At 33.1% G+C, this 68,289-nt stretch overlaps 1 long non-coding RNA gene across 1 annotated transcript; it reads right to left on the bottom strand.

The window, feature by feature from the left end:
- Window positions 1-7,555: 7,555 nt before the first annotated feature.
- Window positions 7,556-10,916, bottom strand: LOC109337435. The gene is made up of 3 exons (XR_002106450.1): window positions 10,840-10,916; window positions 10,103-10,142; window positions 7,556-7,832 (listed from the first exon to the last, which is right to left on the bottom strand). It is a non-coding gene; the product is annotated as an uncharacterized LOC109337435 (long non-coding RNA).
- Between the last annotated feature and the right edge of the window lie 57,373 nt (window positions 10,917-68,289).

The raw sequence follows: 68,289 nt of genomic DNA, 5'->3' as shown, positions 1-68,289 counted from the left end.
ATGTTTGGTTTTCTACCTTTAAAGAGTTCATATGGGGTTTTCTTGAGAATTGGTCTTATAAGAACTATGTTAGAAACATAGCAAGTCGTACTAACTACATCAGCCCATAAATATTTTGGGAGATTAATTTCATTCAACATTGTAAGAGCAAGTTCTTCTAAGGACCGATTCTTTCTCTCTACAACACCATTTTGATGTGGTGTTCTAAGAGCATAAAAATTGTGATTGATACCTAGATCATCACAGAATTCTTCAAAATAAGCGTTTTGAAATTCTCCCCCATGATCACTTCTTATAGCAGCGATTTTATAAGATTTTTTATTTTGAACTATTTTAGCATATTTTCTAAAGGTGTTGAATGCCTCATTCTTATGAACTAAGAATAGAGTCCAAGTATATCTTGAGAAATCATCTATTATAACAAGAGCATAGTAAATACCACCATAACTTTTGGTCCTTGAGGGCCCAAATAAGTCCATGTGTAGTAACTGCAATGGTCTATCGGAAGAAACCATATGCTTAGGTTTGAAACAAGTCTTTGTTTGTTTACCCATTTGATAAGCACTACATAGTTTGTCTTTAACAAACTTCATTGTGGGTAAACCAACAACTAAATCTTTCTTAACCTTTTTAGTCAAATGATCCATACGAATATGAGCAATTCTCCTACGCCAAAGCCAAGCATCATTATTATTATTAGCAACTAAACATTTTATTGGTAAAGAGGAATCTATGTCAATCATATAAATATTATTTATTCTCTTACCAATTAGTTTACAGATATTAGAATCCTTACTTTCGATGATGCATTTATCCGGGTAGAATGCCACATGAAATCCTTTGTCACATAGTTGACTTATGCTCAACAAGTTGTGTTTGAGTCCTTCCACATATAATACTCCTTATATAGTTGTTGAAGGTGGCTTACCAATTCTACCAACTCCAAGTATTTTTCATTTGTTGTTATCACCATATGTGACACAGCCTTTGTCCCTTGGAGTAAGGACAAAGAACTTATCTTTGTCGCCTGTCATGTGCTTTGAGCAGCCACTATCTAAGTACCATAAATTGTAGGCGATTCTCAAATTTTCCTGCAAAACAGGTTAAGTAATATTAGGTACCCAATTTTCTTTGGGTCCTATATGGTTAGCACCTTTCTCAACCCATCTATAATGACCTAAGAGTACACCATGTTTTCTAATCATGCAAGTGTTTTGTGTATGCCCATGGTATTTACAGTAAGTGCATAGGGATGATGCTTATGTAACCTAGATTTTTTATTATTAAAATTATATGCAGGGATACTTTGTTTTTGAAAGTTTATCTTTGTTGAGACATTTTATTTCTTAGAAGCTTGGCTTTCAGAGTAGCCAAGACCTCTCCGGTTAGTAGAATGTCTCTGAACCTTGATAATTTTGTCCAGTTCCTTGCTACTCTTGTTTTTATTAAGTTCAAGACTTAATGTAGAAAATTTGTTTTCAAGAGTAATGCATTTTTGACATGAAGAAGATGATTTATTTTTGAATACTTATAACTCATTTTTTTGTTTTAAAAATAGTTTGGTGAGTTTGACGTATTCATCATATAAATCATTAGAAGACGAAAATAGGTTAGATTCATTTACCTCTTCATTATCTGAGTGATGAGATGCCATGAGAGAGAGAGAGATGTGTTTGTTCTCATTTTATGGTTCAGAGGTGAAACTGGTATCATTATCTTCCCAAGCAATGTAGGCTCTACGTCCAGTCTTCATTTTATTCGTACTCTTGAAGATATTCTTCTTCAGATTTGGACAGTCCATTTTGATATGGCCAGTCTTGCCACATTCGAAGCATGTAAAGTTTTGGTTTGAAGTGGAAGGTCATTGTTCTTGATAAATTTATTCATTTGTCCATTTTTAGCACCTTTGTTCCTTTAAAGGAACTTGCTGAACTTATTTACGAACAAACTCATATCTTCCATCTCTTATTTTTCAGATTCATCTCCTGATGAATCATATCTATCCACTTTTCCTTGAGAGAGATATTTTTCTTCTTCTTTTCTTGTTCTCCATGTTGTTCGAGTTGACTGAGTTCTAGTTCATGTTCCTGCAATTTACCAAACAAAGCAGCCAGAGACATTTTTGATAAACTTTTATTTTCATAAATGTCTGTAACTTTGGGTTGCCATGTTCTGGTAAGTGATCTTAGAATTTTTAGGTTCAGGTCACTATTTGATAAAGTTTTTCCAAGTGAAATGAGATGATTTGTAAGGTGAGTAAATCTCTTTTGTAAATCAAGTATTTTCTCTCCAAGCTTGATATGAAATATTTTGTATTCCTGGGAAAGAGTATTTAGTCTCGACCTTTTTACCTCCTCGGTTCCTTCATGAGTGGTCTCTTGAGTATCCCACATTTCTTCAGTAGATTTTCAGTTTGATACTCTAAAAAATTCATCAATACCGAGTGCAGAAGTGAGGATATTTTTTGCTTTCAGATTATATTGCACTTTCTTTTTGTCTTCATCATTCCATGAAGATTTAAGCTTCACTTCCCTCACACTGTTGATAATTGTGAAGGGTTCATAGGGTCCTTCCTCAATTGCATTTCAAATGTCTAGATCTTGAGGCTCTACGAAGATTCTCATTCTGATCTTCCAGAAGTCGTAGCATTCTCCAACAAAGCTTGGAGGGAGGTTGGTGTTGGAACCTTCTCCTAGAAATGATCTTACTACCATCTTCGAAACAGGATCAGTTTTGAGAATAAATTACTCAAAAAAGCTCTAGTGGCAATTGTAAGACTAAGATGACAACTAAGAGGGGGGTGAATTAGTTGTTTAAAACTATGACTAATTTTTCTGCACAATTTAAGAGTTAATAGCAGTGGAAAATAGTATGCAGAAATAATCAAGTAAACGTAAGGAGATAAAGAGAAGATAGTACACATATGTTTTTATACTGGTTCACCTTCTTGTCCGTCGAAGGCTACATCTAGTACTCTTGCAGCACAAGAGATTTCTTCACTAGATATTAAGAGTAGTAATTACAATTTCTCACCCCGAGATTCCCTTGTACCTTACTCGCTCTCTAACACCTATATCACTCTTTGGAAAATACCATTTCCATGTGACTCTATCCCCCTCCTTATCACACCCTATGAAAGAAAGTAATTCACAACTTTGAATGAAGAATATGTTTAACAATGGCAATGGATGGTCTTTACAAGATTTTGAAGTTATAAACTCTTGCAATCCAATAACTCAACACATACTTTAGTACTAATTCTCACAAGGTTTGAATAACTTATAATAACAATTAAGGCAACTTGGCAAATCAAGTTCTGAAAGTTATGAACAAGTTGCACCAAGTGTAGAACAAGTATTTCAGAAAATTGTAGTTTTAGTGAGTGATTTCAAACTGAGTTATGTTATGAAATTATGTGTACTCTTGTTGTTTCAAATGAGTTTCAAAGCCTTTATATAGACTTTCCAATCAACCAGAATACCTCTATGAAAAGGTAGGATTCGTTTGGAATGAAACCATTTTGTTTGGGTTGAAAGTTGTGTGGTTTCAATCTGAAAAACTGGTGTAACAACTCTCAGTAATCGATGTAATCGATTACCCAAACTTGTTGGCAAACTAAGAAATTGATTTTAACAAGCAATAATCGATTACCCAACTGTTCTGTCCAACTAGGTAATTATTTACCGTCTTGTGTAATCGGTTACCCACATGGTGTAATCGATTACCCTGATCAATTTTTTTTGGATAACTCGTTTCTCACTCATGTAACTTGTGACTTAGTTCTGGTAACTTGTTACTTAGTCATAGTAACTTGTTACTTAGATCTAGTAACCTATTACACAATATTTTGAAAATCGTTTTTTATACTTTGTGTTCATCAATTTTCTTTTAAAATAATTTTGAGCATTAATACTAAGTGTATAGATTAGAGCATAAGGATAGAAGTACCTAAAGACTTATATTATAATTTCTTGAAGCTTTGTCTTCCTTATCTTCGTAAGTATTCTTCATTTTCTTCTTTTATGTGATGTTGGTGTCTTCATCAAAACCGTGACAAGGTTAGGAGCAAGATCTTCTTCACAATAACAAATGTATAAACAAGTTTTTACACAAGGGTTTGTCATCATCAAAAAGGGGGATATTGAGATTCCAAGTATGCAGCATCGCAATGTTTTGATGAAGACAAGGATAATAGGCAAGCTTGAAGACAATGACAACTCAACAAACAACAAAGTCAAGGCTCAAGTTCAATCAAGAAAACTTAGGTTTAAGTTTTACATTTCTAGAGTCTTAAGGTGATTGATTAGGTAGAGTCTAGGCTAGGTGAACCTTGAGTAAATGTTGCACAATCCTAAAATTGAATCAACCTAAAATGAGACTTGCATTCTTTCATACATGATTAGCATGCTCATGCATTTACATATGGTAACATGATTTTGGTGCATTAAACTTTGTTTATAACTTACAACTTTCAAAATCATGCATCTTACATATTCACATAATGTCGAATGTTCATCATGTATCAAAGAAATGTTTTTCAACATAGTTAATCGGTTACAACTTGTGTCAATCGATTAAATCAACATGGGAACCCGTTAATCGATTAAGTGGTGTTACATTAGATGAAATCTTGGATTTTGTAGGCTCTTTAATTGATTAAGAAGTGTGTTAATCGATTAATTCCAACAGAAAACAGATTTGAATAAAAGTTGATCTTTTTCCTACGTGCTTTTAACATCTTGGAAAATTTTAGAACACAATTTTCATATTCTCTGCGCAAAAAATTCTTACTGTGCTGAAAGGTTTTCATCTTCTTTGATATAAAAGAAAAGAGAGAGGGTAGCTTCATAGAAGTTAACCCATTGTGCTACAATGTAAAACCATTTTTGCAAATTGTGCAAAATCACATAATAATTTTCTTTGGCTATTGTGAGATTTCTGGGCATGGTTTAACTTATGCTCATAAATGTAATATTAGCATAATTAGGTGCAAATAACTTGTAAAAACTCTTATAGACGATTATCTTGTATTCTCGTAGGTGTGTTGGTATCATCTTGTTATAGAGAATAGGATTTGGGAAATCCTAACTGCGGTTAGGTGTTGTATTCACTTTAGCAGGAGTCTTGGTCGAGAGTTAGTAGTGGTTGGGTCCACACTGTTAGATTGGTGTTGAGTATCCATTAGAAGTGGGTGTGAAGGTCAAACCATTGGAAGCTCTAGGGCCAAGAAAGAAGTGTTGTAATTGGAAGAGTGTTTGTCAACATTTGTTCCTATGGTGAAGAAAAATCTCCCATGATCAGAAGGAGAGGCTTGTTTGTAGTTTACATGTGGACCAGGAAATGAACTAGGATAAAAGGTCATCGTATTCATTTTCTATATCCCTTATCTCTTTACATTTCAGTTTATCTATGATTTTCATACTTAGATCATATTGCTTACTGAATTTATTGCATGCTCTGAATCTGTAATCATATAGGCATAAATTCATTGGGTAGATTGCATCTAAGGTTTGATAGATCGCTTAAATTTCTCTGTGTGAAGAAAACCATTTTCAAGATAACCAAGATACAGGTTGATTGATTAAACCTGGTGTTAATCGATTAAATGCAGCTGATATTAATCAGTTAAGACTATTATTAATCGATTAACCTGTTAGATTTTTCAGAACTTCTCATTAACCGGAAGAGTGGAAATTGTGTTCTGCTTCACCTATTCTAACCCCCCTCTAGGTGTCTATAAGCTCTTGTTATCCAACATCACAAATATCATACCATGTTCGTACACCTACGAGAGTCCAATTAACTAAAATTTCATTCTATTCTACTTAATTATTTTGTAATTTAAAAGTTTATTAATTAAGTATTTTTATGGTCAACCACAACAAGAGGCACATGGAGCAACACACTTTGTGCGACAACAGATGTTTCCCATACGCAAAAATATATTTTAAAATATTTTTAAAAATATTCACGGGGGCAACTGCCCCGACTTGTCCTTGTAATGGTCTATCATTGTCACTCACCATACACCAATTTAAAAAAAATCCAGTTAGTTATTAAAATATAATTCTATAACTAGTAATGCTTAGACCCTGAAGTAAATATATATGGTAGACCACTCTTTTATACAAACTAGTAGGATACTCGTGCATTCACACAGGTAGTAATGTATTTTATATAAATTTAATTAAAAATGTGAGGATAATTTGTTAATAAAAATGTTATGGAGGTTACCTCATAAAAGATGATTTCTATGTATTTTATTGTTTATGCAGAATTGTTAATGAACGAGATTGTGTTGAACATATTATATTAAATAATTATTATAAAGAAAAGTTTGAAACGTGATGATAAATAAGTTATAAAATAGGACATTTGAGGAATATATATGATATTTCCTATGTTCTTCCTGACATGACCTTTGCATCAAGGACATGATTTGTCATTTTAAGGACAATCAATATCGTGTACCGATACATAATCATTCATATTGGTCTAAATTCCTCAATAGGATTGTTACAGTTCCAACTTTCAACTTGTTCTTATGATTGGAAAGAATAGATGTAGTAAGTGAGTTTAAAACTTCAGGAGTCAGTATGTAAAATGATTCACTTTCATTAGCATCAGACATATTTGAACTCACATATTCCTTTTCCTCACCTATAATTATAAGTTAGAATATTTATTAGTATAAGTTTAATAAATATATCATGTCGAACATAAATAAAATTTAAAGACATCTAAAAAATTCACCAAAAATTTTATTCAGAACATATTCATTAATTTGATCAACTATCTCAATTGTTGTTGCAAGTATTTCTCTAGATTTTACAAATTGTTCCTCTTTGTAGTGATGTCTTGTACAAGGTGCATAAAACTTTAACTTATATTTTCATAATAATAATTAAAAATAAATCAATTGAAGCACTTGTGATAGATATATATATATCTTTTTTCTTCAATGTGCACATGTTTTTACAGTTTTATTTACAATATAATAATAAAAAATACACTCATAATAAATTTCATATATAAAACGTTGATATACGTTACGCCCCAAAATATCCATTAAAATCCATATATGTCATGTTCTGTTTAAAACATAACCATTTATAACTTCAACACAGACAATTGAGATCAGAAGCATTATACTTATTTTATATGAAGTTTAACATCAATTTTATTGTCTCACGATTAAAGCTTATTATTCCAAAATACTCTAATTAGTTAGTAAGTATGCATTCCTTTATTTTATTAATCATTCTTACATTCTTCTTATCTTATTTTCATCATGGTGTCCAAAGTTAATAATAAATATTAATTTATTTTGTGATATAAAAAGAATCCAAGTCCTACATTTCCTAATACATCCAGAGTTACAACCCAATCTTGTCAATAATACCTCATTCATTAATCACTTAAATCTCACATGGATGTTAAACTAAAAATCAATATAAATAAATAAGAAAGTAAAATAACACGAGCCTATCAATTTACTGTCTTTTCATGGATTGTTTGATTTATTATTAATTGATCATTTGCAATTAATAGACAACACAAACTTGCTTTAAGAATATTTATACATGATTAGGTAGGGAAGTACATAGATAAGAGAAGAGAAAAGCATAAAACAAATATATAATCCTAGTATTTACATTTAATAACAATTTGTTTATTAGAACAATTACATAATCCAAGTATCTTAATTGGCTTATACAAAAAAAACTTTTACTTGGTTATGTTTTTCGTTTGGAAAATGATATGTCCTTAATGAACAGTTTCAATTTCAAATTAGGACTTTCCCAATCACATAAAGGACATGGAAGGCTCACCTGCAAGGATTGTTAAAAAAGTAAATTGTCACTAAAAGAATTTATTTAACTACAAATATTTATTTAGCTAAAATATAAGTGAATGTAATTAAAGTGATTAGAGGAGTTGGGATAAGACATTCTTGGAATCCATCGTGTTTATTTTCCCAATGCCGTGAAGAATGATGATTGTCGATATGCAACAAATATAAAACAAATTAATGAACAATGTAGGCACATAAGGTTGAGTATGAAAGGAGACAAACACTTTACATGAAAAGTAATAGAGAGGGAATCCAATTTACATTTTATAATATACATATTCGACTTAATATTTTCATTGGTTGAATTAAGTTTATTCGTCTACGTTATTGAAGTCTATTTCTATTATTTAGAGTACATATTTGTTAAGAGTTATACCTATTTCTTATTAGCTATTTTAGAATTAAACAACAACTGGTTATAAATTTATATATATAATGAGCATTGCCTAAAATTAAGGAAACATAAATAACATTGATTGAAATTGTACTCATATTTGAATTAGCCATTTTCCTAAGGTGAATATTCTATTTTTGGTGGTTGATTTTGCCTATAGGATAGAGATAGAAAAAGATCTTCTTATATGTTTTATTTTTTTATTTTTTGGTACACTTTACCTAAGGTCATTATTCTATTTTTTTGTGGTTGATTTTACTATTGTTCTATTTTGTATTGTTCTATTTGAAGATGAAGGGCATGAAACTTTATAAAGTACTAAGGAACACATCATTATCATATTAATTCAAAAATCATCACTAATTTTTTAACTCGTTACTATTTGATTCTAACATAAGATTAATTTCAAAATACAAGTTATTATTATTTGACTATGAAATAACTGGAATAAATAAAATTAAAAAATTGTTACTATTCTTAATAGCTACTAACAAATATTAACGGTAGAAAATTATTAATATTATTTTTCTGTTATATTTCTAATTGTTACTGTTTTAATACTGAAATATTAGAATCAAATATAAACTCTAAACGAAATATATCGATAATGAGAATTGTCTAAAATTAAAGAATACATATTTGTTATGAGATATACATATTTCTTATTACTTATTTTAGAATTAAACAACAAATGATTATAAATTAAATTTATAATGAGAATTGCCAAAAATTAAAGAATCAGAAATAACCTTGATTGAAATTTTATTAATATTTGAATTAGTCATTTTCCTAAGGTTACTAATATTCTATTTTTAGGTGTAAATCATCAAATCATTTCTTAGCTAGAAATATAGTTGGCCACTTTTAAAACTGATAGAGGAAAATTTAAAATCACGCGCACATATATATTAAAATTTATAAATTATGTTTGTTACAATTCTAAGGTTACATAACTTTTTTACAATTCTAATGTTATAAAATTATCTTATTACACAGTTACAAATCTAATGTTATAATGACTGCACCTTAATGTTATATAACGCATAGTATGTATTAGCATATAGCATATATTTGCTGCACTTTAAGGTTATAATGTAATGAAATCATTGTAATATTTCTTAATCAATATTATGGCAACTGTGGGCTCTACAAATTTGTTACACATAACATTAATTTTTCTTAATCAATATAATTATAATGTAATGAATGTACTTTAATATTATAGTACTTTCATGACCGATCAATATTTCAAAATGTAGTGCAAATGTTACACAAATTGACATACCATATAAAATCTCCCTCCTCAAATAAATGCAAATAATAATATACCTTAAAGTGTATAATTTTCAATTTGAGAAGATTTGGTACTATTACACGGTATAGAATAGTTGTTCTTTTTAAATTTATTTAACATCTCCCTCTAATTAATCCATAATATTTTTGTGTAAAAAATATTGACCTCATGTTAAAAGAAATCATATAAGTAGTGACCTCAAACTGGTGTTAAACCAAAGAAAGTAGTAAATGTCTCGTTTTTAAAAAAAAAAATAAAACAAAAGATGTAAACTGAAAACCCATAACAAATGTAAAAAAACAGAGAAAATGGAAAAGGTCATATTTTTAACAAAAAAAGAAAACAAAAGGTTGAGAGAGTGAGGTAAGGAAAAAATAAGTTAATATAAGATATTGAAAGAATAAACCATAAGAGATGAGTCTGCGATTAAACATGTCGAAGCTTGAAATAGACAAAATTAAGGTTGAGAGAAAAAAAGTTCATTGTGACAAACTTAAGATTGAGAGAGTGAGATAAGGAACAATAAGTTAATACAAAAAATTAGAAAGAAAAGTCAAACCTTGGCAAGAGAGATGAATCTGAAGTTACACATCCAGAAGCTGAAAATAGACAGTGAGAATAAAAGTTCATTGTGAGAAATATAAAGTTGAGAGAGTGAGAGAGGGGAAAAAATAAGTTAATAGCAAAAGATTGCAAATAAAAGTGATGATATATTTACCTTAAAAAACCTAACTTTACACAGAAAATGAAAACCCAAAAAAGACCAAGTAAATCCATGGATAAGTGATCTTTAAATATAAATGAAAAGGAGGATACCCACAAAAGATGAAACCTCATCAAAGATACATAGTAAAGATGAAATTTCAGATGTATTTTCACAAATAAAATGGAACACAAACAATGTCATCTTTTAAGGAAATGGAAAAAAAATGGAAAGCCATCAAAGACAAAGATAATATAGTAATCTCTAAAATGGAACACAAAAAATGTCATCTTTTAAGGAAATCAAACAAAATGAAAACCCATTAATAACGAAGGTAATGCATGTTCCTTAAAAGAATGATGACAAAATGGATGAAAGACAATTTCAAAATGAAGAGTAACATAGTGAGAGTAAAATGGTAACCAAGTTTTGTTAAAAATAAAGGTAATCGTTTGTTAAAAATAAAGGTAATCGTTTGTTAAAAATCCAATGGAAATGAAGTGATGCTAGAAACCAAATGAAGGGTTCTAGAGTGAGAACACAATTACAACCTTGGTTTTAAAACCTTCGTAACTATGGAGCAATACGATTACCTTAAAGCAAAATGAAAATTGTGTGAGAAGAAGATTGAGAAAAAAATTAAAATGAAGATTGGGAGAGAAGAGTTGTGAAATGAAGTGTGTGAAATAAAGATTGAGAGCCAGAAAGGAGAAGGGGTTGATCTACCGTCCAATTCAAAGTGAGAAGCCACATGCTTCACATGCAGAGCACAACACAAATTTTGCCCCTTCACTTCACTTTCCTATCTGAAATTACTCTTTTAACCCTGCAATTTCAGTTCACCTTTTTTATGCTCAAACCCATTTCTGTAATATTAGTTGGCAGAGAATCTGATATAAAATATTTTATTGTATTTATTATTATACAATGACTAAAATGTCCCCAACTAAATGAAAGGCCTACATAAAGACATGTGTTTTTAGTAAAATAATATATACACAGTTATTTTAAATTGTAAATATAGAAACATTATTATGTAAAGACAGTTTTGTCCTTGGAAAAAAACGCCAAGTGTCAATCATAGGAGAAACCTATTTTAGAGATTACACTAGCCTCTTAAAAAAAATTGGGGTAGATGTAGTCGACATTATTGATAAAATATTTTTTTAAATGAATCCTCTCCAATATTGGAGAAACATGTTATAGATTTACTTTTGTATTTAAGAGAAAAAGTGTTACCATATTGCATCTAAAGGATAAATTTGTTATATGATATCATTTTTCCTTTGTTTTTTCATACATTTCCCTCTCCAGTACTAGAAAGGATTCTGACCTGATATTTTTCAAACATGAAGAACAATGGACAAATTAGAGATAAATTAGTTCCATACAAATCATGTATAAGTGGTATTCAGTATTAAACCATGTACCCTAATAATTAGTTTCCAATTAAAATTAGACATTAGTACATAAACCTAAGACAAAATATTAAATACTAGCCATGTCACGTTAAAGATTCTATTAATTTTGGGTAAAGTTCCTCATTGAAATTTTTTTACTCGACCCAAGTTTATCTCTAAATTGTCTAGTACTTGGAAATTTTGTTAATGGGACAATGCGGTTATTTAACAATAGTGAATCTCATAGTTCCTTAAGCTTTTTATGACAAAAAATTAGTTCTTGTAAATATCACAAGTTTAGTGTCATGAAAGATATATTTATAGACTATTTCTGAACTTTATCTTCACGAACTAAACTATCTCCCAAAAAAAATTCAATGAATATTAAATTTCTTTATTTTTCAGTGAAAAAATTGGGTAAAATACAAAATTTTAGTACATAATTATATTTTTACTCCAATTTTTTTATTTGCTTGATTAAGATAACTCATCATATCACATGACCGTAATGATGTATCGACTTTCATGTACAAATGCTCAATTACGTTAATTTCATATCAAATTGCTTAGGGTTTTTTTGTTGTGTGATATAAATAAAGTACATATCGGTAATGATTGAATTTTAATACTACGGTGGAGTCCACATACATCTTCTGCCTCAATAAATACAATATTATTTATATACATATATTATCTTTCTAAATATTTGAGATTGTTTTTTATAGACATTTGAGACTCATTTAAGAAAAATGGAAAATAGGAATGTGAAATAGGAAAAACTATAAACACCATATAGCAACCTAAGAGAGGATGAATTAGGTTTGTAACAATATTGTCCATTTTAAACAACAATACATAATTTTCGCCGAAGCATAATTTTGTAGAACAATAGTTGTAGAAAATTAAAAGAGATAAGGCTAGAGAGTTTCACACAAAGATGTATGTTGGTTCACCTTCTTGAACTAAAAGCTATGTTGAGTCCCCTTTTCTGATTCAAGTGATTTCCACTGTGTAATTGATATCCTTACAAGTCTCTAGAACACAATCCTCACTAGAAAGCACACCATTGTTTTACATAATCACTCACCGAAACCTATGGTGATTCTTTAATTAGATAGAGTAGAGGAAGATTTTATGAATGACTAAGGATTCCTATATTCAATATATGATGTTAGAACCCTTTTCATGCCCTATGCTAGAATTCACATTTAACAATGCTCATCCCACAACGCATGTGTGTTGAACGCTCTTAAAAGAAAGGTGGAATGGAATCAACTTGGTGAAGCAAACACTGTTAAATGTGGTAGGTGAATATAAAATCAACAACGTCTAATGAAACAAAAGTTGTTGATTTTACGATAGAGGGGCAATAGCGTTGAATGAAGTGAGCATTGTTGAACCATATGTTTTGAATATTGGTATTTCATGTAGATAGTTACAAAACCAATGCATTTGAAGATATTATTAATTCTATTATATATTCATTTTGAACTCCTACAATCTAGTGTCAATTATTTTGATATAAATGCGGACATAAAGAATCATCAGTGCTCAATGTAGTAAGCGTTATTGAAAATAAACATTCAACGTCATGCAGTGAGTGTTGTTGAAAGTTAAGATTCAACAATGCTCATTGTTGTTAGCGCTATTGAAAGTGTACTTTCAACAACACTTTTTCTAGTGAGCATTGTTGAATGTATTGATATTTAAACTGAAAACCTTATACACGTTCTCACACTTTCAACTCGTTCATTCTCTCCCAGCTAAAGAAAACCTTCAACAAACTAACGTGAACAACGTAGCCGAGCTTCAGCAACTCAACTACCATGACATTTAGTAACTCAACTCCTTGCAATGACACTAAACAACTGCCTTTCCATGACGGTTATCATCAACAACTCAACATTACTGTCATATTTATGAGTTCAGAAATGGTTTTTCCCTTTGCATGAATATTTAGCTTAAATTTGTTTGATGCAAATTAAAAATGGATTCTATAAAAGTGCACATAGGATGACTGTAATAAAGAAAGTTATTTGTAAAAGAAATAAAAATCAAAAGTTAACAATTGAGTAGAACGTGAAAGGCTAATCATGTAACATGAAGGGTGACAATCAATTGGTGAGTTACATTGGGGTTCTTATTCGGCATCTCGTGTCAATATCATTAAGCAAATGGAATGATAAAACGTTGAAAAGTCTGATGGATATCATTTGGAATGATATAATAGTAAGTAACTTTAACCTATAGCTTATTAACATTTCTTATATATATATTTTTACTTATTTGTACAACAATAACTTTAACCTATAACTTTGTACTTATCTTTTCCAACCAAATTTTATTATTGGGTGAGCATTTTTTTAAACACAACTTATTTTATGTTGTATGTAATGTGCTTAATAATACTACTAATTTCTTATAGGACTCATTAGTTTAATATCATCACAAATCGCAATGAATAAAATTTTTACTATTTGGATTCATTGATTCATGGTGATGTGAACAAGTACCTCGACATGAAGGAAATATGCACAAGGTAAGTGGATTCATTTGGATTATAACTTGTATTGAAGGGAATACTCTATTAATTTGGCTATAAATATGTACTTTCTCTATTTTAGGGGTGTGCAAATTTATAGATCAAAAATTGGCTCGAAGGCAACTTAAACAACATCAAATGGATTCATGTAAAGGTAAATTTTAAGAAATTGTAGTATGTGATGAGTGTTAAATTATGCTACATTTGCATTGCATTTAACATGCATTCTAGGATATAATTAGGACTTTAGGATAGCTTCTAGCCTTTATTTCTCTTTGTTCAGGTTGAGCATGTGTTCTTGGTTACGTTGTGCAGGATAAATAGATTAAAACCAAAAAGAGTACAGATTGGATGCAAGATAATGGAAGTAGGTTTTGAGACAATGGGAAGGCCAATTGAAGGACCAAAAGAAGTTCAAAGCATGGAGTCGGGCCTTGTAGAAGTCGCCATTGAGCCTGGATAGAAGATAAGTAACTTAAAGTGAAGGCATGATACATGGCCAAGCCGTTCTTGGGCCCACGACCGTGTGTAAATTGAAAAATTGCATCCTCGATTCAGAGAGCAACATGGCCAGGCTGTGGCACCACTCATGGTCGTGCCCCACCACCCACGGTAGTGCCCCACTACCCATGGTCGTGGACAACCAAACTGCTATAAACCAACCCTTTGGAGGCTACGATCCACGACCATGTTGTGTCCCACACCCTTTCAGATTTGATTTTTTGGGCTTAGCCTAATCTTATGTAATTAGGATAAATGAGGGGTTCTCCCTCTATGATTGAACACATTTTTTACATTGTGATTTTCTGATATAGAATTTGGTATTCACATCTCCATCATGAGTGAGTAGTTCTCTTTTGCTTCTAAGATTGGGGCCATGCTATTTTAAATTCAATAAACACTTGTTTCTAATCGTATTTCATTGAATGTTGGTATTTGAATCAATCAACTGATTTTTATTCGTTTGAGTTGTTTGGCTAACAAATTACACGTCTTAGATACATTGGGGAAGGACCAAGAGGTGAACACAGCTATCTGACCATTCAATTATTTAAACTAGGATCCTAAGTCATGAGAGTAGTCTTAGGATTCTCGGGGGTTTCTAGAATTCACCTTAGGTTGCTACGAAGCGATTGGATAGAAATATCCAACTAAGAGACTCGATTGACAACCGTACCACGAGAGTAGGTGTGAATTCAATTGAGTATATGTGTTGGAGCTAGAGAAAGGATGATACATATCAAAGATCAATTAACCCTCATGACTTAAAGTTCATGAAAAGGAGCAAAAAATAAGGATTTGCGAGTGTAAATGCGGTAACCCTTATCTTGGGAACTATTCTAAATCTAAATTTCAATCCTTTTATATTTTCAAAATTATTATTGTAATCTGTTCAATTGTTATCAATTCACTTTTAATTCTTATCTGAGTTAAGTATAAATTAATTGAAATAATTAAAGGAATTTTTCTAGTCCTTGTGGGATCCATATTTTATTACTTGATGATATAATTGTGTACTTGCGATTTGCCTTATCAGTATACAAATTTCATGTAAAGGTATTGGCCTATGTTTAAAAGTTAATGTTAATTTTTTTTCATTGTAGTGCCCAAGCCAAAACAAGACATATGATTGCGGCTATTATGTGTTTTACTTCATGAAGGATATCATCCAACAATGGCAAAGGAATATGGTACAAATTGGGACTATATGTGAATTCAATAATGTATTGACATACACTAATGATTAGATTACATAACTTAGGCAAGATTGGGCTAACTATGTCCTAACTTTTGTTGTACATATGAGTAGACTAATTTTTATAGATAGACATATAGTTAACTAGTTCTATTGTTTGTTTGTATAGATTTGGAAATAGAAAATGTACTTGTTGCTGCCGAAATAAATGAGATTGGTTAAATATGTTGTGTTGCTTTAAATTGTTGAATTTGTTTGATATATATGTTTTTGCATTGCTTGATGTGTTTGATATATTCGCAGGAACTATTCGATATAACAACATTGTTTAATGTACTGTGAAATCAAATAGTACTCTTATAAGAATCAATAGTGCTTGCTCTAGCAGACACTCTTGAAAGTCAACATTTGACACATTCAAGAGTACTTGCTTGAGAAAGCACTATTGAAAGTGTCGCATTTGACAATGCTTGCTTGAGATGGTGTTGTTAAATGTGTCACTTTCAACATTGCTTTCTCAATCAAGCGATGTTAAACGTACCACTTTCTATAGCACTTTAAAAACACTGCTGAATCTAGCCTTACATTCTACTGCGCTCACATGGACAATGTCTATAAGCGCTATTGAATATCATTTTTAAGCAATGCTCTTTGGAATTCTTGCATAGTGATGAACATTTCAAAGTGAATATTAGAATAGGATCTTGTTTTTCAGAAAATATGAAAAGTGTAGAATTTCTCTTATGCGTTTTGAGAAAAACTTGTGTTAGATTTGCAATTGAATGGTGTTGTATAGTTTGAGAAGCATAGGAGTGTATATAGAGTGTAAAGGGGTTCAAATATCCATTATAGGAGGTATTTATCGTTTGGGATCATAGTAATATGTTTGGGTATTATTTGGTTGAGTTTCAAGTTCGAAAATACATTCCTAACACTAAGTAATCAATTACTCAAACACAACAATCACTTACTCAACCTTATTCTCCAGATAATAATTTATTATTGCCCAATCAGGTAACTTGTACTCAATTTGAAGTAATGTTACTATGTTTCTAGTTCATGTTACTTGGTTTTCTAAACACTCATTTTTAGAACCCTTGTTAATGTTCTCTACCTCTTAAAACTTTGAAAAACATTTTTGATGACCCTTATATGAATTAAAAAATAAAAATAACTATCTAGATAAGACCTTAAATTAAAAAGCAATAAATCTAATTGTTAACACCTAATATTGTATGGTCATTAAGGCCAAAAAATAGTTTTTAATTAATTAAATAAAAATGAAAATAACACGAATAAATATTCAAAAATGAGGGGGATTGTTAGTATTTATCCGATTAATGAATATTCAAAACATAAATATAATAAAAATGAATACATTTTTACTGGATAATTCATTTTAATTGATTGTTTGCTAAATTCAAAAATCTATTATTCATATTTATGGCACTATGAGTCTTAGGTCCATCTACAAATAGACCTTGAGGTCCTTGGTCGAAACACAGAGAAAGATATATGAAAAACACACTTTGAAAGATGCCTAAAAATCCGTGAGAAAGGTCAGTTGTCATATCCAAAATTCCATGGCCATCTTGTATAATTATTACGCCATCATTGTGCCATTATTGAGCCTCACGAATCTGGATCTGTGTGTGGGCTTATGATTTTTTGCATCGAGTCAATATAAGCTTGCCACGTTGCATTTCTCCTTTCAATCATTCGTTTGAAGCGTCATCGTCACTCCACTAATGTTCGTGCTTAGAGATAGCAAAATGGGCAGTTCGGCCCATTTAGCCCGCGCCTGCAAATGCCCGCAAAAATTTAAGCGGGAGCCGGCATGCCCGTATTGATTAATGGACAAAACTCATTGTCATGGCCATTTTAAAACGGGCTAAAGGGCTAGCAGGCGGCCCGCAAGCATGGTTGAATAATTAAAAAAAATAAAAAATTCATATAATAAATAAAATTAAATAAAGTAGTTGAAGATAAAAAATTAACAATTTTTTTGATATTTTATATGAAGTTTAACAAATCGCATTAGATTACAATTTTTTTAGGGATTGAAAAATCACATTACATCATAACTTATTTATAATTTTCTTACTTTTTCCTTAAATTATGTTTATGGGCCTCCCGCAAGCCCAACGGAAATGCCAGCAAACTTGGCGGGCGAAACGGGCAAAAAGGCAAATTTTGTATGCCCTGCTCGCAAAAAAATGCAGGCTATGCAGGCGTGCCCGCGGGCAATGCCTGGTTTGCCATCTCTAATCGTGCTATTAGTCATTCCTACACTACATCTTTACGTAAATAATTTGGTCCATTTCTTCTTTATTTTCTGTTAGTTGGTTTTTATTTTTATAATATAAAACATATCAATAATATTCATGATGGTTATAACTAAAATAACCATAAATGCATAATACAATTATTGTATAATAAATAATAAATTCTAATAAAATAATAATATAAGTAACTAATCATTTAAATATTTAATCATTATAATAAGATAATTTATTTATGATAATCTTATTTAAAAGATATCTTTTAATAATAACCATTTTACATAACAAACAGTCATCAATCATAAATATAAAAATAAAATATTTTGTTAATTGGTAACAATAACAATAATAAGAAAATAGAATTTAACGATTAATTTGATGATAAGAATTAAAATCATTTTTGATACACTTTTAAGATGAGCAATGGTAGCGAACATTGGGCTATATTTCACTCTCTTGAAATGGGTGTGCAAATGATGATAAATGATTAACAATTTCTTTAAACCTTCCTATAATAAAAAACCTTTAAGTATTTAAAAGCGGACTCGATTATTATCGTGCTTTTGCACTCCGTAAGATGAGATGTGGTATCGAATATAAGGTTGTACTTCACTGTCTTAAATTGCGAATGACAAACTATAGTTAAACATTATTTTTCTCTTCGAACCTTCAAATAAAATACACAAATCCAATAAAATATTTTCTATCCAGAACGGTATAGTCTTGATTCCCTATTACTGAAGATGATACGAAGGGGCAATATATAATATTGTATGACAAAAAATAAAAATTTAGTTTTTCCTTAAGAAATAAATAATCAAACAACTTTGAGTTTATAATTAGCTAATGCAATTAGTGAGGATATCATCAACTATGGGCAAACATGGTGTTAATTCCTTCCTCGGTTTGTAATCGATTCATGAGTCTAGACCAATTCATTCGAATTATGGTCATAAAGAGGATTTTCTATGTTAATCATTTATGCATGTTAATTGTTGGGCAATTCATGTTAATTCGAATTATGAGTCTAGACCAATTCATTCGAATTATGGGCAAACATGGTGTTAATTCCTTCTATGCATGTTAATTGTTGAGACATCTTCAAGCTTTAACTAATTCCTTGTCTTCATCAAAACATAGGCAAAACATTGTTGGTGCAATTCTTGACACTTTGCACTTTCAATCTCCCCCGTTTTGATGATGACAAACACCACATCAAATACCACATTAAATTTGATGAAATAGCTTGACGATGTTGTACATTTGCATGTCTATTGTGAATTCAAAGTTGAAGCTCTTACTCTCCCCCTTAGGTGTGCAATGATTACTACGGAAGCTATTACAACCTGCAAAATACATCAAACACAACAAGCAACCTTTCTCCCCTTTTGACATTATCAAAAAGATACGAATATTCAATTCTAGTCAAAAGTCAGAAGAGATATTATAGTTAAGACATACTGTAATTAATCAATTAATCTTGGGCGTTTAATTAATCAACCAGCTGTAAGAAAATTGCTCAAATGCTCATTTTAATATGATTTATTCGATTAAAACTAGAGCATAACCGATTAAATTGACAGTAAACAACAACAAAATTAATTTAATGGCATGAAAGGCTATGTTAATTCAAATTAAGCATGGAATGATTAAGCAGTGATATAATTGAATAGTTAACATCAAGCTTAATCAATTAACAGGGGTACATACACCAAACATGATCAAGATCCATACATAAATCCATACTATTTATGACATAATTAACCATTAAGCATGAAATAGACAATTTGAAAACATTAATGCATTACTTCCAAATGTAAACAACAAGGTACAATTAAACATAATACCAAACACAAGTTTAGTAGAAGATAAGTAGTTTAGCTATTACAATCCAAATGCAAAAGAAAATAGAAAATGAAGTTCTCAAGAGGAAAGCAAGGATCAACATAATCCATAAACTAGGAAGGATAAACCTAAGGATCTAAGGTCTCCTAATTAGGGATGAGATGGATGGTTTTTATTGTCAGGAATGATCATGCCACCACCACCCTTGATGAGGGTGCTTAACTTGTAATTTTGGCACACAACCTCTTGCTTTGTGAATCAGCAGTTGTCTGAATGAAGTTCCTCAAGGATTGATAATGATTATCTATGTAGGCATTCTGACGCTCCTCAAAGTTCTCTAAATCAGTATGGTATGTGTCCTTCAAAGACTGAAAATGAAGATCCATCCTGTTGTTAAGACCCTGTTCCATAGCATCCAAGTGAGCTTGTCCAAAGGCTGGTTCTTGTGTTGCATTTCCAGAAAACTCCCCCTAAGTTGTAGCATTTGGCTCATGTGTTTCATCTTGATCATCCTCACCAGATGGGTCGAGGTTCACAGTGTTTAAATCCTCCTAGTATTGCCAAGTGTTGCCATACTTGTAGATGCCCATCTTGTGAATCAAACTTTCACCAATCAAATGATCTTTATCAGAACATTCCACAACAATAGTTTCAGAAATAATGCGTGAGATGAAAATACTGTAGGAAAGCAACTTGAATTGCGATGTAGAGACACTATACATGACCTTTAGGATCTCTTCAGGCCAATTAATCATCACATTTTCCTTGACAGCTTACATGAACCTCAAATCATTCACGGTAGGTTGTGCATGATTTGTGTTCCTTTGAATCAATATGTATGCAATCAGATAGTGCAGGAGCCTATTCTCCACGGATAATGACTCAACTTTTGTCAATTCACCTTGAACATATAGTTGAGGTCTCCACCAACACGACTTATACACATTAGCAACATCAAAAGAGTTGTTAACCTAGTCACAATCTCCTAAACTAGCACCATTACTCGATAATCCACCCACATTCATGAACATGTCATCATTCAGCTCAAATAATTTTCCAGTTATCATAGACCAATACTTCTCATCCTTGTATCTAAAATTAGCATAGTATTCGCTAACTATAGCAGGGTAAATGTTACCTTTCCATTCCAAAAAGGGTACAACCCCTTGTGCTTGCATTCCATGCGGAAAATCGAAGTTTTGTTCTGCTAACCAAGTTAGGTTGGCATACCTTATGTACGCAGGTTTTCTTCCCTGAAACTTGAGCAACCGAGTCTCTTGCAAAATCAAAGAGTAATATGGGTCTCCATGGTCCTGCCTCACTTGTTGATTCGAAGATACGAATTTTGGAGCACATAGTGGATGTTGAGCGGTTGTTTTAATCCTTTTTGCACGATCTCTTTTCATTTGTAGCTGAAAACCGAGCTGATTTAGAGGTTTAATGAAGGATTCACGGAAAACCTATCTTAGGGTTTGGAATTGGGGGTAAACGGATTTCTTGGAATTCAATGATGGAGAAGAAAGTTTATGGAGTGGAATAGGGTTGGAGTATTCAGTTTTAGGCTAGGTTAAAGTTTAGGGTTGATATTGAATTTGATCCTCTGAGATTTGAGAGAAAAGGGGATGAGGGAGGTTTTGAAAAATGCCCAGAAACACTTTTGGTTCTATTTAACTAGTGCCATTAATCGATTAACTACTAGACTTAATCGATTGACCAGGTTAAAAAATAATGGGTTTTTAAAAATGCACCCAAGTAATCGATTAAAATAAGGCCTTAATCGATTAAATAGCATAAAATACAGAATCAAGAGTTTTGGATGTTTAGAATGCAATATTGAGCAGTCACATATATACATAGAGCTTATTTATAGAATCATGGATCATATAAGGAATAACTAGCGTTCAACATATTTTCATTTTGAAGCATACAAGGCAACTAATCTTTCAAGGCAATAACATAAATTCAATCAAGATATTTTTCATCAAGGATTCCTAGTTCTCTTCGAAGAACATAAAAGGTATCTCGTGAGAGGGGCTTCGTGAAAATTTCCGCTAATTGCTTAGAGGTTTCTACAAATTCTAGCACACGATCACCTTTTTGAACATGATCACGTAAAAAATGATGCCTAATTTCAATTCTAGCACACAATCACCTTTTTGAACATGATTACCTTGTTGATGGCACTCGTATTATCACACTTAATGGGGATCTTTTCTAGTTTGAGCCCAAAGTCCTTAAGTTGTTGCTTCATCCAAAGGATTTGAGTGCAACAAACGCCAACGACGATGTATTCCGCTTCTGCGGTGGACAAAGCAACGCATGCTTGCTTTTTGCTGTGCCATGCCACTAAGGAGCTGCCTAATACATGGCAAGTCTCACTAGTGCTCTTTCGATCCAACTTGCACCCAGCGAAGTCAGAATCATAGTAACCTACCAAGGATAATGAGGCATCCCTAAAATACCAAAATCCCATATTTATTGTTCTTTTTAAATATCTTATGATGCATTTAACAACACTATAATGTGAATCTTTAGGCAAAGCTTGAATTCTAGCACACATATAAACACTAAACATGATATCGGGGCGGCTTGCAGTCAAATATAATAAAGAGCCGATAGTCCCACGATATTTGGTTACCTCGATAACTTTTCCATTATCATCTTTATCTAGATAGCATGAGGACGCCATAGGAGTAGATGCATCTTTACATTGCTCCATATCAAATTTATTTAGTAATTCTTTGCAATATTTTGATTGATGAATGAGGATGCCAATTTCCATTTGTTTAATCTGAAGCCCAAGGAAGAAGGTCAGTTCACCCATCATCGACATCTCGAACTCACCCTACATCATCTTAGAAAATTCCTTACAAAGGATGTCATTAGTAGATCCAAATATTATATCATCAACATATATTTGAACAAGTAAAACATGATTATCTAATCTATGGATAAATAGTGGTGTCGACCATACCTCTTTCTAGCCCTTTTTCTAATAGGAACAAACTCAATTTATCGTACTAGGCTCTGGGAGCCTGTTTCAGGCCATAAAGGGCCTTCTTGAGTTTATACACATGGTTAGGGTATATGAAGTTTTCAAACCCTGGTGGTTGGTCTACGTACACCTCCTCTTGAATATAGCCATTTAAAAATGCCCTCTCAACATCCATTTGGAAGAGCTTAAAATTGATGATAGATGTGAAGGATAAGAGCATCCTAATGGCCTCAAGTCTGGCTACAGGAGTGTAGGTCTCATCATAATCGATACCCTCCTCCTGGTTGTAGCCTTTGGCCACTAAGCAAGCCTTATTTCTAATGATCAAACCAGATTCATCTAGCTTGTTACGAAAGACTCATCTCGTACTAATCACTGGATGTTCTTTTGGTTTAGGGACTAAGTCCCAAACATTATTACGCTCAAACTGGTTTAGCTCCTCTTGCATAGCTATACCCAGTGTACATCCTCGATAGCTTCATTGATGGTCTTTGGCTCGATTTGAGACATATATGCAACGAAATTACAGAAATTACGTAAATAACTACGGGTTACCACCCCTATAGATATGTTACCTATCACCTTGTCTAGTGGATGATCATTTTTGGTCTTCCACGCAATAGGCATGTATTGATGATCATCTTGTACTATTTGTTCTACATCTTCTTGGTTTTGGTTCATGTCCCTTGAATAAGTTTCTTCTAGCGCACCTGAAACATCATTGGGAAAGACCTTTCTCTTCTCTTTTGGAGAAGATTTGTCAAAATTAATATTAATAGACTCTTCTACTTTCATAGAATACTTATTAAACACATGGAAAACCTTACTATGTAATGAATACCCTAGGAATATGCCCTCATCAGCCTTCGAGTCAAATTTTCCCAAAATTCTTTTTCCATTATTCAAAATAAAACATTTGCATCTGAATGCATGAAGATGAGCAATATTCAGTTTTTGACCTTTTAAAATTTCATATGGGGTTTTTGAAAAAGTAGGTCTAAGAAGTATTCGATTCATTACATAATAGGCAATGTGTACTACATCAGCCCAGAAATATTTGGGAACCTTGCTCTCGCTTAGCATGGTTCTTGCGAGCTCCTCTAGGACTCGATTTTTTCTCTCAACAACTCTATTTTGTTGAGGGTTACGAGGAGCCGAGAACTGATGCATGATGCCATGCTTATTACAAAATTTATTAAACTTATGATTTTCAAATTCTCCGCCATGGTCGGATCGTATGTAAACACTTTTAAGGTTAGACTGGTTTTGTATTTGTTTGGCTATACATTTAAAAGATTTATATACATCGCTCTTAGATGCCAAAAATAGGGTCATGTGAATCTAGAAAAATCATCAACAATTACCAAAGCGTAAAAACTTCCATCAAAACTCATGATTTGCGACAGTAAATGGAGAAGCTCCAAAGGTCTAGTAGTGGATATCACATTCTTTTTACTAAAAGAATTCTTCACTTGTTTACATTTTTGAAAAATGTCACAAGAATCCTGAGTTTTAAAATCAAGTTTTGGCAGACCAATTACCAAATTATTTTTAGATAATTTTTCTAGATGCTTCACATGAATGTGAGCGACTCGTATATGCCAGAGCTAGATGTCATATTCTTTTGAAATAAAACATTTTGAGAAAAGATAAGTGACATCCTCCCGGTCAACCATATATATGTTATTAACACGATAGCCACAAACTTTACATTATTAGATAAAACGTCACAGATTATACAACATTCAGAATCAAATGAAACACAATTATCTTTGTCGCAGAGTTGGCTAATACTCAAAAGATTATGTTCCAAACCTTCAACGTATAGAACATTCTCGATTACAATATGAGTTGAGTTGCCAATTTTTCCGGTGCCTAGGATCTTTCCTTTGTTGTTGTCTCCGTATGTGACGAAACCTTTTTCCTTCAATGATAAGTCTAGGAATTTTGACTTATCTCCTGTCATATGTCTCGAACACCCGCTGTCAAGGGGTTTAGGGTTTAGGGTTTAGGGTTTAGGGTTTACCAATGTTGCCCATGTGTTCGAAGACATACCTTCAAAATAGATCACTTGCTGGTTTCAGGTACCCAAATTATATTGGGTCCTTTTCTGTTAGTAACCAAGGAGTTATCTCCCATTTTCACCCAAGCGTAAACACCACTCGTAAGACCTTTTATTAGTACGAGTTACAGGTTTCCTATATGGTCTATTTCTATGAAATGGGGGATATACCCTAATCCAGTGTAGTCACCAACATTTCTTGTTTTACTTAGCGAGGTAACTAATTGGTTTTGACTATCTGTAAGTTTTGCGAGTATTTCATTCAGTTTAAAATTCTCATTTCTCAAGTCTTCGCAAGACTCACAGATAGTTGTTTGACATAATTTATCGTTAGAGCAGTAGCATGAATTACAAGAAAAAATTAGATCTAAAGTTTCATTTTCTAATTTCAGCTCATCTAATTCTTTTTGTAGTTGTAATATTTTTTGATCATTTAGTAGAATTACCCTTTTTCTATCGGCACTAATTCTTGCTAATTTCTTTAGTTCTTCATGCATTTCGACATACGCATCATATAACACTTCAAATGAAGGAGAATCATCATTAGAGGATGATGTGTCATAATATACCTCATTATCAACATCCTTTGTACTACCTGATCCGCAAGCCTCATCTGTTATAGTCATTAGGTATAGCTTGGCGGTCTCCTCATCATCTGAGGTGCTTGATGTCGTTTCTTCCTCCGACACATCCCAGACAATGTAAGCTTTCTTCGATTTGAAGTCCCGGGGAATGCTCATTTCTGAATCAACTTTCTTTAGGTAAGTGGGACATTGAAATTTCATGTGTCCCGGCTTACCACATTCATGGCAAGTGAAGTGCTCTTTATTCTTGCATTTTCTTGTTGATTATCGCGCCTCTTTCTTTTGGAAACGCTTGAAACCTCCTTTCTTCTTCAAAAATTTCCCAAACTTTCGTACGAGAAGGTTTAACGTTTCTTCATTAATGTCAGACTTAGAGTCATCATTATCTATCTCTTCAATAGATTTTGATGTTGTAGCTTTAAGAGATATGCCTTTCTTCTTGCGGTCTGACTCTTAATGCATGGTCAGGCGTCCAAGCTCCATCTCATGCTCTTGAAGCTTTCCGAATAATATCGCCAAAGGCATGGAATAAAGGTCCTTAGATTCCATGATTGCAATTACTTTAGGTTGCCATCTCCTGTCAAGACAACGTAAAACTTTGTTAGTAAGTTCTCCCTTGGTAAATTTTTTATCAAGGGAAACAAGATGATTTAGAATATGAGTGAATTGTTTTTGCATATCGCTAATAGATTCACTTGGTAACATACGAAATAATTCGTATTCATGTATCAGCGCATTCAGCCTGGCGCGCTCGAACTCGCTAGTGCCCTCGTGAGTCACTTGTAAAGTGTCCCACATCTCCTTGGCACTTTGACAATGAGATATTCGAAAGAATTCTTCATATGATAGGGCCGAGGTGATTATATTTTTAGCGCGTAGGTTGTACTGAACCTTTTCGCGCTCCTCATCGATCCACAAACTTTTAGGTTTTTCTTTCGGTTCGTCATCCACTAAGTAATCGATTAACTAGTGAGCTTAATCAATTAACACGTAACAGAAACAGAATTACCAGATTAGCTTCTTGCATAGATATTTATCAACAAACAAGTAGAGGTACAACATATATTTTTATGTACAATTAACAAGGATATAGCAAAGTATCAGTATACAAAATATCAGCTTCAAACACGAATTAAAACAGTGTGAATTATAAAGGAGATTGAGAGAGAACAACTTGCACAAATGGATTGTTATTCTGGTTCATTTGTGGGTCCACTTGCAAACTACATCCAGGCCTCCCCTTCTGATCTTGGGAGATTTCTCTTTACTATATTGAAAACTTTGTATTGTCATATACACCAATTCAATTACAAGATTCTAGACACTTCTTTCTTGAATTTCAAGAACCTCAAACCTTGGTTTGACTATCCCTATAGCCTGAGAAAACCTTTCTCGCGATCCAGCCCCAGCCAAGATCCTCGCTCTAAATTCAAGACCTCCAAGCCTTGGTGAAGATTCACTCAATCTCAATGGTGGTAAGACACGAAGAGACTAAACCCAAAGTACAAAACAATAAACAAGAACAGAGTTTTACTAAGCACTAAAATACTCAAATTACAGCAATGAAAACTCAAAGATTAACCCACACTCAAGTAACACAAGTCATCATGAATGTATGTGAGTTAATACAAAAACATATAACGCATAATATTTCTCTAACATCTCTAATCAGAATGCACAAACATGCAAGAAAGAATGAATCAGATTAAGCACATGAAAACAACATGCAATACATCATCAACAATATGAACTAAGCATGTTAATCTCTCTTTCTCACACACACATCTCTCTTATGCCTATTATACAGTAAATCACGAAAATTATGCTATCTAATAGTTCCTAAAAAATAATATGCAATCAATAAATATATATATGCATGTATGAATGTACGTATAGGTCAATCAATAAAAAATTTCTTTTTGAATGTATAAATCAATCAATGAAGAATTTTATTTTTGAATGCATAAGTCAATTAATAAATATTTTTATTTTTTGAAGGCATAAATAAATGGATAAATGAATGAATGTTTGAGCATGTATTTTTATGAATTCCCCTCAAGGGTGTGATATTTTACATGATTTTTATTTTATACAACAAAATTCAAATGATGTGTTACAGTACAAATACTACACATATCACAAAATTCACAACAAGTACAACGTCCTAGGACAAGGTTCTAACATACAATGGATGCCCTTGGCAAGTTCTAGACTCCCTATAAAGGTCATCATATTGCATCTCTCTCGAATAGAGAAGCCCAAATATTATGATGTTAGAAACAAGAGACCGGCTCGAACGACTAACTCATAATAAGAGGTAACAATATGAGTGGTCCACATCACCAACACTTAGAAGCGACAAAGATCGCGACCAGTGAGGCTAGTGTCCCTTCTATCTAAAAGGTATCACTAATACCCGGGTGTAGGGCATATGTGTGCTTAAAACATGTACATTATATATCACATAATAACAAAAACAATACATACATGCACATATAATTCATATACGCAACATATAATTACTAATTAAGCATGCAATTCATACAATTAATAATTAAGCATACAATTTTCATATTTTTACATATAATTAATAATTAAACATGCATTTTTCATATTTATACATATAATTAATAATTAAACATGCAATATTATTTGAAGTTAACTACTCAACAAAATAAATAATAATAATAATATTGGTAAATAAAGAGTCACACATTTTATTGATTATGGGTCGGACTCTCTCAAAAAAGTCCCCAATAGAGTCGCCAGCTGTCGCGCCCCGATTTTCGGCTGCACGACTTTGTTTAGAGTCGCCACTACATTTTATTTGTTAAAAATGTAGAAAAATCTTTTAAGCCCAATTACCTTGGGCTTTTGGATTTTTGATGTCCAGGTTCGGGAGTCGGTTACAAGGTAGGGAAGGTATTAGCCTACCCGCCCGTCTTAAGCGGTACCCTTCATTAAAATATATGACTTTATTATTATTATCATTATTATTAAATTTTATGATTAATTAATCAATTATTAAGAAGAAAAATAGTTTTTTATTATTATGCCTGACAAGATTGACCCTGGTCCTATGTATCCCTTTTAAGGGAATCAAGGCTTACGTAGTTCTTTAGAAAATTGGTTGATCGGTTTGGTTTGGTTTGATTCAGTCGTTATTGATTTAAAAAATAAAGTTTAATCGATTTTGAGATTTAATCGACTGAAAAGAAGCAGCGTAGCGCAACCTTTCAAAGATGATTTGAGAAGAAAGAGGCCTCCAGGGCGACCTTCTCTCCATCTTTGATTAACTCCCAAAATTATATTAAAAGCATTTATCTTTTATTATATGATGAATAATTTTTATTAGATTTTTGCTAAAACTGATATTAATATGATTTATAGTGTTGCATTTTTTATAATTATGGAATTAACAGAATATGTTTGAGCATTATTTTCTATATACGAAATTAATAGCTTAGAGATGATATTGGTTGTAGACCTTCTTCTCATTTTCAGAGAAGTTAGATACGACTCGAATCATAACCTCACTATAAGAATTTCATATTTAATTTATTTAGTAAAATAGTTGCGTTATTTTATAGTTATAGGATTAATTAATAAATATGTTTGGGAATTATTTAATATTTAGATGAGAATTACCTAAAAATGTTATTTTAAAAGTACATGTTTTAATAGACTTTTTGCTAATAATTTAAGACATCTTGCTTAGAGTCATTGATGAGTATATGTATGAAGAAGTATTTTGATTAATTGATATTTCTATAAGACATTACTGAAATAAATAACTAGGAATAAATACCAAAAGATAAAAAATAGAAATTAGAATAATAAAAAGCAATTTAGTTAAAAGAAAAAAGAAAAAAAGAAAGGGGTTAACCCTTGTTTCACGTGAATGAGGGATTAGAATCCCTAGCCTGGAAGAATGGGGATAAATTCCCAAATCTCCTCTTCTTCTCCACCTTCAATGGCAGCGGCGGCGATAAGGAGCATCGTTCGTGGCTAGAACGAGGCAGGTCTGATTCGCGATGGTGGTAAATGAGGGCGCGACGGTGACTGACTTTCGTCCTCCAGCGGCGATGAACAACAATCACGGCCAAAGGTGGTTCACGGTGAGATGCGGTGGTTCAAGGTGACACTCGGTGGTGACAGAGGCTCATGAGGTTGGGTTGAAGAGGTGGTACCGAGGAGGGTGTTGTGTTGGGAGAAGAAGAGCATTCGTGATTCGGAACCGGCAGAGGCAACAATTCGGTGAGGAATTTTATCCCTCTTCTATTTAACTTTATATTATGGAGTTTGAATGATGAAAGACTGGTTTGAGAGAACAAGGATCATACAAAACGAATTATGCTACCTTAAGGTTTTCGCATTGCATCATCAATTTCATTCTTAATTAATTTTTTTTTACTTAAGTAGATACATTATGTTGAGACCAATGGGTATGCTTGATTAAAGATAATGATGAATTAAGCATCCAAGCCTAGCACGTATATCATATAAAGCAAGGTATGTTCACAAAATAATTTTTATGGTTGGAATGCTTACCTGGCTGTATGCTTTGTGTTGCTATATGTGTCACTGCATTCTTGACTTATAACTCTATCCCTGGGTTGCTTTTGCCTGAATGTATGTATTGTGGTTACTTTCCGGTTATGGTCGTATGAATTGGTATGATAAGTGAACTTTCTTCGTGCGTTACTCCTTTTTTACTAACTCTCTTCTCTGTTTTTTTCACTGAGTGCCCTCTGATTTTTTTGTCAATCTTTATGCTGTTATCTCTTTTTTTTTGCTGAGTGCAGTGTATATGATATATGTATGGTATCATGGAATTTTTGGGGATGATAGGATAAAGAGAGGACGACAAGTTTTAGTGGGGTTGATTGAGAAATTCTGACTAAGAAGGTGCTGTAGTGTTAGAATTTTGAGAGGAGATTTGGCCTCTCTCACTGTGTTGTTTATCCTTACAGCACTGCATATATGCTCTGTTTTCTCTAATTTTCGTGTGGTGAACCCCCCTTTTCTGGTTGTAATGCCTCTCCTTTTATAGCTGAGTAGTGGTGCTCTTTGGGTTGCTAATTGAAAGTCAGGAATAATCCTGACCCTTGTGTTTTGAAACTGCCTAATGATTGCTTGCTCATGCTGATTATTGCATACTGATTACTGTATTAAATCTGCCTATGACTACTGATATTTAGTAACTGAAACGATGATTACCTGATTGACATCCTTTGGGCTCTCTTTTGCCTACTGATTCAGAGCACCTGTTAGGATGCCCCAAATAACTGCTAGCCATTATGCTAACTGTAACTGATATAGCAATAACACTACCATGCATCTCTTTTATGCACATTCATGGCTGACTTTTCTCAAACGTAACTGAAATGAGGTAGGATTTCTGGTGTATGTTTTACACTGCCACCTTTGAACTTCTGCCTGTTGATAACCCCACGGCTGGATCACTCCCTTTGATTCTCTTTTAATTATTTCATGATTGTTTTCTCTATAACACTGCCATTTATGTTAAGAATGTGTAACTGACAGGGGATACTTTGGCTTTGTCTTATCCTTTTCAGATGTAATCATATGACTGTGGTCTCCTCAACCATACAAAAGGATTTGAAGACAATCCAATGGTTTATTCATTAGTACTCTGGTGATACCAATCATTCATAATAATGCTTCTGTCAAAGTCATAAGCAAAGGGTTCAGGGTCACTTGATGTCACTTGAATTAATCCATATAGCCATGCTCCATTTTGCATTTTCATATTGCTTATTCTGTCCATTAGAGTTAGCAGCATCCTATGGTTTAATATTTCATAATCCTTGTACATGCAAATTGCATATAAAAGCGGAACTGCAGCAGCTACCATGTATAACAATCTAATCTCATTAATAATCCAGGTTTGTTGCTCAATGTTATCATTAGTGCAAGGAATAATAGATACTTCAATGAATAAAGCATCACAAAGTCCAATATATAACCAGACGAGTAAATGAAGAAAGCTTTCATCACTCGTGATTCATGCAACATTGCATTGTGCAAAAACATTTCTCTATAGCATCACACATGTTAGCTTGCTTTGATTCAAAAAGATTCCTGAACAACTAGCATGGGTTTTGAGCATTCCATTAAATGATCATGAAGTTCCGTCTAGCCTAGGCTTGGTGTCAATAGACAGAACCGAACACAAGCTTTGGTCTTGCACACTTTGCATATTTACTTGGTTAACCAGATTGGACACACTAGAGTGTATCAAACTAAGTCTTTTACTCTCAATTTAAAGGAACAACTCTTCATATTTAGGGATGTATTTAGAATTCACATTTCTTCATTATTGATGGGGAACCTTCCGATGCAAATTCAAGTTGGTAAGTGAGGATGGGTCCTTGTAAAAGAACGTTTAGGCACCATGATATTATGTAACTCGAGAAATTGGGTATTTTGTTGATATCAACTTATGAACCATATAAATTTATAATTTAATTACCCAATTGCTCTCACAAATCATGAAATGGTGATTTATCTTTTTTGATTTTTGCACCAACGATGAAAAGTAAAGGTAGGACAAAATTGGGTGTTCACAGCAGTTAAAACAGAAAACAGTTACAACAGAAAACAGTTATAACAGAAAACATACACGTTAATCAATTAAGTCACCACGTTAATCGATTAACCAGCATATATCAATATGTGATTAAATGGTAAACTACTTATATGTTATGCTTGACTCCTATACATGTTTTAGCAATTATATTATGCCTAATATGCACATATAACATGTATGATTAATGCATGAACATATAATAAATTAGATGACATGCCTCATGAATATGATATGTCAATATTAATTGCTTGTGAGACTTGCATCTAGGTTTACCTAACCTATACTCACTAACTAAGGCACACATCCAAGACTACTTAGAAATATAACTCTATTGATATAACCTAGTCTAGATATGACCAATGAGTTCTAGGCATGTTGATTATTGAGACATCTTCAAGCTTTAACTAATTCCTTGTCTTCATCAAAACATAGGCAAAACATTTCTAGTGCAACCCTTGACACTTTGCACTTTCATCATGCATTTATAAAAGAATAGATCACTCAAATATTGCATTTCATGCATTACCGCATCATTCATTATAATATGCTATCTCACCATATCGTTACATGCATGACCATAAATATCTTTGTCCATTATAAATAAAAATAAAAATAAATCATTTCATGCATCTCCAAATATTACAAAAAATTGAATACATCACAAATTCAATTTTTTAAGTAGCCTCACTCATTCTAAAAATAAATCACATGCATTCCTTAGATACATATCATGAATTTCATGCATCATATGCATAAAAAATTTGCAATGTCATTCCATGAAAGGATCCTACATAGGTCAAATACTTTTTAAAGTGCATGTCATGTATTTTTGAAGTAGTGTGCTCATGGTTGTATGTATTAGATGGAAACTAAGAGGAGAGGGGAGGGTAAATTAGTTGACTGGTTTTAATGCCAATTTTTCTACTATAAAATCAGAATACGTAGTAGCGGAAATAGTGCAGAAAAAAACCAAGTTAAAGCAGTAAAAATGAGAGAATAAAGAGAAGAGAGAAAGTACACAGGTATTTTATACCGATTCACCTTTTTGTCCACCGAAGGCCACATCTAGTACTCTTGCAACATAAGAGATTTCTTTACTTGATATTATGAGTAGCAATTACAATTTCTCTCCCCGAGACTCCTTGAACACCACTCACTATTATCTCACACCCTTGGAAATCACCATTTCCAAGTTCATTCTTTCCCTTCTCACCACATCCTTATGATGAAAAGCTTTACAAATGGTTCGAAGAAATCTTTCTATGGCAAGGATTGCCTTACAAGATATAAAATTTCTATAACTTGCAATCCTCTTTTATATTAATTCACTTAGTATACAATGCTCAAAATGTGTTTAATTTTGGAAAATTTTAGAATAAGCACTCAATGCAACTTCAAAAAAATTCTCAAAGTTTGGAATAAAAGTGCAGAGAATTATATATGAAAATTATGTGAATTGTGTGTTTCAAGTATGTCACAAAATGGGTGAGTCAATGCATTTAAATAGGCTTCCAACCAACCAATATACCCATATGAGAAGGTAGGACACGATTGGTTACTAAAGCATGTATCGGTTACTGAAGCATGTAATCAATTACCCAAACATTCTGTTTGATTGAGTACCCGGTTACTGCTTATGGTAATAAGTTACATTGTGTTGTTTTTGCTAGGTAACCCATTACTCAATCAGGTAATCTGTTATGCAATCCTAGTAACCTGTTACTAACTATCATATAGTCCAAGTAACCTATTACCTAGGTCTAGTATCTTGTTTCTCAGGTCAAGTAGCCTGTTACTTAACATTTTGAAAATTGTTTTATTTTAACTAAGAGTTTTCCAATGATTTTGAAAATATTTTTTCCATTTCTTGAGCATTGCTACTAAGCATAATTAGAGCATTTGCATATAAGCACCTATTGAAGACTTAAACTCTATTTTGTCTTGATGCTTGATCTTCTATGTCTTCAAAGTCTTATTTATTTCTCTTCTTTTTTTTAATCTTGGTGTCTTCATCAAAATCGTGCCAAGGTCAGCAGCAAGATCTTCTTCAGACACCAACATCATTATGAAAGTGGAGTTTTCCGAGACTAGCATAATTCATGAGATATGACATGGTTGACTTGAGTATGTTCCCCCTTTGTTTTTAAGTATGTGGCTGAAAAGATTTAGACAGAAAACACAACTCCAACTTTTCTCCTCCTTTTGACTTCATCAAAAATTGGAAAAGCCAAATTTCGAGCACAATATATACATACATATATATATATACATAAAAAACTATATACGATAGTGACTTATTTCTAAGCCAAGGTAAAAAAAAAGTAATATGAACCACCTAATGTAAATATTGTAATAGGATATAAACATGTGAGTCAAGATAGCATCATCATCATTGAAATAAAAAGAGGTCCATACATAGCATAAAAAACGTAAATGACAATGAAAGATTACAAGCGAAATCTAACAAGTTCATGAACAACACATCAAAAACAACAAGAAAATCCTAGACAACAATTACTTTAAGATTCTGGCTCATTATTATTATCCTCGTCCAAGTCCATGTAGTGTAGTCGTTTTGATAAATGTCGAAGTTCCACTTGGACTTGTCGATTCTTAGCATCAAGAGCATCCATCCTTGTGGTGATGTAGCCTTGAAGCGAGAATAAATCATCCATGATCATCTGATTGGTAGGCATGGAAGCAGATGAAGATGACTAAACATGGAATATAGAGGAATGTGGTGTAGGAAGATCAACCAAGGGATTTTCTGTAGGAGTAGTCTGTTGATCACTTCGATACTTTTAGATCTTATCTATGGAGTCTCGAAGGAATCCTATGTTGTGGATTTCATTGACATCAATCTTACTATCCCGAGCATCTACTGCTATCTTGGACTCCCCAACAGTAGAAACACTAAAGCACTAAAGTATGGCAATGATAATGATAACATAAGGTAATGGGATTTGAGTATATCTAAAAGTATACATTTCTCTCATTACCATTAAAGTCCAGTTAACCAGAATATTATACTTAAGAGCATACATCAGTCGTAGTTCCATATCACTAATTTGTGAATAATTTAAAATTCTGGAACTATAACATAACCGATAAAGTAATGAAGCAAACACAGTTCAATTTACATCTTAGAAAATCACACATACAGTAGTAAAATTCCTTTTTGTTATACCCTTCTAAATCACATTGATAGTCTGACTCTACTATTGTTCCTAAGAAAGGTATGTTACAACAAATTGAACTCAAGGTTCTCAAGTCTATGACAATCTCCTAGCCTTTGACATAGGAAAAGATTTTATTCTTCTTAAATGTCAAATTTCAGTGAAATACCCTCACAAGTTCAGGAGTCCAAGGAAGTAATTCAACTTTCCCATCATGGACATCTCAAGCTCTCCTTGCATCATTTTACCAAAGTCACTACACAAAATTTCATTAGTAGAGCCGAAAATAATATCATCAATATATAATTGAACAAATAGAGTATGATGATATGTTTTCTTAATCAATAATATAGTGTCGACCTTGCCTTTGGTAAAGCTTTTTTCAATTAAAAAGATTGTTAGACGATCATACTGAGGCCTTAGATTTAAAGACAATAGAGATGTTTCCTATACCAAGGATTTTTCTGTTGATGTTCTCTGAATAAGTAACAAGGCCTTTGTTTCTTGAATATCATTGAAAATTTTGAATTGTTTCAGGTGATGTGCCTTGAACCGCCGTTGTCATGATCTCACATTTTGCTTAAGGCTTTCAGGCACTCTTACAAAACAAATTGAACATATATTCAAGGTACCCAATGTAATTTGAGTCATGCGGGGTTAACACCTTTCTCAAACCAAACATCAAATATCAACTTTTCTAATATCACATAAATTTAGGAGTATAGCCTATATTTTTTACAATAAAAGCATGTGTGTTGATTTTGATGCATCTTTTGTTTAGACTGTTAGAAATAATATTGATCAAGATTTTCTTCATAAAGATTGTGCATGCTATCATTCTCAGTCTTTACAAAAGTACTATTTATCATACCATTGATTTTTCGGTTGTCTCTGTAGCCTAGACCTCTTCGGTCATTGTTATGTTTTTAGTATTCAAAAATTGTCCAACTTATGAGTACTCTGATTGAACACATTTAGTTATTGATGTAATCAAACAATTTTTGTTTCAAGAGTATCACACTTTGGACATTTTAAACACTCATCATTTAATTTGGATTTTAATGTATCCAAAACTCATTGTAAAATTTTATTTTGACTCTCAAGAAGTTATGTTATAAATTTCTGTTTAATTCATGTTCTAGAAAGTCTAACATATTCTTCATACAATTCAAAAAAATCATTATAAAACTCATAATATGAAAAGGTGTCATTGGGTTCAGAGATAATAACCTCAAAATCAACATTTGATTTGTGAAAAGTCATCAAGAAAATATGTGTTTGCTTCTTAATTTCGATTTCAGCATTTCAACCAACGTTATTGTCTTCTAATATGACATTTGTTTTTCTGTACTTCTTGTCCTTCCTTGTGTTGAAAGTATGTAGCTTTTGTAAGGTTGGACAAGAATCTTTAATATTATTTGGAGTTACGCATTGAAAGTGTCGCTACCCTACTTTTGTGGGCGCGACAAGAAATATGCAAATAAATGCAATGGAGTCGCCATCAATGTCTTTTTAGAGGGAAACATGACAAACCCAATTTTGAAAATTCGCTCACAGATAAAAATTGAGTTCGAAAGTCAGTTACGGATGAGTAAGGTGTTAGGCACCTCATACTGCCTGTTTAAAAACGGTACCTACATTAATAATGTGGATATTTGTTCAAAATATTAATTTTATCTTCATATTATTAAATGAAATAAAAGAAAATCAGAAATAAATTTTTTTAATAATTTTTGTGCTTGACAAGAAAATACCTACTCCTACATATCTCTAGCAGCAATGGAGAAATCAAGACTATGTAGTTATTTTTGAAAATAGTTGATTGGTTGATATATTTTTTTCTTGAAATAATAGGATAAGATAACGCGATAGGGCACGAGTCCCATAGTGCACTACCCCATCCATGACTTAATTAAATTATTTTTGCAAATGTCAATTTGAGGTAATGCGACAGGGCACTAGTCCCATATTGCACTTTCTCTCCTTGATTTAATTAACCTATTTTTGAAAATCTCAATTTGAGGTAACATGATGAGTATGAAATTATGCTAAATTTGCATTGTATTTAACTTGCGTTTTAGGATATAATTAGGACTTTAGGATTGTTTTTAGCTTTTATTTCTCTTTGTTCGGGTTGAGCGGGTGTTTTTAGCTATGTTATGCAGTTTGAATGGATTGAAGCCAAAAAGAGTAGACATTGGGTGCAAAAGGATGGAATTCGTTGCTGAGGTTATGCGAAAACCAATTGAATGGCAAAAAAATGTAACATTACATATTTGTTTTGTTGGAATTAGCCCAATATTTTATAATTGGGATAAATGAGGGTTCTCCCTCAAGGATTGGGGATACTTTACATTACAATTCTCTAATTTAGAATTTGGTATTCTCTTCTCTGTTATGAGTTAGTAATTCCTTTGTTTCTAGGATTGAGGATATGCCCTTTTACATTCAGTACACACTTATTCTTACTTCTTCTTGGAGGATGTTCCTATCAAAGTTGTGAAATTTTTTATTCCAATGGATTTTGTAATACTAGAGATGGAAGAAGATGCACAAATTCCAATTATACTAGGTAGACCATTTTTCACTACCTTTGGTGCTATAATTGATGTTAAAATTGGAAAACTTTCTCTAAGCATATGGGATGAAAAGGTTGAATTTGATATTGCTAAATCTATTAAACAACCTTCTTTTGAGGACTTATGTTGCAGGGTTGATATGCTAAACCAAGTAGTGAAGGAGGAAGTGCCTAAAGTGAAATCTGAGGATCTCTTGGAGAGAAGCATACTGGTAAGTGACACTTTGAATTTTGATGAGGAAGTGGTTGAGGGTAGTGAATCTTATAAATTCAAGATCACCACTCCCCTGCAACCCATATGAGGAGAGCGTAAGAGTCATATATAAATCTGATAATTGGTAGAAATGGAAATCACCTAAAATGAAAGTAAAAACACTCCCTCCACCCACGGGTATGAGTTCACGGGATCTCGCGTGATACACAAGGATCAATGGTCAAGCTAATGATGTTAAACGAGCGCATCGTGGGAGGCAACCCATGCTGAAGGTATATTTCTTTTAGTTGTTTTAGTGTCGGATTTAGTGCATCGCTGAGTTTAGAGCCTTTGTAGGGGAATTTATATAGTTTCGGCCCAAAGAAAATAAAAAACTCTAAAATAAAATTTACAGGGAAAAGTGCTAACACGACCTTGTCTATTAGCTGTCCCCTTAAAAATGAGTATTTGCCCTTGGTCCATCTAGGATATATAGGCTTTTTGGGACCTTTTTCTCTTCTTTTGTAGGTACTTCTATTGCACCCAATGAAGTCGACCACTTATAATTGGCACATAAGTCATGGACACTTCCTACCTAACCCGTGAGTTTTCTTTTTGTTTCTCTTACTATTTAGATTTCTACATTGAGGACAATGTAAATTTCTAAGCTTGAACATGTTTTGCATTTAGATAGTTCATTCATGTCATGCATACAATATATATTTTAAAAACTTTAGGTTGAATATTCAAATTATTGTGCATTAGCATATGATTCGTATCTCATCTATCATCTACTTTGTTCTATGTGTTAATTGTCTGCTTTAAATGAAAAAGTTTTAGATGAAAAAGTATGCATAAATGATGATTATTGATCTGTGACTCCATTGGGGAAAAAACTTGTGATAGAATAATAACATGAAAGACATTGGATTTGACCATTGTGAATTAAATTTGGTTTAATAAAAGTCTTTGCTTCATAAATATTGTTGAATGTACCAAATGTGAGAAATTTGGGCCAAACACAATAAGATTTCTGATTTAAATTGGCAATTACATAAAAACACTTTTTATTTTATAAGTTCATAATTTTCTATGATTGTACATTCTTGAACTTGATTTGTGACCATTTCAAGATTGAAGTATGTTTGTATGCATTAAAATGATAGAGGCAATTATGACTTTTTCTTTTGACCTTAATCTGCTTGCTATAAACATTGAAAACTCATTAGTTGCCCACTTTTGAGCCTGAACTTTACTGATTTTTCATAGTTACTCAAATAAGGGTTTTGGGGTAATTTGTGATGTTTGGTTGAAGCAATGAGAAAGGTAAAAATGACATGTGTGATGAAAGAATCCATAAAAAGGTGAAGAAACAAAAATTTATCCCTTCTCTTTTAGAAAATAAAAATAAAAATACAAAGTATACTAAAAGAGAAGGGACTGAAAAAATTATGTTGTAAAGAGAAAGGTTGATCGAAAAAAGATGATATGATAAAGTAAGGCCTATTAAGAGAACCCCAATACTTCAATCGAATGTCTAAAATTTTTAAGTATTTTGGGAAACAATTGTAAGCCTTTTGAATTACCTTTTATTTGTCTATCTCACCGTAAATCATTCACCTTGGCCCAATTACAACCATTTGTAAACCTCTTGATTTTTGCATGCATTCCAATATAGTCAATGGCGATTAGTTCTATAATCAAGTATATGGTAATTTAATTTCATGAATTGTTTTGAGAGAAACACTATGACCTTTAAACACATGGGAGTGATGAGAGAAGAGTGACCTTAATTCATGCAGTTGTTAAGATTCAAAGACTTATCTTCAATTGAATATGTTTATAATTGTCTTGTTTTAATGTCTGGATTTTTTTAAAACTATCATGAGATTGCTGGTTATTTTGGGACATGGTTTCAATATCATCATTTATACATAATTGTGAAAGTTAGACATAATACTTGTTTGAGGACTAGAAAAAGATAAGCTTGAGGGGTATGATGAGTGTGAAATTATGGTACATTTGCATTGCATTTTAGGACATAATTAGCACTTTAGGATTATTTTTAGCTTTTATTTCTCTTCGGTCGGGTTGAGCGGGTGTTTTTGGATCTGTTGTGAAGTTTGGATGGATTGAAGCCAAAAAGAGTACAAATTGGGTGCAATGAGATGGAATTCGGTGTTGAGGTTATACGAAGACCAATTGAATGGCAAAAAGAAGTCGATTTGAGCCTAGATCGAAGAGAAGCAACTTGTAGTAAAGGCGCCGCAAACACCCACGGCCGTGGATGTTATAATCTATTCCTATTTTCTAGATTTGTTTTGTTGGGCTTAGCCCAATATTTTGTAATTAGGATAAATGAGGGTTCTCCATCAAGGATTGAGGACACTTTACATTACAATTCTCTAATTTAGAATTTGGTATTCACTTCTCCATTATGAGTAAGTAATTCCCTTTGTTTCTAGGATTGGGGCTATGCCCATTTACTTCAATAAATACTTGTTCTTACTTTTAGAATCCTAATCCATGGGAGTAGTCTTAGGATTCTCGGGGGTTTCATAAATTCACATTGGGTTGCTACAAAGCGATTGGATAGAAATATCCAAGTAAAAGATTCAATTGATAATCGTACCGCAAGAGTAGGTGCGACTTCAATTGATTACACATGTCAGAGCTTGAGAGAGGATGACACATATCAAAGAATAATTCACCCTCAGAACTTAATGTTCATGAAAAGGAGAAAAGTAAGGATTTGCGAGTGTAAAGGCTGTAACCCTTATCTTTGAAACTCTTCCTAAAGTAGATTCCAATCATTTTTAATATTTTCATAATTATTCTTGTCAATTGTTCAATTGTTCTTAATTCAATTTTATTCCCTATTTGAGTGAAGTATAAATTAACTTTTATAATAAAAGGAATTTTCCAGTCTTCGTGTGATCGATATTTTATTACTTCATGACATAATCGTGCACTTGCGATTTGCCCTATCATAACGCGACAGGGCATGAGTCCCATGGTGCACTACCTCTCCTTAATTTAATTAAATTATTATTAAAAATGTCAATTTGAGGTCATGCGACAAGGCACGAGTTCTATAGTGCACTACCTCTCCTTGATTTAATTAAATTGTTTTTGAAAATGTCAATTTGAGGTAACTTGACTAGGCATGAGTGCCATAGTGCACTACCTCTCCATGATTTAATTAAGTTGTTTTTGAAAATGTCAATTTGAGGTAACGCGAAAAGACACGAGTGCCATAGTGCACTACTTCTCCTTGATTTAATTAAATTATATTTAAAAATGTTAACTTGAGATAAAGTGACAAGGAACGAGCCTCATAGTGCACTGCATCACCTTGATTTAATTAATTTTTTTTGAAAATGTCAATTTGAGGTAACGCGATAGAGCACAAGTCCCATAATACAATATCTCCCCTTGATTTAACTAAATTATTTTTAAAAATGTCAATTTGAAGTAATACAACAGAACACGAGTCACATAGTGCACAACCTCCCCTTGTTTTAATTAAATTATTTTTGAAAATGTCAATTTTAGGTAACCTGATAGGGGACGAGTCCCATAGTACATTACCTCTCATTGATTTAATTAAATTGTATTTGAAAATGTCAATATTTGGTAACGCGATAGGGCTCAAGTCCCATAGTATATCTCCTTGATTTAATTAAATAATTTTTAAAAATGTTAATTTGAGGTAACGCGACAAGGCACGAGTCCCATAGTGCACTACCTGTCCTTGATTAAATTAGATTATTTTTGAAAATATCAATTTGAGGTAACGTGACAGGGTACGAGTCCCATAGTGTAGTACCTGTCCCTGATTTAATTAAATTATTTTTTTAAAAATGACAATTTCAGGTAACGCGATAGGGCACAAGTCCCATTGTTTAGTACCTCTCCTTTATTTAATTAATTTTTTTATATTGTATTTCCATATCTATAAAAATATTATTGCTTGTATAACAAAATAAGAAAAAAGGAAATAGAATAAATAAATAAAACAAAATAATAAAATAATAAATAAATAAAAAATGAAATACAATTAAAATAAAAGAATAAAATAGAAGACAAAACCTCAAAAACATTAAGCATATGAAAAAAAATCAGAAATTAAAATTGGGGATTTAAGGTTTCGGGTTTGGAAATTGATTTGGGAACTTTGGGTGGAATTTATTTGGGGGTTTAGGGTTAAATTAATTGCGGAGTTAGGTTTTAAAATTAAGTTTGGGGTTAGGTTAAAATTAAATCAATTTGGGGATTAGGGTTAATTTAATTTGGGATTTAGGGTTAGCTTTAGCATGGACGTAAACCCCTTCGAAAATTCCCTTCACAATAGCACCTCCACTTTGGGCGGCGCCGATAGTCCCATGGAAGGGGAAACCGTGACATGTGGAATTATCACAACCACTAAGCTGTATAGGTCGTAGGGAACCACCTAGGACAGTGGTTCTAGTGTTGTGCTATGAAGCAGCAATGTCCTCATGGCGAGGATGCACCATGACGGCTCAGCCTTGCACGAGTAGACCTGAGTGGCTCGTGCAGGGTTCTCCTCCCACCCAAACTGGCGACTTGAAATAGTACCGAATAATTCCCGTCACAGTATCGAGTTCCCTCCTCTCCGGTGCAATTCCAGGCAATGCAAAAATATTCAAACAAGACATGAAAAATTGAGATAAGGAAATAGAGTGAAAGAGAAAGAAAACGAAACGACAACGAAGAAGGGACCTTCTGTACCTACTTGGAACAACCAAAGACAGAGTAAAACCTTTGTTGTTGTCAGTAATTGATAAGTTCCAAAAATGCCTAAATTTCATACACTTTTTATGGCACTTATCCTTGGCAAAATTGAGAAAACCAACTTAATTTAACACTTTTTGGATAAAATATCACAATCTTGTATATATGCTTTGTGTATTTCCTTTTTATTATATTTTGTAGGATTTAGGTCGAAAAAAGAAGATTTAATCAAGTACAAATAAAATGCTCACAAGAGACCAAAATGATCCACACATGACATGCTTAAGCTTGACGTGGCAAGCTATGTGCTTAGCCTTAAGCATGACTCAACAAGACTTGGCCTATGTGGAAAAATATGGAGTCAACTGGAAGCTGCTCACTAAGCAGCTTAGCTTGGACCAAGCCCACGCCAAGCTGACCTAGACACCAACCTAGCACGGTCAGACCCAACTTGGCACGGTCAGAACACAAGCCTGGCACAAGCCAACCTGCTCAAGCAAATAGTTTAGCGGAGCACCTGGATTGCCCAGCTTGGAACCACACACTTGACCAGATCAGCAAGCACCAAGACACATCACCATCAGCACGGTCAAAGCTACTGAAGCAGGCAGCTTAGTGGTGCCACATAGGAGCTTGGAGATGTTCACCCAGCAACTTGGTCAAGTTGACTTATCCACCAAGCAACCATGACCTCATGCATGACCTTACTCCAAGTAGCCTCCATGGACTTTTCAGAGGTAGCTCATAATAGTTGGGCCAGTAGCTCACAACTAGCTTGGGTGACTCAACCCTAAGCAGGTGACTAAGCTGCTCGGCCATGACCAAACCCATGCTGAAGGGTTTTGTCAATAGCTTGGCGATCAAAGGAGGCACCTCAAAGTCAAAAAAGTACACATTTTCATCAACACATACTCCATATTCCACTTCTCTATAGAATCCGAATTTCTCTCTTCTTCTACACATTCTTCTTTCTAAATTCTTGGAGGAATTCTTCTCCAAAGTAGTTTAGGTAAGTTTATTTTTTAGTTTCTCCTTAATTCAAGAGGATAAGGAGTAATCAAATTAGATATAAAAAATCATTTTGCAATCTCATTTGTGCATAGTAAAGTGTCTTAAATCCTTGGACTAAGATGGCTAACGCTCCTAAATTTTAGTTGAATTTTGGCTCACTAATATTTCTTGTAATTTCTTGTTTCATTATACTGAATCATGTTTAAGTTATTAATTTGGAAATTTCAGTTCTTTAGAAAGTGCTTAATGCAGTTTTAGCTTGATCACCTAAAACTTGATTACAAGATCCAAAAGGCTTCTTTTTAAAGTCTTGACAAATGAACTAAAAAGTAGGAATACACCTTAGTTCATTTGCCAAATCAAAGCATCTATTTTAAGCAACTTGTAATCAAGGCTAATCAATGTTTACAGAGCCTAAAATAAGGCGTGGCAACGTATTTTGTCGAGTGGCAGTTTTCTATTGATTAGTGTATTTTGCAAGGTTTGAAAATCACCTTTTCTCACCGGGGGAGTAGGGGAAATTTTATGAACTGATGTTTGGAATAACCAAAGTATAACACATAACTTTTATAAACATTTTTCATAGAAACATGTTAAGAAATATTTCCATCATTTAAACTAAATTTTCTCCTCAAGAATTTGTGTATAATTGTTGTTTATGTTTATTTATGTTTACATGTTCAAAGTCCATAAAAAAAATCAAACCAAAAATATGTTCAAACTTTATTAGTAATATAGCATGTTTATAACAATGTTCTATTAGGAAATTCCTTGTGGTTCGACATAACCTTATAATATACTACAATTAAATCTTGAAAGAGATGCAAATGTAAAATAGTAAAGTGTTAACTTATAAATTTTATTGGTTGACAAAGAAAGAAACCTTGAATCAAAGTGCAATTTAATTCAGAAATTGTAACTTTGTGAAAAGGAAAAATACACAGTTATATTGAGTGATCTAACTACTAACTTTTACTTTATGTCATTTATTTTCCACAACTAACCTTTATTTTCTGTCATTTACATTTTGCAACTAATATTTATTTATTGTTTTATTCTTTATTTTTTATACCAACCCTTCGAAAGAAGTGGTATAGTTAAATTCTAACTTTATTGCTTTATTTATTTGTTCTTTACCAACCTTCCATAAGGAAGTAGTTCGGTTAATAAATGAAAATGAAAATAAATATCACTCATTATCACTTGTGTAAAATTGCTAAATTCATACCATTACGATGGCGTTGGAATTTATTCCAACAAAGCCGATATGGTATGAAAATGTTAATAATTCAATCAAGCTATATTTTTTATTAAAGGGACATTATTGAAACCATTATACCGACATTGGAATTTATTTCAACAAAGCTGAGATGGCGAGTAAAGAATCGACCTGTCATTAAATAAATCAATCAGAAACTTGCCTCAATAAGTAGCAAGAAAACTCTTTCAACAAATTGGCGCCGCTGCCGGGGTATTGCTAAATAATATAATTTATTACTTATTAAACTTTATTATTAATAATCTTGTAAAAAAAAAAATTTCTACACTTTTGTACAAATTAATTTAAATTTGTATAAAAATGTAATTTGAATTTGTACAAAAATCTTTTTCTTTTCCTACTAGTTTCTTTGTTGGAAATAGATACGATTTCCATTTTTGTTTATCTCTGGAATATGGCTTATAATCAGAACATTGATATTCATGATGAGTTGATAACTTCATGAAGGAGTTTCAACATAAGTTAGATCACGTACATAAAAAATTGACGAAATTACCCAAATAGTTGATGAACATCAAAAATGAGAATTTTTGGTGCAGCCAACAACATAGCCAAGTTCGGAAGGAAATTTGTTTCATAAACCAACAACAATCCCCTCACAACAAACTAAAGGAGATATTGGAGCAGTTTATGCAAACAACCATCACACATCAAAAAGGGACCAAAGATGCTATCAAAAAGATGGGAGATCAGATAAGGCAAATAACTGAAATTCAGTCAAACTCAGTAATTTCAGCACACTGCAAAAGTATCAAGACTAGAAGTGGAAATGTTGTGTGTGCAAGAAAAGAAAAGGAAAAAGAAGGAAAATAAGAAAAAAATGAAAAAGAGAAAAAAGTAGAAAAAGTGAAAAAAATAGAAAAAAATAATGATGTATCATAAACTAGTGGGATACAAAAGCAATATCCTAAGTGAGAGAAAGAATACCCTATCCCACAACTTCTTCAAAAGCCAAAGAAAGAGAGAAGAAATTGCAACGGTTTATTGAAGTGTTCAAATCTTTGCAAATCAACATTCCATTTTCCGAGGCTTTGGAGCAAATGCCCATATACTCGAAGTTTATGAAGGAACTGCTATCCAAAAAGAAAAGTTGTCAGGATGAAGAAGTCATTCACCTTAATGCAAGTTGTAGTGCTATCTTGCAATCCAACATACCTCGGAAACAGGAAGACCCAGGCAGTGTGACTATCCCGGTCACAATTGGAAAAGTAAATGTGGGCAAACCACTTGTTGACTTGGGGGCCAGTGTCAGCCTAATGCCATTATCATTGATGAGGAGAATTGGAGGTGTTCAGCTAAAACCAACTAGAATGTCTCTACAACTTGCAGATAGATCTATAAAATATCCAGAAGGAGTTTTTGAAGACTTTCTGGTTAAAGTGGACAAATTTCTAATTCCTGTTGATTTCGCCATCATTGACATTTCTGAATATGTGGAAATACCTCTTATTTTGGGGAGGCCATTCATGAGAACGGCGAAGATGGAGATAGACATGGAAAATGGCAAACTAAAAGTCCATGTAGATGATGAAGAAATTCAGTTTGACATTTTCAAGGCAATGCACCACCCAAAGGACAAGGGGCAATGCTTTCAAATAGAAGTTTTTGACGAAATTTGTGAGCAACCTCAACTGGATGGACCTTTGGAGATCCCCATAGATTTTGTAGAGGAGGATCAAATCAAAGAATTGATCAAATCTCTTTATGCAAACGAGACCTCCCTTTACAAGAAAGGTTGGAAGATAGCCAGAGTGGAGACAACATATCAACATTGCAACTGTAATTAGGAACTTCTGTCCCATTTGAAACATGTGTTTTTGAAAGGAAACTCTGACAAACCACTAATTATCAGCAATTTGCTTTCCACTCTAGAAGATCAAAAATTGATTCAAGTATTAGAAAAGCACCAAAAAGCACTTGGTTGGACATTAACAGGTCTGAAAGGAATCAGCCCATCATACTGTATGCACAAAATTATGATGGAAGATTATTACAATTCTTGTTCACAACCACAAAGAAGACTCAACCTAACTATGAAGGAAGTGGTCAGAAAAGTGGTGGTAAAAATGCTTGAAGCTGTTACGATTTATCCTATTTCAGATAGCAAATGGGTATGTCCGGTTGAAGTAGTACCTAAAAGAGGAGGAATGACGGTAACCCGAAATGAGAATAATGAACTGATCCTAACCAGAGTTGTTATTGGATGGAGAATGTGCATAGATTACCACAAACGAAATGCAGCCACAAGAAAAGATCACTTCCCGCTGCCATTCATGGATTAGATGCTTGAAAGGTTAGCAGGACGAGCCTTCTATTGTTTCGTAGATGGATACTCGGGTTACAACCAAATTGTTGTTGATCCATTAGACCAAGAAAAGACAGTATTTACTTGTCCTTTCGGTGTTTATGCTTATCATAAAATTTCGTTTGGACTATGTAATGCTCCTACTACTTTTCAAATATGCATGCTGGTTATGTTTGTCGACTTGGTGGAAAAATGCATCGAGGTATTCATGGATTATTTTTCAGTATTTAGGGATTAATTTGAATTATGCCTAAAAAATATGGACACAGTGCTGGAAAGATGTGTGGAAACAAACTTGGTACTTAATTGGGAAAAAAGTCATTTCATGGTCACCGAAGGGATTGTATTAGGGCACAAAATTTTAGCAAAAGGAATGGAAGTCGATAAAGCAAAGAAGGAAGTGATAGAAAAGCTGCCTCCACCAACTAACGTCAAAGGAATAAGGAGCTTTCTAGGACACACTGGGTTCTATCGAAGATTTATGAAAGTCTTCTCGAAAACAGCTAAGCCCCTTTGCAATCTACTTCTTAAAGATTCTGTTTTTAATTATGATGATTCTTGTTTGGAAGCATTCCATAAATTAAAATATAGCTTGGTAATTGCCCCTATCATAACTACACCAAACTGTGATCTACCTTTTGAATTAATGTGCGACGCAAGTGATTACGCAGTTGGTGCAGTTTTGGGATAGAAAAAAGAACGAGTTTTTCATGCAATACACTATGCTAGTAAGGTTTTAAATGAAGCACGAGTTAATTATGCAACCACTGAAAAAGAATTACTGGCCCTAGTATTTGCTTTGGAAAAGTTTAGAAGTCATTTGATTGGGGCCAAAATTATTGTTTACATTGACCATACCGCAATCAAATATCTTCTAAAGAAACCCGATTCCAAACCATGGTTAATTCGATGGGTGCTACTTTTGCAGGAATTTGACTTAGAAATTCGTGACAAAAGCTGAAAAGAAAATCAAGTGGCAAATCATTTATCACGATTTATCAACAAAGAAGTCACGAACGAAGAAAAGGAAATAGTCGAGGAATTTCCAGATGAAAAACTATTTCTTTTAGAAGAACGACCATGGTTTGTTGATATTGCAAACTAGAAAGCATGAGGAATTATTCCTTAAAATCTTATCTATCAGCAACGAAATTTTTTTATCAAAGAAGTTAACCATTATGTTTGGGATGAACCGTATTTGTTCATATAAGGGACTGATAGCATTATAAGAAGATGTCTTAATTCTAATGAAGCCCAGAAAATATTATGACATTGCCATGGTTCAGCATATGGGGGCACTATAATGGAGAACGAACTGCTGCTAAAGTTCTCCAAATTTTTTTTGCTGGCCTACCCTATTTAAAGATGCCAGAGAATTTGTTCAAAAATGTGATGCCTGCCAAAGAACTGGCGAAGTTGGGAAAAAAATGAAATGCCCTTTCAAACTATTTTAGAAATCGAAATTTATGACTACTGGGGCATTGATTTGATGGGACCTTTCCTACCATCTTACTCAAATGAATAAATCTTGGTGGCAGTTGACTATGTTTCCAAGTGGGTAGAAGCAATAGCAAGTCCAAAAGCATATGGCAAAACAATTATAAAAGTTTTGAAAAACAATATTTTTTGCCGTTTTGGAACACCAAGAGTGCTTATAAGTGATGGTGGTTCTCATTTGATAAATTCCCAATTAGGAAAAGTTTTGGAATTTTATGGTGTTAAATATAAGGTAGCATCACCTTATCCCCCACAAACAAATGGGCAAGCTGAAGTATCCAACCACGAACTAAAAATAACTTTGGAAAAAACCGTCTCTACGTCAAGAAAAGATTGGTCACAAAAGTTGGATGATACACTATGGGCTTATCGAACTGCTTTTAGAGGCAACAACACAATCTCAATCCTTCACTTAAAAGAAGATTAAACCTCACCCTCTACCCATATTGCACTTCATTTAACCCCAATTTCTCTCAATTTTTTCCATGAAACCCGTTTTCCCCAATTCTAAACCCTAAGTTTAGGTTCCTTCCAAAATCCTCCTACACCTCTCAATTCTCTCAGTTTTACTATAAAAAATGGAAAGAAGTCGTTCAAAAAGGATTAAGACTACAACACAATACGCACGAAGGACTCCGATTACTTCATCTTAGAATCCAAGTGTGAGGCAGGACTATGGAGACCCTTACTACTCTCTCATCTTGCAGGAGACTTGGTTGTCGAAATTTCAAGGTAGGAAAGCAACATATATCAGGTATGTCGACTTAACCTAGATGGCGAAACAAAATTTTGAATTTCCGTAAGGCATGCAAACTCAAGGAGCTGCCACTTTTATGGAATTAAAGGGAAATATATACCCTGCACTGATTAGGGAATTCCATGCCAACTTTAGGTATAAAGATGGGAAGTATTGGTCTATGGTTTCTGGGAATTTATTTGAGTTGAATGAGGAAAGTTTTATGAATGTGGGTGGTTTGTCTACCAATGGTGCTAGCATTGGTGACTGTGATTGGGTCACGAATTCATTTGATACTGTTGAAGTTTATAAGTCATGTTTGAGAGGTCCCCATCTATATGTCCAAGGAGAATTAACAAAAGTTGGATCGTTATCTGTGGAGAATAGGTTGTTGCCCTATCAAATAGCTTACATTTTGGTTCAAAGGAACACAGATCATGCACAACCCACTGTGAATGATTTGAGGTTCATGTATGCTGTCAAGGAAAATGTTATGATAAATTGGCCTGAGGGGATCCTTAAGGTCATGTATAGTGTGTCTACTTCACAATCCAAGCTGGTACCCTAAAGTATCTACATTTCGAGGGTCATTGATTATCTGTATATTGATGTATCTGACACCATCATCATGGAGTCTACTGATAAAGATCACCTTGTTGGTGAAAGCTTAATCCACAAGATGGATATTTACAAGTATGGAAATACTTGGCAATACTAAGAGGACTACGCCACTGTGGATCTAGACTTATCTGGAGTTGATGATCAGGCACAGACGAATTAGCAAAATGCAGGAACTCAGGGGGAGACAGTTGGAAATGCACCACAAGAACCATCCTTTGTATTAGCTCATTTGGATGTTATGGAGCAAAGGCTGAATAACATAATGAATCTACATTTTCAGTCTTTGAAGGATTCTTACCATACTGACTTGGAGCGATTTGAGGAACGTCAGGTCGCCTACATTGATAACCATTATCAGTCCTTGAGGAGCTTTGTTCAAACCACTTCTGAGGCACAAAATGGTAGATTTTGTGCATAATTTGAAAAGTTGAGAGTTCTCATCAAAGGAGATAGCAATCTGATAATTCCTGATGACAGAAACCTTCCTCCACATCCTTAGTTAGAAGACCTTAGACCCTAGATTGCCTTAGGTTTATTTCTTCTATTGGCTAATTTCCATGATTGTGTTGCTTTGTACTCCATGAGACATATTTTCTCTTTGCTTTTATTGGGTTGTAATAGTTACTATCTACTTTTGTTGAACTTTTATCACTTGATATGCATGATATTGAACTTTGATTGTTACTGGTTTTGTTTCAATTGCTTATATCATATGATTATTTATGTCATATATAGTATGAATGTATGTTTAATGGTTCTTGACCATGATTGGTTATTTGCATCTATCTTGTATGATTAAGCTTGATGTTTACATGCTATTATATTAATGTTTGGTCATTCTATGCTTAACTAGTTATTGTATAACCATCCATGCCATTAAAATTGTTCATTTACTATGTTTTGTCCATTTAATCGATTAACACATGTATTTAATTGATTAAGTATTTGTCAACAAGAGCATTTGTTCAAGCTTCCTTCAACTGGTTAATTAGTTACATTCTCAAATTAACTGATTGATTACAATTTTGATATCATTACATAACTCTTCTTACTTTTGACTATTTTGATTAGTTTATCTTTTTGATAATGTCAAAAGGGGGAGAAAGGTTACTTTGTTGTTTGATGTGTTTGCAGGTTGTAAAATAGCAAAATTCAGCTTTCATTTTGTTTTCATTACCTACTTACATTAAGGGGGAGCAATGCACTTTAACTTTGAAATTAACAACCACACATTCTATAACCATCATCAAGCTATGAATCAAACAAGATTTGGTGTGGATTTTGCCATCATAAAAAAAAGGGATATTGAAAGTGCAAAGTGTCAAGTAGAGCACCATTTGATTGCCCATGTTTTGATAAAGACAAGGATTTAGTGTAAGCTTGAACATCACTCAACAAATTAACATGTCGTGGACTCAAGGGTTTCATATCTAGACTATGTTCTTTAATAGAGTTATTTTTAGAAGTCTAAGATGTGTGCCTTAGATATTGAGTCTAGGTTAGGTAAACCTATATGCAATTCTCACAAGCCTTAAAAATAATCATCTTGTTTTCATGAGACATTCCATCTAGATCATTATGTGCTCATGCATTAATCATACCTGTTACTTCTGCATCTTAGGCATAATATATTGGTAAAACATTTATAGTTGATAAGCATAACATATATGTTGTTTACCATTTAAACATTTAGCTGAAAATGTGCCAGTTAATCGATTAAGGGATTTTTTATCGATTAACGTGATTATGGTTTTAACTGATAACTGAAAACCTAAAAACAGTTATTCCCAACAACCCGTTAATCGATTAAATAGGTACTTAATCGATTAACTAGGTCTTAGAAAGGTTTATATAAAAACTGTGTTTTCAAGTCATGTACCATACATCATATCATTCATTTTTAGATTTTTCTAGTTGAATATTTTTGTGCTTAATTGTGTCATATAGGCAGAGTGAAATGTATTGTGAGATAGTGAGATATAATATCACGCTTAGGCTTTAATTGTCATCTTATTGCATGTGGCTTATATGTTAAACATTCCTATCTTTTCTTGCATGTTTTCTTGCATTTCTTTAAGAGAATTTTAGGGTAGAAATTCTATGTTTCTAAATTTTCATAAACTCATACATATTCATGTTATCTTGTGAGTTTTGAATATGGGTTTTAGCTTAGTTTTAATTTTAATATTTTGAGCAACATTGTGCTTTATGAAAGTCTGTTTTTGTATTGTTTTTGTAATAAGGGAATTTGTCTCTTGGTATCTTAGCACCTAAGAGATTCAATGTGTCTTCACCAAGACTTAGAGGTCTTGAGTTTAGAATGAGTTCTTGGATGGGGCTAGATCGTAAGAAAGGTTTTCTTAGGCGATTAGGATAGTCAAACCAAGAAAGTGGATTCTTGGATTCAAGAAGGGAGCGTCTAAGTGTTGTATTGGAAGTTTGCATGTAACTATACATTCTATTCAATATTAGTGAAGAAAATTTCGCGAGATCAATATTAAATTCCTTGTTGTAGACTTTTTCTATCCCTAATATCTTTACATTTCAAGTCTTATTATTGCATAATATTAGCTGATATTTTGGATACTGTTAGGTTGCTATATCTAGTTTAATTATGTACAAAAATATCTGCTTTATCTGTTCTTGAACATTGGTGAGTGGCTATGCAATAAGCCATTCTGCAACTTGTTGTTTTTCTGTGTGTTAATCAATTAAAACATAGAGTTAATCGATTAATTGAGGCTTTTTCAAGAATGGGGCTTCAGTACTAAAAACGGTAATTGATAACCGCGACACCTATTCAACCCCCTTCTCGGTGTGTTCTGTCCACTAATACCTAACACTATAAATAGGAGACACTTCAAGGCTTCAACAAGATTCATCACATTATCAAATTCATCTAGACACACATTCACGCTTCCACATCCGAATTTATCTCTTCTTCTACACTTTCTTCTTTGTAATTTCTTGGAGGATTTCTCCTCCAAAGTAGTTAGGTAATTTTATTTGTAATTTCTCCTTAATTCAATAGGAGAAGGAGTAATCAAATGAGATGCAAAAATTCATTTTGCAATCTCATTTGTGCATGGTAAAGTGTCTTAAATCCTTGGATTAAGATGGCTAATGCTCCTAAATTTTAGTTGAATTTTTGGCTCACTAATATTTCTTGTAACTTCTTGTTTCATTATGTTGAATTATGTTTAAGTTATTAATTTGGAAATTTCAATTCTTTAGAAAGTGCTTAATGTGGTTTTAGCTTGATCACCTAAAACTTGATTTCAAGATCCAAAATGCTTCTTTTTAAAGTCTTGACAAATGAACTAAAAAGTAGGAATACACCTTAGTTCATTTGACACAAAAAAGCATCCATTTTAAGCAACTTATGATCAAGGCTAATCAATGTTTATGGAGCCTGAAATAATATGTGACAACTTATTTCGTCGACTGACATTTTTCTATTAATTAGTATATTTTGCAAGGTTTGAAAATCACTTTTTCTCGCCGGGGACTGAGGAAAATTTTATGAACTGATGTTTTGGAATAACCAAAATATAACATATAAATTTTATAAACATTTTTCACAAAAACATGTTAAGAAATATTTCCATCATTCAAACTAAATTTTCTCCTCAAGAATTTGTGCATATTACTTGTTTATGTTTACTTGTTGAAATATTAAAATTTCATAAGAAAAACCAAGCAAAAAATATGTTCAATCTTTATTAGTAATATAACATGTTTATAATAATGTTCTATTAGGCAATTCCTTGTCGTTTGACATAACCCTATACTACAATACAATTGAATCTTGAAAGAGATACAAATGTAAAATAGTAAAGTGTTATCAAATAAATTTTATTTGTTGACAAAGAAAGAAACCTTGAATCAAAGTGCAATTTAATTCATAAATTGTATGTTTGTGAAAAAGAAAAATACACAGTCATAATGAGCGATCTAACTACTAACTTTTATTTTCAATCATTTACTTTCCACAACTAACATTTACTTTCCGCAACTAACATTTACTTTTTGTCATTTACATTTCCGCAACTAACATTTACTTTATGTTATTTAAATTCTGCAACTAACAAATTATTCATTTATTTTTTACAAACCTTCCATAAGGAAGTAGTTTGGTTAATAAAAAGAAATGGAAATTGAAAGTGTGCATGTCAAGAGGAACACTTTGGAAAGCTCTCCTTGAACGTCATGGTTTTGATGAGGACAACGTGTGCCTAAAAGTGCTTGAAGATAACCAACAATCCAACGTGCTTAAGTCTTTTATTTGGTACTAGGCTTAGACTAGATTCTAGTTTAAGTTGAGTCGAAGGCTTAGGGCACCTAAAACATGTCTCACATGCATTTATCTTTAAATCATTTCATCCATGAGATATGTTCATTTCATAATATGTTCATGCATTACATAAATACATGTATATATGCATTCTAGGCATAAAACTAAGTGTCAAACATGTATTATCTAAGTGCATAACATATTTAATGTTTTCTATTTGAAAATACACATTTTATTTAGTGTTAATCGATTAACCATACCTTTAATCGATTAACCCAACTGCTGTGTAAAGTGGTTGCCACTGGAACACGTTTTTGTAATGCAGTTAATCGATTAAAGGTTTACGTTAATCGATTAACCTAACTGATTTTTAAGTTGTTGAAACTGAAAAACTGAAAAACAGAATCAGTTATGATTTTTAGTCCCGTTAATCGATTAAGAAGGTATTTAATCGATTATCTGGGGTTCTGGACTGATTCTTTATAAACTGCGTTTTCAGAATTAATCTCATAAGTTGCATGTTGCATTTATTAGAGAGTTAGAGCATTCTACGTGTTAATTGCTGCATCTATTTGTTAATTGCATTAGTGAGTTTAGAAATGAGAGATTCCTTGCTTTAGGATTGAGTGCATTTCATGTTATAATCTCTCATGTTTTCCCTCACATGTTCATGCATATTTTTGATGCGTTTTTCATGAATTTTATAATTCTGTAACTTCTGTTTTCATAACTAATACTTGTCATTTCACATGTGTTTGTGTTAAATGTGCATTAGAGTAAAGCCTTCATGTTGTATTTGAGCTTAGGTATAGCTTAATATTACTCTTGTAATTCTTGTGTAATTGTTGTGAAAGGGAATCTCTTGGTGTCGTATCACCAGTAGAGATTGTGTGTTTCTTCATAGCTTAGAGTGTAAGAAAAGGAAAGAACGAGAGATTCTTTGGCTGGGGCTACGCCGAAAGAAACGTTTTCTTTATCGGTAGGAAGGGAGTCAAACCATTGGATAGTTTCTTTGATTTCTTGTCATTTGCTAAGTGTTGTAATTGGATAATGTGTTTGTAAATTACATTGATTCGATTATAGTGAAGGAAATCTCCCAAGTCAGCCGGGAGGCCTGGATGTAGTTTGCAGTGGACAGCAAACGAACCAGGATAAAAATTCGATTTGCAGGATTTGTTTCTCTCTCTCTCTTTACTGTTTTTCAATCGATTTAATTTGTATATTTGATTCAACTAATACATTCTGTTCTTTTGTTGTATTGCAAGCTATTCTGATATACAAATTTGTAAGCTCTGTATTCGTTCTGTTATCGGTTATTTGTTTCGCATTTAATCGTTTCTGTCCGCTACACCTATTCAACCCCCCCCCCCTTCTAGGTGTATTGTAACCACTGATACCTAACATAAATAAATATCACTCATTATCACATGTGTTATTTTGCTAAATCCATACTAGTAAACCGGTGTTCGAATTTATTCCACAAAACCGAGATGGTATGAAGTTGTTAATAATTCAATAAAACTAATTTTTTTTTATCAAATGGAATATTCTTGAAACCATTATACCGACGTTGGAAATTCTTTCCAATAAAGCCGAGATCGTGAGCAAAGAATAAACTAGTCACTAAATAAATCGATCAGAACCTTGTCTTGCCTCACCAAGAAAGAAAACTCTTTCAACAGGGGCATGGATAATTGATGGGGACCGCTATACCTACACAGGCCCTTGTGACTTGGAGTTGGAGATGGTGTGCGGCACCACCACTATGCGCTTCCCATTTCACCATGCAGTCATAGAGACTTCCTTCACTCTACCAGATCAGAGGCCAATACCTACTGTGTCATCCACCCAGTCTTCGACTCCTTGTGAACCAACTATTGTAGGACCATCAATGAGGCGAAGTAGTTGGAATGTTGTGATCCGTTCTACAAGGAGAGTCGCTCGGCGTATAATGTCATAACTGCAGGAAAATGCTAGAACGAGGATTAGGTCGCGGGGTTCTACCTATGATACCATAGAGTAGATGGAATATGAAGATGACGATTGTGTAGAGTTGGTCTGCATAGAGGACTCTATCAAGGTGATAGATCTCTCTTCAGAATCCGAGATGGAGGAGGATCCTAGTGAGGGTTCTAATGCCCCCGTTAGTGCTGGAGCTAGCCGTTAGGAGCTATTTCCTTTTCCATTTTTCTCTTTGGGGTTAGAGTATGTGTAGGGTACTTTTGTAGTGCTGAATAACTCAGCCAATTTTGTATAGTTTCAGTTGGGCGATGAGTAGATTCTGCCTTGTATTATGTACTAGCATTTTACTTGAGAAAGCAAAACCTCATTATACGTATTGTAGGGTCAAGTCTAATTATTAACGAAGAAGTATTCAGAAAAGTGTTGTGTCATTTTCATTTACCATTAGGTATCAGTTATTTACTTTCCGCAATTTATAAAAATATGATATATGGAAAAAGGAATGGATATACAGAAAACAATTTATGATTTATATATGTAAAAGAAAAATTACCCTATTTTCTAAGAGATTAATTACACTATTTATGAAGTGATTTTCGGGGCGTTACAAAAGGAAAAACTTATATTCCTCAAGGCAAGATTATTGCCTTCATCTTAGGCTTCTAGCTGTTACATCACAAAATCCAATAAAATCCTAATAATTGAATGTCATGTCAGAAAACTATTAAAGATAAGACAAATGAGATATGAGAAAGGGGAATTAGGCGTGGGAAACACACTTTAGAGCCTTTGTATCCTTTTTCTTGCAAATCCTTAGGAAAGCCATAATACAAGGCTAAAGGACCTCATCGAGGATTTTATTTGCACAAGGTACACACTAGGGCAGAAAAATGCTGACTCCACCAAATTTTATAAAATTTTAATTAAATATTTCTCTGCTTTAATGCATAGGATTAAGATCCATTCCCTCGTCATTATCAGATTACCACTCAACGCAAAAAAAACCAAGATTGCGTGGTCATTTTCAAGTATTTCTTTAAGGATTCGTGCAGGAAAAAACTTGGAATAGGGGCAATAGAGTAGAGAAATAATGGAACCCATCTCAAATTTGGGAAGACTTGTAGTAAATTTATCCAAGGCCCCATAGGTTAAGCCTACAAGGATAAGATAAGTAGAAGAATGTTAATTAACATATCAAATTGAGACAGTTATTGGTTGAGCTTATGTTTCATGTAGAAAGTTCATCGAAGCCCAAAACAAGGGCAGTTTTACCTAAAAGTGTTCAAAAAAACAAATAATATGAAAGATAAATAAAAAAGTGCAAGGTGAAAAACCCATAGGAATAACAAATATATGCTAATTCGAAAACATGCAAAGGCGATTTAGTATCAAAAAGAGAGAATTTCCGACATATACCTACATTAGATATTTTGGGGAAATTTTTAAGAAAATTAAGTGAACACTTCCATGGCGAAATCTTGCAAATGCCTACCATCAGTTAACCAAATTGGGGTAGCTTATTTCATCTTAATGCAAATGAATTGGCAATTGGGTGATTAACATGGTTGAAAAGATGTTATTCAAAGACATTTAACTAGAGCGCTTCCATCTATTTGGAAAGGAAATCCAAGCAAACTTATACATGGCAATATTTTTGGGATTAATCGTTATTCTTAAGATGACACTCTAGTTGAATGGTGGGCAAGTATTCAGCTGACCATCCAAGCCAACAAGGCTCGTGTTTCAGTCTGTCCATGAAAGTCATAAAAGTTGACTAAATTGGCATATATTTGTGTATACTTTTCATTCATTAATCATAATTGGCATCATTTGCATCATTCAAAGCATGTCAAGCATCATCTTGCATTACACTTTACATACTTTCAATCATTCATTCCATATGTTTGCATGCTTCAAAATACATGCTATCCAAGTCCTCGATCCTAATATGCTTTAAATATTTCTTTCTAAATCCCCATGCCTCATGTGCTTAAATCATACTTAATTGGGTCCCAGAGCATAATGTGTTTAAAATAATTCATTCCACGGTCAAATTTGTTAAACACTAATACTTTCCAGGTCACCAAGCCTGGCGTGTTCAAATTTCCTTATTACTTTGTCCTTGACCCTGATTTGAGAAACAATTATTTCTTTCTAGGACCTCGTGCCTAATGTTCTTAAATTTTTATTACCAGCTTTTGAGCCTGATGTGTAGAAACTTATTAATTTCCAAAAACTCGAGTCTGATGTGCCTAAATCATTCTTTCCATATCACTAAGCCTAACGTGTTTAAATTTCATTTTTACCAAGTCCACGAGCCTGATATGATTCAAATCATTCTTAGGAGGCTCCGAAAGCTGATATGATGAAATCATTGTTTCTTGGACCCCAACCTGATGTGACTAAATCTTTGTTTTCTAGGTCATCGAGCCTCATGTGTTTAAATTTCAATATTACATGGTTTTGTAGCCTAATGTGCAAAATATTCATTATTATCTAGATCCAAGCCTGATGTTCTTTAAATCTTAAATTTTGTGTCCCCTAATTTGCGTAGATCATTCTTACCAAGTCTTCGAACCTCGTTTGCTTTAAATCTCACTTTCCATGTCGAAGTTCCTCATATGCATTAATTCAATATTTCTAGGTCCTCGAGCTTGACATGTTTAAATAATTTTTACCAGGTCCCCGAGCTTGGTGTGCTTAAATCATTCTTACCATTGCAACGCCCTGATTTTCGATTACACGAGTTTAGTTTAATTATATTGAGTCTTCTTTGTTTCCAATAACTAACCTAAGGGAATGTTATTAACAAGTGGACATTCTTCAAGGAGGAGAATTTGTTTTCTATTTTCCTGCCTTAGTTTTTGAAGATTAGGTCTTTTAAATGATATTTTTGGGCACTTCGTAATCCTTAATTATGCCGAGCTCCTTATTATTACTCCAAGAAATGGTAAAAATGTGATAGATTATTTTTGTGCTTCTGTATTGCTGGAATTTACCTATTGAATTATATACTATGACATTGCTATGTTGGTTTGAAGGAATTTTTTGAGGTTTTTTCTCTTCATATGTTTAGTATTTGGTTCTATTGTTTGTGCTGTGATATAATTATTGACTTTCATACTGCAACATATGTATTCTTCACTTCATTATTGTATACTATTTGGTTCTATTGTATGAACATATATTACCAACATATTTGAGAAAACTACATCCTTCTCTTACAATTTCAAATAAGTTATGATCATGTATAAGCATGGAACTCGTTCTTTAGTGTTTTCATTGTAAGTACTTTTTAATATCTAAATGTGAGGATATCTTACTTCAATAATTTGAGAGTCTCATTTAATATTTGTCTCATGCTACCGTAACAGAAGCAAAAGGAATAAAGAAATTGTGCCTGTCTGTCTTATATTTATACCCTATCCCCACCTTAAGTTACCCAGATTAGATACACATATTCATTTTCTTTTCTTTTAATTCACTCCAAACAGATTCACATATTTTATTCTTCTATATAAGAAATTGTGTTTGTGTATCTTGTTTTTGAACTATGTATTGTAAATATACTTTAATTTTTGCCTCATCCTAATGATTTAATATTCAAAATGTTTAGGTATATGTTGTAATGGATAAAACTTGGATTTCTAAGCCACACAATATAATTGACTACTTAATTGGTTTAAGTGAATTCTTTGATTTTTCTTTTGAGAATGGAGTTGTTGGAGAAACAATTTGATGTCCATGTCCCAAATGTGACTCAAACCAACATTGATGAATCTGAAGTTTCTCCTCATGATTCAGTTGGTAGAGTGATGGGACCAGATAACTCTGGGAGAGCGCTAACCATGGATTTGGGAGTAGTTCCTACGAATACATATCGGAATACTAGACTTCAAGTTTCTGATTTGAGTCACTCTTCATCATTTGTTGCCGCATCTTTATCTTCTAACAATTGGCGAGAGAGATGCAACAATTTGGGATCAGCATTTAAGTCCTACATCATAATGAAAGAAGGAGGGATCCCCGAAGGATTGACTAACTTCTTTGCACATGTATGTGCAAGTACGATTATTATATTCAATATTTTGTTTGTTTGATTTTCCTAGTTTGAATATAATGAGCTTTTGAAAGTTGCCCTTTTTTGGTTAGATAATTTTTTTTCTGTTTATTTTATTTACATTTTTAGATATAGGTAATTGGTGGTGTTGTATTGAGGTAGAAGTGACCAAGTCTATACCTATTACTATTACTATTTACAATGTCATAATTAATAATAACTATTTAAATCACATCTTCTCTGTACTCAACTCAACCAACACAGGAATGTCTTCAAACTGTTAAATTTTATGGCAAGCTCAAAACTTATCACTTTACTAAAAGGATCACCATTTTCCATATTTTCTATATAGATGAATAAATAAATTTTGTGTTCCACGGCATTATTTTCTATGTACATGAATAAATAAAGTTCTATGTCAAAAAACCAAAGCATAGTGAGATAAAAATCACATTAATGTTGTTATTTTAAAAACTATCAAACTATGACATTTTAAACTATCACATAACAGGCCAGGCCAGGCCAGGCTTTCTTCGTAAACAGGCCAGGCACAGGCTTTTTGAAAAGCCTATTTAGTTAAATAGGCCAGGCTGTAGGCCATCCAAAAGGCCTATTAAGCCTAACAGGCCGGCCTATTTAATTATATTATGTAATATGTTCATATTATACAATTTTAATATAAGTAATATTATTATACATATGTAATATTAATATAAAAAATATAATTTAATTGTTAGGGTTAGAAGAGTCTAATTAAAAGTAGGAATATTAACCTATCTAAATGTAGATATGATGACCTATTTCAAGATGATATAGTAAAACAGGCTTTTAAACAGGCTAACAGACCAGACCAGGCTTTTAAACAGGCCAGGCCTAGGCTTTGAAATTTTTTTTAAACAGGCTAACAGGCCAGGCCCAGGCTCCTACATACTATATAGGCTGGGCCTGTTTAAGGCAAAGCCTAGCCTGGCCTGGCCTGTTTCCACTCTTAATCACGAGTACAGAAAATCTCGATAAAAAATAATAATTGGGATTAATAATCATAGTACAACATCATATAATATGATTAATAACTTATAACTTATACACTATCAATTACAAAATAAGTCAACAAAAATTAGTAGCAAGTTCAATTTGCATATTTGCATATATGACATTAATTGTGCCAAACCACCAGTCCATGATTAAATTTTTATACACAACACGCCTAATGGAAGTACCTACCCCTCACCAAGCTCCCTAGGTTTGTAGGAAACGTCTTACTCCATTTCCGGAAAATAAGCTCGTCTTCATGCGATTGAGAATCAGTTTGCTCGTGCCTAGGCCAATCAACAGATCCTAAGATCCCATCAACAATCAATGCAATTAGGTCATAGACCCCCCACAACAATCATTAGTCAACATAATTAGATCATAGATAGGAATGACAAAAAAACTCAACCAATCGGTACCTATAAAAATACCTCAACAAGTACCCACAATAATAGCTAATGGGCGAGAACAAGTTTTTCGATACCCATTGTTGAGTGCCGGCATAATTATAAATTTATTTATTAATTACATTTTTATATACATTATATGTATTTATTATTAATTTAAGATTATATACTATCTATTTTATTATTATTTCATAATAAATTGTAGTGATTTGACTATAGTCGTAAAATTTATCATACAAGTGTCTTATTACTCGTGTAATAATTATTTGTGTATATTAATTTTTACAAAATATATAATAGAAATTAAAAATATATAAGGTACCCAAATAGTGCAGGTTTGGGAACAGGAAAGCACTAATCGCGTCCACGGCCCTGTTGCCATTTGTAATTGTAGATCCCCTCAACAATCATAATTCAAAATACGGGGTGACTTAATAGGAAACAAGAAAGGATATATAATGATATGTATATATAATTAATGATACAACATAATACAGGGTTACTTGATAGTAAATAGGAAATGATATAAAATATATGATTATATATATATTAACAATATATGTATATAGTAGGGGGGTATTGAAGTCTTTGTTAACTTTCACGAAAACCAATTTGAATAGTAATTATGTGGGGTGCAGTATTATAATTATGTATGATATTCTTTGTTATCTCTTTATAATTCAAAGACAATTGAGCTATTATGATTTTCCTACTTCAACTTGTTACAAGAAATATTTTTATATAAGTAAGTTTGTCACGATATTAACTACCATTACCAATTTATAGAATTTTAGGGTTATGGTGATACCTATAATTGATGGAGAAGTCTTTTACCTTTCCTAGCTTTCATCTCCTCTATTTTGCTCAATTTCTCTTCTTCCATCTACTCTAAGTGCTAGACTTTGTGCTTTGTAGACTGAAATCTAGAGCTAAGACTTTTCTCTCTAATCCTCTTATATTAATTCAAATCTTCATTAATCATATTCTTATTTTAATTAAAAATAAGATCTTTTACTCTAAATGATTTATTAATTATTTATAATAAATATAAATTTCTAAATCTTATCACAAATCAAATATTCCAATCAATGGCATCATAACATTATTGGTAATGATAAAAATATAAATTTATACTATTTTATAATTAACATTATTGGTAACAAGATAACTGTATAAAATAATATCCTTGAAAATCAAATAATGTCTTGATATTTGTAATAGAATAATTATAACAATCATAATCATATAATAACAATAAGAATATAATAACAATAGAATTCTTTTATTATTTCTCATCTTAACATTGAAATACATTCTTCAAGTAAATTGATTATACTTTTTACTTATTTTATCACAAAATAAAACTATAATATGTGGTTAAAAATTTAATTACTTTTTAGGATGATAAACAATTTTTTGTCCACAAAATTTGAGGTTACACTTTGCCAGAGTTGGAGTTCAACAGTGCACATTTTGGGATATAACAGCGCTTTCACGTGCTGTCTATTTGAGCACAGTAGAATACTGTCATGCTTTAAGAGAGCTTATGTGGACGCTATTATATGTCATACATACAATAGCATCTTCTCCAATGGGCACTATTATATATTAGACACATGTAACATCGCATGCTACATGGAGAGGTTGTTGTATTATTCATCTATAATAGCGCTGGTTAAAATGAGTTTGTTGTATTATTCATCTATAACAGTGCTGGTTAAAATGAACAATGTTGAGTTAATCATGTATAACAGTGTTCCTTACAGTGAGCAATGTTGTATTAATCATATACAACAATGTCAACTAAAATAAGCGCTATTGTATTTTATACATACAACAACGCTCCGTACAACTAGCGTTGTTGTATGTGATAAATACAACAACGCTTTCCAGAGCTCCCCTAGCATGCATTGTTGATTTGTACTATGTGCATATACATTTATCGTGCCAATTATGCTTGTTCAAAGACATGCATCTATTTTTTTCCTTTTCTTTGATTGTTTTTTACTTGTAATATCCTTGTTTCAAAGAATATATTGATTCAACCAATGCCTCTCATCATGTTCATCTCTTGTATATAAATCATCATCCATAGTTAGTCTGCTCTCAGGCGACTGTGAAATCCCAAAAAAAGGACCATCTTCAACATCAATATCTTCATATTCTTGGTCATCACTATTATTGACAATTATTTTGTTAGTCAAAAGATTAATGAACCATTTCATATCAGATGAGTCACTAACATAGAATACTTGTTGAGCCTATGATGTTATATATCATGGCCTATTAAGATCCACATTCATGAACCCTTACTCATTAACTCGAAAGTCATTGTTGTTATCCACCCACATACAACAAAAAACCAGCAATCGAAACATTGTGTAATCCAATTCCATATTTGTTCAATAACCTCAAAGTATGACATATTCACATATATTGAGTTTCGATATTTGGCACTTGAGATATGTAAAGTTCGAGCAACAATAGTCACACCACTATTTTGCATTTTACTTTGATCATCTTATTTTTCGTATATAATGTGAACTCATTAATTATGTAACTAGTGAAGGATAAGACATGAATACTTGGACCATTGGCTAACCATTCCAATATTTTAGAAATCGAATGTGCATTTATATTCAACTCCTCAACAATGTGATTTTTAGCCACTTTATGACACATCGATTATACTTTTTGGAAATCCAATATTCATTCTTACTTGGGTTAGAATTCATAAGCATCTCCTTGTGTCTTTCAACATATGGCTCAACCTCATCGGCATTATGTAAAACATATAAGTATTCTTGCTCCAATTCGGTTCTTGATAAAGTCAATATTTGATACCCGGTAATCTCATTACTAGATGCACTTTCTGCATACCGAGGCTATGAAATGCTTATAAAATACTATCGGAAAGGTATTCAGTATAAAAACCAAGAGTTTCTTCAACAATATATCTCTCAACAATAAAACCCTCTAGTCTTGATTGGTTCTTCACATACCGTTTTAATTTATTCATATAACTCTCAAAAGAGTACATCCAGCTCATATAGGAAGGACCACAGAGTTGTGTCTCTCGAACAAGATGAATTCTTAAAAGCGAAGGTGAGAAATACATCTCAAGCTCACACAAAGTCAAAATAATTTGTCTTTGCAATGTAGTAATTTTCCAGGGTCAATCACTTTGCTACAAATTGCCTTGAAAAAGAAGCCTAACTTAGTTATGGTTCCTTGCACCTTTTTTGGTAGAATGGATTGTATGTTGATAGGCAAGAAATGCTCCACGAGTACATGACAATCATGAGACTTAAGACCTTTTAACTTGAGGTTTTTCATTGATAGAATCCCTTTTGGGAGGATTCTGAATTGTTTGTTGATCGTTCTTGAATGTAAGTCCCTTTGAGAAGTAATTGTGATTTGCACTTTGAAACTTGTTAATTTTTGGTTGGTTTTGATTTGAGGGATTCTTTTGGCTGTGGACTATAAGTGATGTTGGAATTGTCTATGGTTGTTTAGGGAATGTATTTGGCTGTGGGATTTTTGGGTTTGATTAAAGGGGAAGTGTGTTGTATTTGGGTAGTGATTTGGCCGTGGGTTTTTGGGTATGTATGATATGATTTTTGGGTGTTTTGTTGGCTGGTTGAGTGTTAGTTAAATGGGAAGGGTTGTGTATGATTATTTGGCCATGGTCTTAAGGTGTTGAGGAAGATAAGAGAACATGGAGAAGGTTGAAAGGTGGAGGCGCCACAAACTGAATTGCTTGATAAACCTAAGGAATTTCGCGAAAAGGAAAGGAACCTTGATAAGAAATGGTCTTGGTTCAACTAAGAAACTAGGAGAAATCTCAACTAGCAAAGGAAAATTATCAAAGTAAAATTTGAAGTATTTTATTCAATAGCCAAACAAAGTACAAATAGCATAGGGAATTCGGCCAAGCCTCATTTCCCACGTGAAAGAGAGTATAAATTACATTGATTGAGTTTCCATATTCAATTGCACATGTGCCTTTTGTGTTTAAGGCAACAATTTGAATTTTGAATGAGTCCTCCTTGATGATCACGTCCCTATCCATGTTTGTGGGCTGAATACATTCCTTTGGTGCAATTAAGGAAAGAATCCATGGCCTTGAATGATTTCCAAATGTGTTGATCTCATTAAGGAAAGGAGATTCGATGGTGTATCCTCATGATTTGCACGCCCAACACATGCCAAATTCAAATAAGGAAGGTGTTTATTCTTCCAATCTGAAATTGATCCATAAGGCAAGGTTTTTTAATATCCCTCTCCTTGAATCTTCACGCCAATCTCATTAAGGAAAGGATGTGTCATGATCCTTTATTGATTGGGAACAAATTTTCAATCTGATTGCCTTAGTCTAATTCTCACATGCTGAATCTTAATTTGGTAAGTTTTAAAGCTTGCCAATATCTTACCAATATCTTCATGATTTGGAGCCGATTTGAAACTTGATTTGGTCCGAGTATGGAAAGGATTTACTCCCCCATAATTTGTATTTCACACCCCCTTCATGTAAGGAAACAATTTCTATGAGTTGATGCATTTGAATTCTGATTTGGTGCGAGTATGGAAAGGAAATCAATACTTCACTCGTTGTAGTTCATGCCTCTTTCAAGCAAGGCAAGGCATTCATGTCTCATGCTTTGTACTTGGATTACACAAGCCTTAAATGGCACTTTATTACAACTACTACTTGGCTGCTTTAAAGCCTAAAAGGAAATTATTAATTGTTCTTTGAAATAAGGAAGTAAAATAACTTCTAGACTACATGTGGAGATGATGATCTCTACTTATTAAATATATCTCCCACACTCCTCATGTAGTCCCTCCTTGGCCGTGGCCAAGTTGGGTGACTTCTATGAAAATGATGTAATGTACGGGCTTGACCTCTTTGTTGGGCTCTGTTGAACCAGTCACTTATTCCACTAGTTGGTTGAGAGCTTGATGTGCCTTCTTGGTTCTGGATCGGGTTATGGTCCCTCCTATCCCACTTAGCTCTTCCTCATTGATGGGCCTTGTCAGGTTCATATCATCCCCTCCTTCTTGGACTGAATTCAACCTCGAATCAAAGTTTTCATTACCTGCATCAAAAAGAGAAAGATCAGCAATATTAAATGTAGCACTAATATGGCCATACGCACCTGGCAGATCTAGTTTGTATGTGTTGTTATTTATCCTCTCTAGAACACGAAATGGGCAATCTCCCCGAGGTTGGAGTTTGGATTTCCTTTGTGTAGGAAACCTTTCATTCCTCATGTAGACCCAAACTAAGTCTCCGGCCTCAATTTGGCATGTTTAGCATATCTTTCTGTCTTTCGCTCTATTTGGGCCTTGACCCGCTCATATAGTTTTTTTACATAATCCACTTTGGACTTATCATCGTTATGCTGCAAGACATATGAGTTAGGCACAGGTAATAAATCAAGAGGGGTTAACAGTTGGAACCCATAAACTATCTCAAATGGAGACAATTTGGTGGTACTATGACTGGCCCTGTTGTAAGCAAATTCAACATGGGGAAGACACTCTTCCCAACTTTTTATATTCATTTTAGTGATTGCCCTCAAAAGGTAGATAAAGTTCTATTAACAAATTCAATTTGGCCATTTGTTTGGGGATGGCACGTGGTGAAAAATAGGAGTTTAGTCCCAAGCTTCCCCCACAAAGTCCTCCAAAAGTGACTAAGGAACTTGGTATCCCTGTCACTTACAATACTTCATGGTAGACTACGTAGTCTTACCACTTCCTTAAAGAACATGTCAGCAATATGAGTTGCATCATCAACTTTTTTACAAGGTATAAAATTAGCTATTTTTGAAAAACGATCTACTACAACAAAAATTGAATCTTTTCCATTTTTGATTGTGGCAAAGCAACCATATAGCCCATGGATAAGTTTACCCATGGATAATCAGGTATGGGAAATGGAGTATAAAGCCCACGGGGCATGCTTTTAGATTTGGCCCGCTTACAAACAATGCAATTCTCACAGTGCCTTTGCACATCTCGCCTCATGTGAGGCTAGTAGAAGTGTTCTTATAACATATCAAGGGTCCTTTGGACCCCAAAGTGCCCAATTAGGCCCACTTCATGAGACTCC

The sequence above is a fragment of the Lupinus angustifolius genome, unplaced genomic scaffold (genome assembly GCF_001865875.1).
Source record: "Lupinus angustifolius cultivar Tanjil unplaced genomic scaffold, LupAngTanjil_v1.0 Scaffold_6_57, whole genome shotgun sequence".
Classification (NCBI taxonomy): domain Eukaryota; kingdom Viridiplantae; phylum Streptophyta; class Magnoliopsida; order Fabales; family Fabaceae; genus Lupinus; species Lupinus angustifolius.
The sequence above is the reverse complement of the archived record's forward strand: the minus strand, read 5'-3'. Positions and strand labels throughout refer to the sequence as shown.